The sequence below is a fragment of the Odocoileus virginianus genome, chromosome 15 (genome assembly GCF_023699985.2).
Source record: "Odocoileus virginianus isolate 20LAN1187 ecotype Illinois chromosome 15, Ovbor_1.2, whole genome shotgun sequence".
Lineage (NCBI taxonomy): Eukaryota > Metazoa > Chordata > Mammalia > Artiodactyla > Cervidae > Odocoileus > Odocoileus virginianus.
The window spans coordinates 20,996,999-21,069,087 of NC_069688.1; the positions used below are offsets into that span (position 1 = coordinate 20,996,999).

The window sequence follows — 72,089 nt, forward strand, 5'->3', positions numbered from 1 at the left end:
CTTTGACTATCTTCAATAGATGTCATGCTTCCATCATTAACTTCTCCTCCCAGTTGGGCAGAGAAGATTTCTTGGACCTACACAGTCAGGCTAGGTACGCAAATGATTGTTTTTTAATGTGTTCAGGGAGCGTGTCCTAAGTTACTGAGCTCACTGGGCAGAATGTGGGGCTCATGTTACCATCGTTTTATTGTTTGGAGGTACATCCTGTGCTTCTGTGTCATGGTTTTGTTGGTAATCAAAGGCAAAATGATAGGATACTGAAAGAGAAACTCCCCAGGTGGGTAGGTGCCAAATATGCTACTAGAGATCAGTGGAGAAATAACTCCAGAAAGAATAAAGGGATGGAGCCAAAGCAAAAACAACACCCAGTTGTGAATGTGACTAGTGATAGAAGCAAGGTCCGATGCTGTAACGAGCAATATTGCGTAGGAACCTGGAATGTTAGGTCCATGAATCAAGGCAAATTAAAAGTGGTCAAACAGGAGATGGCAAGAGTGAATATCGATATTCTAGGAATCAGCGAACTAAAATGGACTGGAATGGGTGAATTTAACTCAGATGACCATTATATATACTACTGTGGGCAGGAATCCCTTAGAAGAAATGGAGTAGCCATCATGGTCAACAAAAGAGTCCGAAATGCAGTACTTGGATGCAATCTCAAAAATGACAGAATGATCTCTGTTCGTTTCCAAGGCGAACCATTCAATATCACGATAATCCAAGCCTATGCCCCAACCAGTAATGCTGAAAAGCTGAAGTTGAACGGTTCTATGAAGACCTACAAGACCTTTTAGAACTGACACCCAAAAAAGATGTCCTTTTCATTATAGGGGACTGGAATGTAAAAGTAGGAAGTCAAGAAACACCTGGAGTAACAGGCAAATTTGGCCTTGGAGTATGGAATGAAGCAGGGCAAAGGCTAATAGAGTTCTGCCAAGAGAACGCACTGGTCATAGCAAATACCCTCTTCCAACAACACAAGAGAAGACTCTACACATGGACATTACCAGATGGTCAACACTGAAATCAGATTGATTATATTCTTTGCAGCCAAAGATGGAGAAGCTCTATACAGTCAGCAAAAACAAGACCAGGAGCTGACTGTGGCTCAGATCATGAACTTCTTATTGCCAAATTCAGACTTAAACTGAAGAAAGTAGGGAAAACCACTAGACCATTCAGGTGTGACCTAAATCAAATCCCTTATGACTATACAGTGGAATTGAGAAATAGATTTAAGGGACTAGATCTGATAGAGTGCCTGATGAACTATGGACGGAGGTTCATGACATTGTACAGGAGAGAGGGATCAAGACCATCCCTGTGGAAAAGAAATGCAAAAAGGCAAAATGGTTCTCTGAGGAGGCCTTACAAATAGCTGTGAAAAGAAGAGAAGCGAAAAGCAAAGGAGAAAAGGAAAGACATTCCCATTTGAATGCAGAGTTCCAAAGAATAGCCAGGAGAGATAAGAAAGCCTTCCTCAGCAATCAATGCAAAGAAATAGAGGAAAACAACAGAATGGGAAAGACTGGAGATCTCTTCAAGAAAATTAGAGATATCAAGGGAAAATTTCAGGCAAAGATGGGTTAGATAAAGGACAGAAATGGTATGGACCTAACAGAAGCAGAAGATATTAAGAAGAGGTGGCAAGAATACACAGAAGAACTATACAAAAAAGATCTTCACGACCCAGATAATCACAATGGTGTGATCACTCACCTAGAGCCAGACATCCTGGAATGTGAAGTCAAGTGGGCCTTAGAAAGCATCACTATGAACAAAGCTAGTGGAGGTGATGAAATTCCAGTTGAGCTATTTCAAATCCTGAAAGATGATGCTGTGAAAGTGCTGCACTCAATATGCCAGCAAATTTGGAAAACTCAGCAGTGGCCACAGGACTGGAAAAGGTCAGTTTTCATTCCAATCCCTGAGAAAGGCAATCCGAAAGAATGCTCAAACTACCTGCACAATTGCAGTCATCTCACACACTAGCAAAGTAATGCTCAAAATTCTCCAAGCCAGGCTTCAGCAATACATGAACCGTGAACTTCCAGATGTTCAAGCTGGTTTTAGAAAAAGCAGAGGAACCAGAGATCAAATTGCCAACATCCACTGGATCATCGAAAAAGCAAGAGAGTTCCAGAAAAACATCTATTTCTGCTTTATTGACTATGCCAAAGCCTTTGACTGTGTGGATCACAATAAACTGTGGAAAATTCTGAAAGAGATGGGAATACCAGAACATCTGATCTGCCTCTTGAGAAACCTGTATGCAGGTCAGGAAGCAACAGTTGGAACTGGGCGTGGAACAACAGACTGGTTCCAAATAGGAAAAGGAGTACATCAAGGCTGTATATTGTCACCCTGCTTATTTAACTTATATGCAGAGTACATCTTGAGAAACACTGGGCTGGAAGAAGCACAAGCTGGAATCAAGATTGCCGGGAGAAACATCAATAACCTCAGATAATGCAGATGACACCACCCTTATGGCAGAGAGTGAAGAGGAACTAAAAAACCTCTTGATGAAAGTGAAAGAGGAGAGAGAAAAAGTTGGCTTAAAGCTTAACATTCATAAAACTAAGATCATGGCATCTGGTCCCATCACCTCATGGGAAATAGATGGGGAGACAGTGGAAACAGTGTCAGACTTTGGTTTTTTTGGCTCCAAAATCACTGCAGATGGTGACTGCAGCCATGAAATTAAAAGATGCTTACTCCTTGGAAGGAAAGTTGTGACCAACTTAGATAGCATATTAAAAAGCAGAGACATTACTTTGCCAACAAAGGTCCGTCTGGTCAAAGCTATGGTTTTTCCAGTGGTCATGTATGGATGTGAGAGTTGGACTGTGAAGAAAGCTGAGCACCGAAAAATTGATGTTTTTGAACTGTGGTGTTGGAGAAGACTCTTGAGAGTCCCTTGGACTGCAAGGAGATCCAACCAGTCCATCCTTAAGGAGATCAGTCCTGAGTGTTCATTGGAAGGATTGATGCTGAAGCTGAAACTCCAGTACTTTGGCCACCTCATGCGAAGAGTTGACTCATTGGAAAAGACCCTAATGCTGGGAGGGATTGGGGGCAGGAGGAGAAGGGGACAACAGAGGATGAGATGGCTGGATGGCATCACTGACTCGATGGGCGTGAGTTTGAGTAAACTCCGGGAGCTGGTGATGGACAGCGAGGCCTGGCGTGCTGTGATTCATGGGGTTGCAAAGAGTCGGACACGACTGAGCGACTGAACTGACTGACTGACTGAAGCCTGCTTGGTTTTGTGGTTAAACAAATCTGCTTTTTTTGAGTAGTCATTAACTTGCAGGTGTCTCCCATATTTTTTCTACTGCTAATCCCCTAGTGGGATTACTTACGTGTGTTAGTCGCTCAGTAGTGTCCAACCCTTTGCGACCCCATGGTCTGTAGCCCGCCAGGCTTCTCTGGCCATGAAATTCTCCAGGCAAGAAGACTGGAGTGGATTGCCATTCCCTTCTCCAGAGGAACTTCCCAACCCAGGGGTCAAACCCTGGTCTCCTACATCACGGGCAGGTTCTTTACCATTTGAGCTACAGGGAAGTTAATGAGTGGGATCACTTACTTTGTCCCTTTACTCTGTCCCTATTGGGGGACATTGGGAAACACCAGCCTTCTGTCATCTCCATGGTTTCTCTGCACTGTCCCTCTTCTTTCTGGTCAGGAGTTCACAGTAGACCTCAAGAAAAGTTTCCAGCATTATTAGAAAGCTCATTAAAACAACGTGAATGTGAAGCAGTGGGCTCCCCTGATGATGCCCTTCAGGGAACTAGAGGCACTGCCTTTGGAAAAGGCCTCCGTTTGACTTGGTATGGGGAGCACTCATAGGTGACCAGAAACCTGAAAACTATAATTACCTTTAAAGGGTCCTTTTTGGCAAAGTCTAGGAACAGACAGTTTCTGATGATGGATGTAGAATTGTTGATGAACACATGAAAGAAAATGCTCTAACTTTATTCTTAGAAAAATGCATATTAAATTATTTCTTGCCTTCCAAATTGACAAATATTTGAAAAAAAGAGAGAATGTCCTCATATGGCAGTGGTGTAAATGAAACAGTTCTGGAGAGCAAGTATGTATCAGGAGCTAGAAATATATGTAACCTCTCATCCAGCTCCATCTATGACATTAATCTTTACAAAATAATTGGATATCATTTATTGACTCCAGGAAGGAAAACTGGCCACTGGGAAGAGCATTTTGACTGCTTTGACTCATGGGAATGTATTACTTTTTCTGGAAACACATATATTACTAAAAATAAGTTGATTTTTAATTTCTAAGAAATATGTGCAGATGGATACTTATTTTTTTTAAATAAAATCCTATTCTCAAGGATATAGAAAAATACTCTTCATGTGATATGTTTAAAAATCATAGTATAAGACTCAATATATGATATGATCCTATTTTTCTATGAAAACCTTATCTACATGCATTAGAAATGCTGGTAGTGAATTCACCAATGTCTTAACATTATTTTTATTGTTGTTATTGAATAGTGGAATTTTGGTTGATTTTATTTTTTTCTTTGTGTCTTTTTGTATTTTCCAAATTTTCTATTATGTGCTTTTATTTCACAATAAAAACTTTTCTTAGAACAGACACACACAAATGTTTCCATTCAAGATGGCAGGATGAGTATAAGCATTTATCCCTATTTTCTTCCAAAATTCCTGTGAAATGAAGGGGAAGATGTTAAAGCGAATTTTCTAACACATAATAGTGTTAGAAAAAAAGAAAGGCTGTCTCAGTGAGGACTGACTAGAGGTCAGTAAGCAGATGGATCCCATTTCCAGAAACCAGAGTAAAAGATACCTTAACCTAAAACACACTCAGGGAAGGCACTGGAGAAATGAGTCATTCTTCCCAACAAAATCTCTGAGTAACTGCAATTCAGTAAATAAACACAAAGAGTGGAAATAGGATATATATCATCCAGATGGAGTACAAGTCTTTATATAACAAGAAAAACAAAGCACTAAAAATACTGAAATAAAATATACAAACATTGTTTTGTTACTTCTGCCACTGGAAACCATCAGTTTTTTTTTTATCTGACTCCATAAAGAGTATGAACTATCATACAGTTAAAAAAAAAATAAGCAAAGTAAAATAACAAGCAAGAGACTACGGGAAAATATTTTCATATAAAGAATTGAGAATTATCCATAATTTATAGACTTTCTATAAATCACTCTGAGTAAGGCAGTAGAAAAAATGGGTAAAGATATACACAGAAAACTCATAGGCTAAAAAACAAGTGACTGAAAACTTCTGAAAAGATGCTACATTTCACTAGTATTCAGGAAAATGCACAAAGAATATCCTTTTGTTTCATCCATTGGTATGGAGACATTACAAAGTTAGGTGAAAACCCAGAAATGATGCTAGTGTGGGAACACAGGTATGCTTATGGATTTGGTGTGAGGGCAGATGCTGATGTATCCTTTCCAGAAGGCAACTGGGCAGCAACTTTCATGCCTCTGATCCTGTTGTTTCACATCAAGGGATCAATCACATAGGAGTATTGACACTTGCTCAGAAGGAATTCTCAGTGAAGTTTGTTTGCAGGGGCAAAAAACAGAAACTCCTTAAATGCACATCTTTTCCAATAATTGTAGTGTAGTCATATAATAGAATTCTATGAGGCAGACAGAAAGAATGAAGTTATGTTTGAGAAGATAAACAAAATTGACAAACCTTTAGCCAGACTCATCAAGAAAAAAGAGAGAAGAATCAAATCAACAAAATTAGAAATGAAAAAGGAGAGATTACAACAGACAATGAAGACATGCAAAGGATTATAAGAGATCATTATGAACAACTATATGACAATAACATGGATAACCTGGAAGAAAATGGATAGAGTCTTAGAAAAGTTCAATCTTCCAAGACTGAACCAGGAAGAAATAGAAATTATGAACAACCCAATTACAAGCACTGAAATTGAAGCTGTGATAAAAAATCTCCCCCAAACAAAAGCCCAGGACCAGATAGATTCACAGGAGAATTCTGTCAAACATTTAGAAAAGAGCTAATGTCTATCCTTTTAAAACTTTCAAAAAATTGCATAGAAAGGAGTACTTCCAAACTCATTCTATGAGGCCACCATCACCCTGATACCAAAAACAGACAAAGACAACACACAAAAAAGAAAACTACAGGCCAATATCACTGATGAGCATAGATGCAAAAATCCTCAACAAACTTTTAGCAAACAGACTTCAGCAACACATCAAAAAGCTTATACACCATGATCAAGTTGAGTTTATCCCAGGATGCAAGGATTCTTTAATATACACAAATCAATCAGTGTGATATACCATATTAATATGAGACAAATGCTCAGGGCTAGTGCACTGGGAAGACCCAGAGGGATGGGATGGAGAGGGAGGTGGGAGAGAGGATCGGGATGGGGAACACATGTAAATCCATGGCTGATTCATGTCAATGTATGGCAAAAACCACTACAATATTGTAAAGTAATTAGCCTCCAACTAATAAAAATAAATGAAAAAAAAAACAAATTGAAAGATAAAAACCATATGACAATCTCAATAGATGCAGAAAAAGCCTTTGACAAAATTCAGCACCAATTTATGATTAAAAGTCTTCAGAAAATGGGCATAGAAGGAACCTACCTCAACATAGTAAAGGCCATATATGACAAGCCTACAGCAAACATTATTCTCAATAGTGAAAAACTGAGAGCATTACCTCTAAGATCAGGAACAAGACATGAGTGTCCACTTTCACCACTATTATTCAACATAGTTCTGGAAGTCCTAGCTACAGCAATCAGAGAAGAAAAAGAAAAGGAATCCAGATCAGAAAAGAAGAAGTAAAGCTCTCACTGTTTGCAGATGACATGACATTGTACATGTCATGTACATGTACAATGTCATACTAACCCTAAAGATAGTATTAGAAAATTACTAGAGCTAAAATTTAGCAAAGTTGTAGGATACAAAATCAATACACAGAAATCACTTGTATTCTATATACTAACAATGAAAAATCAGAAAGAGAAATGAAGGACTCAGTCCCATTCACCACTGCAACAAAAAGAATTAAGTATAGGAATAAACTTACCTACGGAGACAAAAGAACTGTACACAGAAAATTATAAGACACTGATGAAATAAATCAAAGATGACATAAACAGAGAGAGACTCCACATTCCTGGTAGGAAGAATCAATATTGTGAAAATGACTATACTATCAAACACAATCTACAGATTCAATGTGATCCCTATCAAATTACCAATGGGATTCTTCACAGAGCTAGAACAAAAAGTTTCACAATTTTTGTGTTCATATGGAAACAAAAGACCCTGACTAGCCAAAACAGTCTTGAGAAAGAAGGATGGAAATGGAGGAATCAACCTTCCTGACTGTAGATTATAGTACAAAGCTACAGTCATCAAGACAGTATGCTACTGTCACAAAAACAGAAATATAGACCAATGGAACAAGATAGAAAGCCCAGAAATAAACCCATGCAACTATGGGTACCTTATTTTTGACAAAGGAGGCAAGATTATACAATGGGGCAAAGACAGCCTCTTCAGTAAATGGTGCTGGGAAAACTTGGTAGCTACATTGTAAAAGAATGAAATTAGAACACTTCCTAACACCATACACAAAGATAAACTCAAAATGGATTAAAGACCTAAATGTAAGACCAGAAACTGTAAAATTCTTAGAGGAAAACATGGGGAGAACACTTGATGACATAAATCAAAGCAAGATTGTCTATGACCCACCTCCTAGAGTAATGGAAATAAAAACAAAAGTAAAATGTGGGACCTGATTAAACTTCAAAGCTTTTGCACAGCAAAGGAAACTATAAGCAAGGTGAAAAGACAGCCTTCAGAATGGGAGAAAATAATAGCAAATGAAACAACTGACAAAGGATTAATTTCCAAAATATATAAGCAGCTCATACAACTCAATGACAGAAAAACAAACAACCCAATCAAAAAGTGGGGAAAAGGCCTAAACAGACATTTCTCCAAAGAAGACATACAGATGGCTAGCAAACACATGAAAAGATGCTCAACATAGCTCATTATTAGAGAAATGCAAATCAAAACAACAATGAGATATCACCTCATACTAGTCAGAATAGCCATCATCAGAAAGTCTACAAACAGTAAATGCTGGAGAGGGTGTGGAGAAAAGGGAATGCTCTTGAGCTGTTGGTGGGAATGTAAATTGATAAAGCAACTATGGGAGACGGTATGGAGATTCCTTAAAAAGCTAGGAATAAAATCACCATATGACCCAGCAATCCCACTCCTAGGCATGTACCCTGAGGAAACCAAAATTGAAAAAGACACATGTATCCCACAGTTCATTGCAGCACTATTTACAATAGCTAGAACATGGAAGCAACCTAGATGTCCATTGACAGATGAATGGATAAAGAAGTTGTGGTACATATACATAATGGAATATTACTCAGCCATAAAAAGGAGTGCATTTGAGTCAGTTCTGATGAGGTGGGTGAACCTAGAACCTACTATACAGAGTGAAGTGAGTCAGAAAGAAAAAGATAACTATCATATTCTCATGCATATATATGGAATCTCTAAAAATGGTACTGAAGAATTTATTTGCAGGACAGCATTGGAGAAACAGACATAGTGGATAGACTTATGGATGAGGGGGGAGGGGAGGAGAGGGTGAGATATATGGAGAGAGTAAAATGGAAACTTACATTACCATATGTAAAATAGATAACCAATGGGAATTTGCTATATGTCTTAGGAAACTCAAACAGTGGCTCTGTATCAACCTAGAGAGGTGGGATGGGGAGGGAGATAGGAGGGAGGTTCAAAAGGGAGGGGATATATGTATAGCCATGAAATTAAAAGACACTTACTCCTTGGAAGGAAAGTTATGACCAACCTAGATAGCATATTAAAAAGCAGAGACATTACTTTGCCAGCAAAGGTCCGTCTAGTCAAGGCTATGGTTTTTCCAGTGGTCGTGTATGGATGTGAGAGTTGGACTGTGAAGAAAGCTGAGCACCGAAAAATTGATGCTTTTGAACTGTGGTGTTGGAGAAGACTCTTGAGAGCCCCTTGGACTGCAAGGAGATCCAACCAGTCCATCCTAAAGGAGATCAGTCCTGGGTGCTCATTGGAAGGACTGATGCTGAAACTGAAACTCCTATACTTTGGCCACCTCATGTGAAGTGTTGACTCATTGGAAAAGACCCTGATGCTGGGAGGGATTGGGGGCAGGAGGAGAAGGGGACGACAGAGGATGGATGGCATCACCGACTCGATGGACATGGGTTTGGGTAAACTCCAGGTGTTGGTGATGGACAAGGAGGCCTGGCGTGCTGCAATTCACAGGGTCGCAAAGAGTCAGACATGACTGAGTGACTGAACTGAACTGATGGCTGATTGAAAACAACAAAATTCTGTAAAGCAATTATCCTTCAATTAGAAAAATAGATAAATTTAACAAAAGAAAAAAATTGGGAAAAAAAAGCACACACTAATTTCATATCTCAAAAATTTCCACTAGGGTAATTCTCCTCTCCACACACAAGGATATTTATTTCAGCCTAAGTTAACAGGAGAAAACTGGAAACAACCTAAAATATCCATTAGAAAGAAAAATGTAGTTTTAAAGAATGCAGGAAAACCTACACATAATGATGTACAAATATTTCCATGATATATTGTTGAATAAAAAAGTGATGTAAAGATAAAAAAAAAAAAGGAATGAAGTTAGAGGTCTAGATACTGGCAGGGAGCAATCTCCAGGGTACGTTACATGAAAAAAAAATAGTCTTATTCCATGAAATTTAAATTTAAGATGACACTGTTTGTGTACATGAATACAGATGGAAGTACATATAGGAATGCGTCTGAGAACAAGCACCAAACTGTTCACAGTGGTTTCCCCTAGGAGGGGACCAAATCAAGTGTGGGCTGTTAAGGGAGGCTTCCTGAGTTAGGGTATATGTTTCTTTCTTTTTTTTAAATTACTTTTTATTGGAGTATAGTTGATTTACAATGTTGTGTTAGTTTCTGCTCTTCAGCAAAGTGACCCAGTTATATATCCTTATATATCCACTCTTTTAGATTCTCTTCCTATATAGGTCATTACGGAGTACTGAGTAGAACTCCCTGCACTATACACTAGGTTCTCATTAGTTACCTATGTTGTATAGATAGCTATATGTGTATATATATATAATGAGACATACATCTCATTATAGATCCATGTCTATGTAGTAGTGTGTATATGTCAACCCCAGTCTCCCAATTTATCCTCCTGCCCTTCTCCCTTGGTAACCACAAGTTTGCTTTCTACATCTGTAGGTTTCTTATCATTAGACTTTCTACACATGCTGTGCATTACTTTGTAATCTTAAAAACAAAATAATGGACCTACTTTCTGTTTAGAAAAGACTCATCTTAAGAACAGATTGCCCACCCAACATTGTAAATCAACTAAGAAAGAGAGAGTGATAGTGTTGGTCATTCAACTGTGTCTGACTCTTTGCGACCCCATAGACTATAACCTGCCAGGCTCCTCTGTCCATGGGATTTCCCAGGCAAGAATACTGGAGTGGGTAGCCATTTCCTTCTCAAGAAGGTCTTCCTGACTCAGGGATCAAACCTGGGTCTCCTGCATTGTAGGCAAGATTCTTTACCATCTGAGCCACCAGAGGAGCCCCAAATCAACTATAATTTGAAAAAAAAAGTTTTAATTCCAAATCTCCAAAAAGAGAGAGAGAGAAGAGATTGCCTTTGGAGATTAGGTGACACATTCAAAATTTATTAGTATTGCCAAAATGTACTATTTGGGGATACTGCCTGGAGTTGGTTGAAGGAAATTATATAATTCTCAGAGAACAAAATTAGCTTCTAAATACATTGGTTTGTTCCATGAACAGAGAAAAACAGTGTCAGCCAGGACAGAAGTAGGAAACAAGTACGTTTGACTCAGTGAATGAGTAGGAAGAACAATACATGTGGATAAGCAGTCCAAGACGGAAGGAGGCGGGGGACAGTTGTGCTGGTTTCTGGCTGGGCAGAAACTCAGAAGTTCCAGAGAGCCAGGACTGGGGAAAGAAGTGATAGAACAGACACAGGACCGGAATCCTGTGGTGCCACATTTCTCAGGAGAATAACCTGGTGCCACGTTTCTCAGGAGGGCTGATCACACAGCCAAACACTCCTCAGACCCCTCTCCCAGAAAAAGACAAAGAGATGAATTGATACCAGTTTGTTCCTGCCCTTCTATTGATCCCAAGATCATAAACACCTCCACCCCCAACTTTGTTTTCCTCTGAGTAAACATAGTATGGGTGGCATTGTGATGAGTTTATGTAGATTTGACCTGGTTTGTGACGCCAAGGCCGCTTGAGTCATGTTGGAAGGCAGTTCAGACACAGTCAATGTCTCATGACACTGATATGTCTTCTCCTTTTCATTGTGCAATTCTCTTCTTGGATTTCTTTCCCCTTTTGATTCTATCTGTGGTCAGGAAACTGCTAGTGAAGGGCATTAGCTTCCTGAATTGGCTATAGATGGCTTCCCAAGTGGCTTAGTGGTGAAGAATCGCCCTTCAATGCAGGAGACCTGGGTTTGATCCCTGGGTCAGGAAGATCCCCAGGAGAAGCGAATGGTTACTCCCTCCAGTATTCTTGCCTGGAGAATTCCATGAACAGAGGAGCGTGGTGGGCTACAGTCCATGGGGTCACAAAGAGTTGGCATGACTGAGCAACTGAAGTTGAACGCAGCTCTTTCCTAAAGCAATCTGCCCCAGACTAGCCTGTGCTCTGCTGGGTCTCTCAAATCAAGCTGGCCCTGTTGCATGAAAAGTGGGGGTACTTCTCACCCTCTCTGAACTGTACTCACGTTTTGCCCTGGGATGCTGACCCTTCTGGGGTGACAATTGGATAATTCTATAATGGATAGCCCCAGAGGAGGAGATGCTTAAGGTCACAGGAATGTTAGCACAGTGCAGAAGGGGGCAGTGCCTCTTTATCCAGGTGCCTGACTCCTGATAATGCTTCCTGCCTTCTCTACCTTAGTGCTAGAATTTAGAAGTGAGGTTTTTTTTTTTTTTTAAATTTTAGTTTCATATTGGAGTATAACTGGTTAACAATGTTGGGTTAGTTTCAGGAGTACAGCAAAGTGATTCAGTTACACGTATACAAGTATCTATTCTTATTCAAATTCTTTCCCATTTACGTTATTACAGAATATGGAGCAGAGTTCCTTGTGCTATATATCTGGCCCTTGGTTATCTATTTTAAATATAGCAGTGTGTACATGTCAACCCCAAACTCCCAATCTATCCCTCCCCCTATCTTTTTCCCTCTGGTAAGCATAAGTTCAGTCTCTGAGTCTATGAGTCTCTTTCTGTTTTTTAAAATAAGTTCATTTGTGTGCATATATATATTTTTAGATTCTGCATATAAGTAATATCATATGATATTTGTCTTTCTTTGACTTCACTTAAGATGATAATTGCCATTATCATTTATCATCATAATCTCCATTATCATCCTAAGTGAAGTAAGTCCCTTCAAGGCTGTATATTGTCACTCTGTTTATTTAACTCATATGTAGAGTACATCATGTGAAATGTTGGGCTGGATGAATCACAGGTGGAATCAAGAATGCCAAGAGAAAGATCAACCAGCTCAGATAAGCAGATGATACCACTCTTATGGCATAAAGTGAAGAGGAATTAAAGAGTCTCTTGATGAGAGTGAAAGAGGAGAATGAAAAGTTGGCTTAAAACTCAACATTCAAAAAACGAAGATAATGGCATCCAGTCGCATCACTTCATGGCAAATAGATGAGAAAACAATGGAAACAGTGACAGACTTTATTTTCTTGGGCTTTAAAATCACTGCAGATGGTGCCTGTAGCCATGAAATTAAAAGACACTTGCTCCTTGGAAGGAAAGCTGTGGCAAACCTAGACAGCATAGTAAAAAGCAGAGACATCACTTTGCTGACAAAGTTCCATCTAGTTAAAGCTATGGCTTTTCCAGTAGTCATGTACAGATGTGAGGGTTGGACCTTAAAGAAGGCTTGCTTTCAAATTGTGATGCTGGAGAAGACTCTTGAGAGTCTTCTGACACTTGAAAGTCAGCAGGGAGATCAAACTAGTTAATCCTAAAGGAAATCAATCCTGAATATTCATTGGAAGGACTGATGCTGAAGCTCCAATACTTTGCTCCCCTGATATGAAGAGTTCACTCACTGGAAAAGACCCTGATGTTGGGAAAGATTGAGGGCATGAAGAGAAGGGAGTGACAGGGGATAAGATAGTTGGATGGCATTACTAATGGACGTGAGTTTGAGCAAACTCTGGGAGATAGTGAAGGACAGGAAAGCCTGGGTGCTGCAGTCCATGAGGTCGCAAAGAGTCAGACACGACTTAGTGACTGAACAACAATCTCCAGGTCCATCTGTGTTGCTGCAAATGGCATTCTTTTATTTTTTTAAATGGTTTAATAATATTCCACTCTATATATGTACCACATCTTCTTTATCCATTCCTCTGCTGATGGACATCTAAGTTGCTCCATGTCTTAGCCCTGGTAAACAGTGCTGCAATGAACATTGGGGTATGTGTATCATTCTGGACACTGTTTTTCTCCAGATATATGCCCAGGAGTGAGTCTGAAGGATCATAACTCTATTTTTAGTTTTTTGAGGAACCTCCATACTGTTCTCCGTAGTGGTCACACTGATTTATGTTCCTGCCAACAGTGTAGGAGGATTCCCTTTTCTCCACACTCTCTCTAGCATTTATTGTTTATGGATTTTTTCTGATGCCCATTCTGATTGAAGTGAGGTGATATCTCATTGTAGTTTTGAATTGCATTTCTCTAATGATTAGCAATGTTGAACATCTTTTCATGTGCCTCTTGGCCATCCGTATGTCTTCCTTGGGGAAATATCTATTTAGGTCTATTGCCCATTTACCTGAATGATAACCTTGCCAGGGAGAGTATTCTTAGTTTTTCCCTTTCTTCACTTTATTATTATTTTTTTCGTTCATCACTTTAAATATTACATGTCACTCCCTTCTGGCCTTCAGATTTTTGCTCAAAAGTCAGCTGATAATATTATGGAAGTTCCCTTATATGAAACTCATTTTTCCTTTGCTGATTTTAACATCCTGTCTTTATTTTTAATTTTTGCCATTTTAATTACAATGTGTCTTGTTGTGGTCTTCTTTGGGACTCTTTGTGCTTCTTGGACCTGGATGTCTGTTTTCTTTTCTTTCCCAGGTTAGATAAGTTTTCACCTATTACGTCTGCAAATATGTTTTCTGCCCCTTTCTCTCTCTTCTCTCCTGGGATCTTTGCAATGTGCATGTTAGTTTGCATGATGTTATCCCAGAGGTCTTTTAAATTGTTGTCATTTCTTTTTATTCTTTTCTCTCTTTTCAATTCAACATGAGTGATTTCCACTACTCTATCTTCCAGTTTGTTGATCCATTCCTCTGTATCATCCAATCACATTTTTCATTTCAGTTATTGTATTCTTCTTCTTTGGTTCCTCTATTTTATAACTCTTTGTTAGAAACATAACTTCTCACTCTGCTCATCCCTTGTTCTCAGGAGTTCTTTGAGCACCTTTACTATCATTGCCTTGAACTGTTTGTCAGGTAGATTGTTTACTCCCTTTAGTTCTTCTGTGGTTTTATCTTGTCTCTGCTCTTGGAACATATTCCTCTGTTGCCTCCTTTTGCCTAGTTCTCTGCATTTGGTAATTTGGTTATCTTGATCTTGGAAAAGTGGCTGTATGTAGATGTTCTTTGGGGCCCAGTGGTACATTTCCCTCTGGTCATCAGAGCTATATGCTCTAGGGGTGCCCTCTGTGTGGGCTGTATGGACCCTTCTCTTGTGACAGGCTGACTACTGTGAACATGCTGGTAGGTGTTGGTGTTGGTCTGGTTAGGTGTCAGGCCCTGACTAGTGCAGAGGCCACTGGTCCACTGGTGGGTGGGACTGGATCACTTGCTATGAAGCCTGTGTCATCCTGCGGCTAGTGCTGGTCTACTGGCTGGTGAAGCCAGGGCCCAGGGTGACCGACTGTGGGGCAAGGTGTCCTGAAGCTAGTGTTGGCCTGCTGATGGGTGGGCTGGGTCCAGACATAGCTGGCTGCTGGCTGCTGTAGACCCAGGCCAATGCCCACCCACTGATAGGTGAGGCCTCATCCTGGGGCCTCTGGCTGTGGGGCCCAAGACGTCCCTGAGCTACTGTCAAGCTGCTGGCAGGTGGGACCTGTCCTGGCAGTAATAAACTAGAGGAAGAATTCCAACATTGTGCTTGCTCACTTCCATGTCCTTGTGGTAGAATGGGCTCTGCTGCCAGAATTTGTCTCCCCAGTGGGAGTTGTAGGTGCCCTCTGCCTGTCCAGGAGGCTCTCCAGGATCAACAAGTGAGTCTGACTCAGGCTCCTTTCAACTGACTGCTTCTGCCCTGGGTCCTGGAGCATCTGCAATTTTAAGTTTGCCCTTTAAGAGTGGAGTCTCTATTTCCCAAACCCTTTGGCTCTCCCAGAAGTAAGCCCTGCTGGCCTTCAAATCCAAACATTCCACGGTCTCATCTTGGTACAGGACCCTAGAGCTGGGGAGTCTGATGCAGGCAGGACTCCGACCTCTTGCTCTATAGGGAGAACCTCCACAACTGTAATTATAATTCTGATTATACTGCATGTCCACCACTCCTTCCCATCTCCTTGTGGTTCCTTCTTTATGTCTTTAGTTGTAGATCTTTTCTGCTAGTCTTCAGGTTGGGCTCTGTAAACAGTTGTGATTTTGGGGTACCCATGGGAAGAAGTGAGATCCTCCTCTGTGTAAGGAGGGTCTTACTACTGTGCCATCTTGACCACTTCTCAGGATAAATAATTTAAAAAGTTTTTGTTGTTTTTGAGTTGCTTAGTCATGTCTGACTCTTTGGGACCCCATGGACTGTTGCCCAGCAGGCTCCTCTGTCCATGGGATTCTCCAGGCAAGAATACTGGAGTGGGTTGCTGTGCTCTCCTCCAGGGGATCTTCCTGACCCAGGGATCGAACCTGGGTCTCCTGTGTCCTGCCTTGGAAGGCAGATTCTTTACCACTGAGCCAAATGGGAAGGCTTTAAAAGTTTTCGGGGCTGTTCAAACAAGTTTGAAGACCATTGACTTATACCAATCTTTCTTTCTTAACGTTTTAGTATTGTCAAAACCAGCAATACTTATCTTTGGTACTAAAGGTCAGAATGGTGGTTACCTAACTGGAGTAACCACAGAAATGGCTCAAAGGGGATTCTAGAGTGCGCTCTATTGTCTACAACATCATGATCTGGATGGAGGTCACACAGGTGCATTCACTATGAAAATATATGTCAAGCTATATGCACTGGCTGTACCTTGCTGGATATATGTTCTATTTCAAGAAAAGGTTTACTTAAAAAAAAATATTGTGATTCTTTCACCCAACTAAAACCATGGCAACTCTTTTATGTTATATATTCATTGTCTTTTTATTGTTGCTGATAATGGTGATGATGTTCAGGTGAATATTTTGTCACTTATCAGGGGTCCCCAACCTCCGGGATCTAATGCCTGATGATCTGACGTGGAGTTGATTTGATGATAATAGAAATAAAGTAAATGTAGTGTGCCTGAATCAGCCTGAAATCATCCCCTGTCTCCAGTCTGTGGAAAAATTGTTTTCCACAAAAACCGTCCCTGGTGCCAAAAAGGTTGGGGACTACTGAGTAGCTTTTAGACTTTAACCTGTGGAGAAGATACAGCTGGGTGTTATTCTTTACCAGGTTCTATCTTGTTAAGGATTCACAATTTGCAGTTTTTTTGGCTGATGAAATCACTGAGAAGCAGGTAGAATTCTGAATCTCATCATATGTCACAAGTTTTCACTTGTGCTTGGTTTCTTGCAGTATTTCTTATTTATGGCAAGACTGAGGCAGGGTTTGAAATGCCAGGTGCACAAGAGGATTTTTTTCATCAAATTGCAAAACCTGGTGCTTGACAGGGACCCTGTGAACCTTCCCTGTGGGCCTGCCCTCTGGCTTCCAGAGGTGGACAGGCGGTGCCCCCAAGTAGGGGCACAAGGGAACCACAGCTGATGTGGTTCTAACTGCACATTACATTGTACAATTGTGCAATTGTGATGTTTCTAATTGCACCCACACCCAGGGCACATGACCACCCCACACCCAGGCTTTCACCACCCCCCACCCCATGTCATTCCATCCACCACACCCATTCCCACCATCTCCCAGGTATACCTCTCACACATAGACAGAATCTCAAGTTCCAAGACAGGCAATCATTTCGCCTTTAGGCTTAATTGACTTCTTGAAAGTTTGTCAGTAGATTCACATGTTCTTCAAGAAAGTCATTCGCAGGCAGCTCTCATGTTATCCAATTCATACTTGTGGGTTTTACACATCGGCTGCCACGATTTTGTCTCTACCATGTGAAAAATGATAATAAAGTGGGGAGAAGCACCCCTTTAGGTTTACTAGGTGGAGAGCCCTCTCTCCCAGAGTGGGGACATCCCAGCTCCTGTGAGGACCAGCTGATGATGGGGAACCTGACTTCTCTCCCACCCTAAGGGGCCTTCCTTCCATCCTATCTCTGTTCCCAGCCACTGGCCGCTTACAGGTACACTAGGAGCCCAGCCTGGCCTCTGCTGCAACGTGGCTGTTTCCGAGGAGGGGCTTTCCAGGATGCATGGCAAGGAGAGGGAGCAGAGCAGTGGGCATAAGTGACCCTGGACCCCGGCTCCATAGAAACAGAGGAGGAAACTGGCTTCTTCCTGTGGCTTGTGGACAGAGACTGACATTGTGTGACAATAGCACAGATCACCACGTGTTTGTTGATCTGTTTCCTTGGTCTGGACCAGTTCAGGGATGTCATCCTATATGGTGGAAACTGCAGTGAAAGTAGATGACAGAAAAGTCCGCAGGTGATGTTATCAAGTTTTGACCAGGGTTTTTTTTTTTTTTTTTTTGACCAGGGTTTATAGGATGCTGGGCTTCCCTGGTGGCTCATATGGTAAAGAATCTGCCTGTAATGTGGAGATCTGGGTTCGATCCCTGGGTGGGGAAGATCCGTTGGAGAAGAGAATGGCTGCCCACTCCAGTATTCTTGTCTGGCAAATCCCATGACAGAGGAGTCTGGCGGGACACAGTCCATGGGGTCACAAAAAGTTGGATGTGACTGAGTGACTAACACACTAGCTGGGAAGGATGTTGGAAATCAGTTAAATCCAAAAATTTTCTACTTGTGGTTTTGCAGATATGACTTAGGGGCTGTGGGCCCCTCACCATCCAGTCAGCAAGGTCAGATATGCATTGTATTCATTTGGAAACAGTAAGTGGTTTTGAGTTTGGGCCTTGAAGTCAGAAGGGCGGCAGCCAGGCAGAGATCCCTGTCCACCCTTCTGTGGCAGTGTGATGCTGGGTGAGCTGCTGCTGAACCTATTGGAGCTTCAGTTTTCTTTTCTGTAAGGCGTGCATCATGACACGTACCTGTCCTGGTTGTTGTAAGAAATAAATAATGATAATGAGAGATATTCAAAGCTAACACTTGTGGAATGCTTGCAACTTGCTGTATGTTTGTCTAAGATCTTTCCGGGTATTAACTGAGGACTTGTGTTAGACAGGACACCTGCTGCCTAAGAGGGTGATTTGCCCAGAGTTACAGTTGCAATCGGTGGCACCAGGGCCAGACTCCACACAGGGCCACCATCTTGATGACTGTCTGCTTCTCATCGTGGGTAATAAACTATGGAGAGCTGGAATTAACCGAGCCTTAACTGTGTGCTAGGTACTGTGCTAAGAACTCTCCATACGTTATTGCAATGCGGTTCCTCCAGCAATGTTTAGAGATGTGCTGTGTTACTATTCTCATCTTTGTTGTTGTCTTAGTCTCTCAGTCATGTCCAACTCTTTGTGACCCCATGGACTGTAAGCCTGCCAGGCTCCTCTATCCATAGAATTTCCCAGGCAACAATACTGGAGCAGGTCGCCAGGCCCTCCTTCAGGGGAACTTTCCGACTCAGGGGTCAAACCTGAGTCACCTGCATTGCAGGTGGGTTCTTTACCCTCAGAGTCTCTTATTGTCTTTTTCTTATCAAGTCTTAATTGTGAGTCAAAAGTATGTTCAGTAATTTGACAAATATTTGTGCTTTGCACATAGGGTCTCACTAAAGATTAATTATAAGAATGAGCCCTAACTAGAGGTTTTTTTTTTTTTTTTTAGGATTGGAAGGGATCCAGATAATTTAGTCATTAACTTCCTCTGATTTTCAGAAATGGAAAACTCCATTTTCAGGAGTCACACTGAAGTCATTTTTATCTCAATCCACTGTTATTATTAGAAAGTTCTTTGTTAAGTCAAAGTCTACCTCCTTTCCAATATCAAGGAGAATAAATGGCTACTTTAAAAAATGAACTTATGCAAAAGAAAATGCTCTCATTTTCCAAACCCATGGAGGATTCTAGCCATCTATTTTAGAGTATCAAAACTTCCATCTCTTCAGCCTGTAAATTTTCTCAAGCATTTAATCTGTGCTGTGCTGAATCACTTCAGTCATGCCCGACTCTTTGCAACCCTGTGGTCTGTAGCCCGCCAGGCTCCTCTGTCCATGGGATTCTCCAGGCAAGAATACTGGAGTGGGTTGCCATGTCCTCCTCCAGGGGAACTTTGAACCCAGGGATCAAACTTGTTTCTCCTATTTCTCTTGCATTGACAGGTGGGTTCTTTACCACTGGTGCCACCTGGGAAGCCCCAAGCATTTAATTTAAAAATGGCTAATTCATAATTAACACTGTTTTCATTTTTAACATTTTAACGTAACTATTTTTATTGCCTTGGATTAGGAAAACTTTTCTTCCTTGATGGCTCAGATGGTAGAAAATCTACCTTCATGGCACAAAGATAGAAATATAGATCAATGGAACAAAATAGATAGCCCAGAGATGAATCCATGCACCTATGGACACCTTATCTTTGACAAAGGAGGCAAAAATATACAATGGAGAAAAGACAATCTCTTTATTAGTGGTGCTGGGTAAACTGGTCAACCACCTGTAAAAGAATGAAGCTAGAACACTTTCTAACACCATACACAAAAATAAACTCAAAATGGATTAAAGATCTAAATGTAAGACCAGAAACTATAAAACTCCTAGAGGAAAACATAGGCGGAACGCTCTCTGACATAAATCACAGCAAGATCCTTTATGACCCATCTCCCAGAGTAATGGAAATAAAAGCAAAAATAAAGAAATGGGACCTAATTAAACTTAAAAGCTTTTGCACAGCAAAGGAAACTCTAAGTAAGGTGAAAATACAGCCTTCAGAATAGGAGAAAATAATAGCATATGAAGCAACTGACAAAGAATTAATCTCAAAAATATACAAGCAGCTCATGCAGTTCAATACTAGAAAAATAAACAACCCAATAAAAAAACTGACCAAAGAACTAAACAGACATTTCTCCAAAGAAGACATACAGATGGCCAACAAACACATGAAAAGGTGCTCAACATCGCTCATTATCAGAGAAATGCAAATCAGAAACCACAATGAGGTACCATCTCATGCCAGTCAGAATGGCCACTATCACAAAGTTTACAAACAATAAATTCTGGAGAAGGTGTGGAGAAAAGAGAACACTCTTACAGTATTGGTGGGAATGCACACTAGTACAGCCACTATGGAGAACAGTGTGGAGATTCCTTAACAAACTGGGAATAGAACTGCCATACGACCCAGCAATCCCACTGCTGGGCATACACACCAAGGAAACCAGAATTGAAAGAGACACGTGTACCCCAATGTTCATTGCAGCACTGTTTACAATAAACAACCTCGATGTCCATCTGCAGACGAATGGATAAGAAAGCTGTGGCACGTATACACAATGGAATATCACTCAGCCATTAAAAAGAACACATTTGAATAGTTCTAATGAGGTGGATGAAACTGGAGCCTATTATACAGAGTGAAGTAAGTCAGAAAGAAAAACACCAATACAGTATACTAATGCATATATATGGAATTTAGAAAGACGGTAATAATGACCCTATATTCGAGACAGCAAAAGAGATACAGATGTAAAGAATGGTCTTTTGGACTCTGTGGGAGAAGGAGAGAGTGGGATGATTTGAGAGGGTAGCATTGAAATGTGTATATTATCATATGTGAAGCGGATTGCCGGTCCAGGTTTGATGCATGAGACAGGGTACTCAAAATCAGTGCACTGGGACAACCCAGAGGATTGGGGTGGGGAAGGAGGTGGGAGGGGGGTTCAGGACGGGGGGGACACATGTATACCCATGACTGATTCATGTCAATGTATGGCAAAACCCACCACAATATTGTAAAGTAATTAGCCTCCAATTAAAATAAATAAAGAAATTAAACAAAAAAGAATCTGCCTGTAATGCTGGAGACCTGGGTTCGATCCCTGGGTTGAGAAGATCCCTGGAGAAGGGCAGGCAACCCATTCCAGTATTCTATTTGGAGAGTCCCATGGACAGAGGAGCCTGGCAGGCTACAATTCATGGAGTCTCAGATGACTGAGCGACTTTCACTTTGCAAGGAGAGAGTAACTATCAATTATAATATTTTCCTGTTGCAAAAATGAATCTTCACCTCAAAGAAAGAAAGTGCTCAGTCATGTCCAACTCTTTGCAACCCCATGGACTGTAGCCTACCAGCTCAATCACGTCTGATTCTTTTCGACCCCATGGACTGTGGCCTACCAGGTTCCTCTGTCCATGGGATTTTCCAGGCAAGAATACTGGAGTGGGTTGCCATTTCCTTCTCCAAGAGATCTTCCCAACCCAGGGGTTGAACCCGGGTCTCCTGTATTGTAGGCAGATGCTTTACCATCTGAGCCACCAGGGAAGTCCATTGGCAAGTTGGTATAAACCCCTGTCAGAATTTCTGCCATAAGCCCTATGAGGTAACCGTGGAACCGCAGAGCAGGGCTCCTCACTTGCTTCCCTCACTTGCAGGAAGTGTCATTCATTCACACAAGCACACTGTGGAGTTAGTAAAGTACAGCAGAAAACATGTTTGCTAGGAGAACAAAGAACTAGAGCTCCAAGCATCCTTACCTTGTCCTGAAGAATCCTGGATGAGCCCCCAACATGAAAGGCTGCTGCTGAACCATAGAAAATGACAGAATTCTTGGCCTCCAGAGGAGAAGAGTTCAATCTGAGGTCAGTGATGAGGCTTGATAGCTCAGAGTGTTTGTGTAATAAAGTTTTATTAAATTATAAAAGAGATAGAGAAAGCTTCTGACACAGACATCAGAAGGGGGTGACATGCTTACATGAATCTTCACTTCCCAAAACATCCCCATGAAGTGAAAAGGGCTAGGGTAACTGCAATTTTTGATAATTTGGTGGAAGGAAATAATAGATGTGACCAAATTTCAGAGTCAATAATCAATTCAGTTTTGTTGCTTCCACTGGACAGATTTCATTGCTCTATGTGAAAATGTGGAACATAGTTACATGAACAATTGTTATATATTCTCATGTTTCAGAAAGCACTGAAATAGGAAGAGAAAGTTCAGGGCCTGCCGCACCCCCGACATCCCCAGGGAATCTTTTAGTTTCAACTCCACCTCCAGACTCAGGGGACAGGGGTCCACTCTGAGGCTGAGAGGAGGAGTGGGTAAGGGGTGGCAGTCCCCCAGTCCAGACAGCCTTGAGCACAGACGTCAGTAATCTTCTTGTGGGGCCAGCTCCGGGGTAGGGAGATGCAGACAGGGCGAGTGCAGGACTTGACAAGGTCTTTGCCCCACAGAGCCGACATGGGCACTGCCTACAGCATCCCACGTACCAGATTCCCCTACTCAGCCTCAGGAAGTCGTCCCTCCCCATCACACCCTGAGGATGCCTTCACAGCTCCTCTCAGCCTGCTGCAAGTTACCAATCGGTGATCATTTTCCTCTTAAGCAACATTGATGAGAAACATATATGACAATTGACTCTTAACCAGGTTACCAGGGGAACAGAGCTAGGATGTCAACCTCAGGGAACAGTCTCTTGAAGACTGTTAGCATAGGTTAGCATTTAGCCACAACCCAAATGAAAGAGCACAGAGAAACAGACTCTGCAGTTTCTGAACCTTGTCAACCTACAAGATGAGAAGCTAGATTTCCGACAACATTAACTAGGAAACAGGCAAGACCAAACAAAACCGAAGCCCCTGTGTGGCTGAAAGTTGTCACAGAGATCTCATCCCTAAGTGACTGCCTTATCTGCGGCTGTGTTTCCAGTGCCACACAGAATGTGTGTGGGGTATGTGTGTGTGCTCAGTCACGTCTGGCTCTTTGTGACCCCATGGACTGTAGCCCGCCAGGCTTCTCTGTCCACGGAATTTTCCAGGCAGGAATACTGGGGTGAGTTGCCGTTTTCTTCTCCAGGGATTGAATTTGTGTCTCCCGCACTGGCAGTCGGGTTCTTTACCACTGCGCCACTGGGGAAGCTTGCTGCACAGAGTAGGTACTCAGCAAACGAGGCAGAACAAATGAACAAGTGAACGCATAAAAGACCATCCTGAAGCCTGACAACTGAAAATAAGAGGGGCCCGATTAGAAGTAGCAGGACCCCTCCTGGCTGAGTGAAGTGGAAGGTGATGCCCAGCAGGGGTGTGGGGACTAGTTAACTTAGATAAATGGCCATTAAAAAGCCACTCTAGGCGGTCAACCCAGATAGACAGAAATATGCTAATTCTCCTTAGGCATTAAGGAAAATTAATGGAAATTTATGAAAAATTAAAAAAATGTATATAGTCGTTTGAATACTTGGTTTAAGAAGGCAGAGAAATGTCAAATGTTTATAAAGATTTTTACCTACAGAACTGTTAAAAGCTAAGTCATTTCCTGAAAATTATTGCATTTTGGAATTTTTATTCCTCTTTTAGTTCAAAAAGTTCCTCTAGTTTATTGCAAATTAAACTTTCTTTGCATAAATATAGCAATACTATGTTCCAAAGAACAGGATGTGCATGCATACTAAGTCTCTTCAGTCGTGTCTGACTCTTCTCGACCCTATGGTCTGTCACCCGCTAGGATCCTCTGCCCATGGGATTCTCCAGGTGAGAATACTGGAGTGGGTTGGCATTCCCTCCTCCAGGGGATCTTCCCCACTCAGAGATCAAATCCACTCAGGGATTCTTTACCACTAATGCCACCTTGGAAGCCCCAAATAATAGGATAGATTTTATATATTGAATGCTCACTTTTTTGGTTAGCAAATAAAAGTGAAAGTCGCTCAGTTATGTCAGACTCTTTGTGACCCCATGGACTATAGAGTCCATGGAATTTTCCAGGCCCTAATACTGGGGTGGGTAGCCTTTCCTTTTTTCAGGGGATCTTCCCAACCCAGGTCTCCCACATTGCGGGTGGATTCTTTACCAGCTGAGCCACCAGAGAAGCCCAAGAATACTGGAGTGAGTAGCCTGTCCCTTCACTAGTGGATCTTCCTGACCCAGGAGTCAAACTGGGGTCTTCTGCATTGCAGGCAGATTTTTACCAACTGAGCTATGAGGGAAATATATACTTGATATTTCTTTCTTTTTTTTTTTTTTTTTTTGGTTTTGCTGTAAGCACTAGCTCTTGACCTGTTAGAGACAAAGCTATGTTTCTGTCCTGTGATTCAGCTCAAGTACATTTCCAAACTCACAGAGTCACTTAAGAGTGTTTGCTGGGGCTGTCAGGTGAGGTGCACATGTGAATTAGTATATACATTTTTAACAGGAGTGGCTCATGTAGTGTATGCAAACCCATCACAGTTAAGGCTAATTTATTGACTGAATTATAAAAATAAGTCTCTTCTTCAAACCAGCAGTACAGAGTCTAATATGTACTTTTTTTTCCTTATGGAGTAAAGAAGAGAGGGCTTCCTAGCTGGTGCTAGTGATAAAGAATCTGCCTGCCAATGCAGGAGATGTAGGTTCGATCCCTGGGTCGGGAAGATCCCCTGGAGAAGGAAATGGCAACCCACTCCAGTATTCTGGTCTGGAGAAACCCATGGGCAGAGGAGCCTGGCAAGCTACAGTTCACGGGGTCGCAAGAGTCAGACATGACTGAGTACATGTGCGTGCTGTGTGCTAAGTCACTTCAGTCGTGTCTGACTCTTTGTGACCCTATGGACTGTAGCCTGCCAGGGCTACATGGAATGGGTTGCCGTGCCCTTCTGCAGGGGATCTTCCTGACCCAGGGATTGAACCTAAGCCTCTTATGTCTCCTGCATTGGCAGATGGGTTCTTTACCACTAGTGCCACCTGGAAACATCATAACATATAAAGAAGCTAAGAATTATAGGCATATTCAGATACAAACAAACATGATTAGTTGTGGACTTATTTTATTGAATAAACAGATTCAGTGCCCCGCTAAGGATCTTGATATGGTCAGCCAGCTCCAGTAGGAATTAATAGGCACACAGAAAAGTGTTATTTTTCTTAACTGCTGTACTAAAAATTTTCTTTACATATAATGTTGAAAAATTATCAGCCTAAAACTGCAATTTTTAAAGTCTATTTATAGTTACTCTTTTTCTAAAAGTATCATCTACTCTATTTAAAAATTAAATTAAGGCTAATTTGCATCAATATATTTTTATTAATACACTGTATTCTCTGAGTTCTCTGACATTGGAATGGCTGCAGTGTTTTTTTTTTTTTAATCAAACTAAAAATGACAGGAAACTGTTGAGTATGTAATGTGAATGCCTAGGGAGATTGTGAGAGTGTCAGCTATGTCCCGGTGAGCACTTCTGGAAGCCTCGGTCATTGCTGGAAGTCTGGAGTGCTCTGAACATGAACAAGACTTCCAGCTCCTCATGACACTTTTACCACATCTGGAACTTTGGCTACTGTTGTTCCCTCTCGGTTTGGGTCTGAACTTCCCCTGGTTTCTCTCGCTCTATGAATGAAGCCAGGGCAATGTCCATTCCAAGGTACTCAGCCAAGGTCATCAACATGTTTGGAGATATTACTCTAGAAAAAAGCAGAGGAAAAAAATTCAGAATGCTTTAGAAGGAGTCTAAGAGACATCATCAGGGAATTCCCTGGTGGTACAATGGTTAGGGCTCTGGGCTTCTGCTGTAGGAGGCCTGGGTTCCATCCCTGGCGGGGGAACTAAGATCCCGCATAACACACAGTGCGCCCAAACAAATAAATAAAAAACAAAAGAGAAATATCTTTGTAAAGATTATGTGTGAATTCTCATGCCTCACACTGTGTGGGTGTCACTGCTGAGAGGGACAAACGTGGAAATGTTGCATCATGGAAACTGAATGCTGTCTATGGAGCTTCGAACAGTCCCAGTGCTCAGGCCACAAAGTGTGTGTTGGTTGTTCAGTCGTGTCCAGCTCTTTGTGACCTCTTGAACTGGAGCTTGAGGGCTCCTCTATCCATAGGATTCTCCAGCAAGAATACTGGGAGTGGGTTGCATACTCTTCTTCAGGAGATCATCCTGACCTAGGGATTGAACCCGGGTCTCCTGCATTGCAGGCAGATTCTTTACCATCTGAGCCACCACGGAAGTCCCATTAGCTGTTTAATCCTGCAAAAATGACTTACTCTCTTTAAGCCTCAGTTACTCCAAGTGTGATAAACCGCATAAGGCTGTCATGCAGAGTACGGCCCAGGTAGACACTTCATGAAACTTACACATTGTTCTCTGTTCTTTTCAGAGAAGATAGTGGGCCTGGCCTAAATGCACTCACAAGACTCTGGAACTTTCAGCATGAAGTTGCAGGTCTTCTTTCACCAGAGGAAGTGAGGAACTTGCCAAAAATCCTTAACATTTTTCTGGCAATGCACTCGGGTTTATTGGTTCTTTGTTTTCAAAATAGAATTTTATGTCAGCTGAACTGATAGAATTCACCTCCTGTAATTGGGGTTTCTATTTGTTAATAATTTTTTTTCTCTAAGAGGGCTTCCCAGGTGGCGCTAGTGGTAAAGAATCCACCTGCCAGTGCAGACATAAGAGATGTGTGTTTGGTCCCTGGGTCAGGAAGATTCCCCTGGAGAAGGAAATGGCAACTCACCCCAGAATTCTTGCCTGGAAAATCCCATGGACAGAGGAGACTGGCAGGCTATATCTGTGTGGTTATAAACAGTCAGATATGACTGGAGCAACTTAGCACTTAGCACTCTGTAAGAACCAACCGTTTCTGAATTTTCTCAATGTCTGGAATAACCAAGCACAGCTAGAAATAGTCCAATAAATTGCCCTGGCATTATTTAGATATTATTCTTCCTTCAACCTTAAGATACGAGGTTGCTTTCTGGTAAAAGAGGTAGCAATGATGAGAGCAATTTGTTCACAAACAACCAAAATGATAGAGAAGTCGTTATTCACTTACTGTTTCAGGAACAATGCAATATTCAAGGATTTGGGTATTATCAAGTACAACTGCTCCTCTAAAATAGCATTTAAAATACTTTGGGCAGCATACTCCTGTTTCAGGAAGGGCAACAAAAGTGGATACCTGGAATAAAAAAATCACAAAAAGTTATATTGTTAAAGCGGTATTTTTTGGCTGTCATGGTGAGCACTAGTCATTAAATTTTAGATATCAAGACATCAACATATGTCTATAAATATGCAAATCATGTGTAAATATTAGAAAAAGCCTTGTGTTTTCTCTCGTGATCATATTGGGACCAGTGCTAACACATTTCCAGCTTCCCCGGTGGCTCAGTGGCAAAGAGTCCGCCAGCAATGCAGGAGCCCCAGGAGTTGTGTGTTCAATTCCTGGGTGTCAAAGATCCCCTGGATAAGGAAATGGCCACTCATTACAGTATTCTTGCCTGGGAGATGTAATGGATGGACCAGCCCAGTGGACTACAGTCTGTGGGGTCACAAGAGTCAGATATGACTTAGCGAGCAAACAAAAGCTAACGTATTTCATTTCCTGGAGTGAATTCCTGGCATTTATTGATTTTCTCCTCTGTGATGGTCTAGATCTATGGAAGGAAGTGCTTTGAGATTTTTTTCTTTTCTCTCTTTCAGCCCAAACATCACATAGTTGTATACTATTAAGAAGTGGAACTGCAGAATTATTTCACCGAAAGGAAAGAGCTCCTGAGCATGTATAATGTGGCTTTATTTTAAGCACACTATTGTTACTACAGTAAGCAAACTCAGATGTTTGCAAAATCAATTGGAGTTGAAATGGGATGAACATGTATTGAAGCTCCCATTAGACATTACTTTGACATTTTATACTTTTATATTATGCTTCTGTGTTTCTTGAACCACACCTCCTCAAAAATTTTATTTTGTGTGTGTGTGTTCAATCACTTAGTTGTGTCTAACTCTTTGCAACTCCATTGGCTGTAGCCTGGCAGGCTCCTCTGTCCATGAGATTTTCCAGGCAAGAATACTGGAGTGGGTAGTCATTTATATGTAAATTAATGTTTTTCATTAAATTTGGGAGGTTTTCAGCCATCCATTTCTTTAAATGCTTTTTCTGGTCTTTTCTCTTATTTCTTTGTTACTCTCCTTGTGTATATGTTGATGTGATTAAAGGTATCCCAGCTTTCTCTGAGGATCTGTTCCTTTTTTTCCATTTATGTTCTCTCTTCCTTCTGGTTGCATATTCTCTGTTCATTTGTCTTGAGGTTCACTTTTTTTCTTATTCTGCCAGCCGAAATATACTGTTGAGCTGCTCTAGTGCATCTTCCCTTTCATTTATTCTTCTTTTCCAATCCCAAATTTACATTTGCTTCTTAAAAGATCTATATTTATTTATTAATATTTGATGAAACATCTCCATTCTAAAAATATGGATTTCTTTAGCTCTTTGAATGGATTTAAAATAGCTGCTTTGAAGTTTGTCTGCTAAGTCCAACATCTGGGTCCTTTTCAAAGCAATTTCCATTGCCTGTGGGTTTTTCTCATGTATGGGTCACACTTTTCTGTGTATTTGTATATCATACTTTTTATTAAAAACTGAACATTTTAGATGATATATGGTAGCAACTCTGGATAACTGTCCTCTGTGACTGTTTGCTTGTTTATTTCCTTAGTCACTTGGCTGAAACTAGTTCCATGAGGTCTATCTCTCCTCCAAGGTGTGGCTTCTGATGTCATTCCTTAAAGGGCTCCATCCAGGGAAACTGTGGTTTTACCTAGGCAATCTTTGACTGCCTCTTAAGCCTCTAGCTAGTCTGTCTCTATCTGTATCTGATCTACCTCTTATGCTGTAGTTTGCTAGCTGGTGGTGCTATTTTTTTTGTTTTTTGAAGATGCTCTGATTTATGGTTTTATCCAATGGCAGAGGGAGAGAGATGTCAGTCTTTGCTGCTGACTGTGACCTTGTCTGTCAGAACCTCTGTTATGAAGCAGGAGATGGGTGATGAGAAAATGACTCTTCACTGGAGTTCTCACCTTAGCTATCAAACAGAGTCTGGGGGAATGGTGGGAAGTAATGCTGCCCCCCAGCTGCTGTTACCAGCCTGTATGGATCTTCCAGCACCCAGAACCTGGGGCTTGGGCTCTGCTGATTTTTACTGTCGGGTAAGCCTACCACACATAGGTCTTTTGCCACAAGACTGCTGCTCCAACAACAAAGAGCTGTGGAAAGCAGGATTGCTTTCTTCAACAATAGCCTCTCCCCAGGTCTTTCCTGTCGTGGAGGTGGAGGAATAAACACTGTCTGACTGAGTTTATCCTTTCATTATAGGCCCTCCATGGAAATTGGGATCTTTCAGTATTCACCTGCTGCCAAACCACCCAGAGGGGTTCTCCCTCTCCGGGGACTGGTGTGTGTGAGTGCATGCTGCATACTCAGTTGCTTTTTGTGACCCTACAGACTGTAGCCCGCCAGGTTCCTTTAGTCCATGGGATTCCCCAGGCAAGAACACTGGAGTGGGTTGCACTTCCTCCTCCAGAGGATCTTCCCGACCCAGGGATCAAACTCGAGTCTCCTGTGGCTCTTGCATTGGCAGGCGGGTTCCTTACCGCCGAGCCACCTGGTAAGCCCCTCCAGACTGGGGGACATGGGAATTACCACTGGTTTGCCAAGCCCCTGAAACAGTTGTTCTGCAAGGCAGAGCTGTTGCCTGGAGGATGAGTGTAGTTCCTGGTTCCAATGCCAAGGCCTTTCAGAGTTCTTACCGAATTTCTGTAGGTTTTATTAAATAAATACTTTTCAATGGATTGCCTGCTCTTTGGTCAATCTCCAAAGATTTTAAATGATTGTCTTTGCTAATTTTGACTTGCATGATAGATGTTTCTTTGTTAGAGTTTTTTCCCTGCTGTCCTGTCAACTCCATCACCTGTTTTGACACTTTTAATTTATTTTATGATTTCCCTAGATTCTAAATAGCCTCACTGATTTTTAGACAGGCTTTTTGTTGGCTGTCTCTCTTTCCTACAGATATAGCTGATTCATAGCATTTGGTTCCTGTCAAGCCTCTTTTTAGCTATTGTAATGACTGCACTGGCCCAGACCATGTCTATATTTCTTAATATACTCTACTGATTGACTTCTTTGTATAAAAGTCTTCGTATTTCACTTGTTTCTTCTTTGGTCTATTCTACCAAATATAAACTTATATCATCCTACAATATTCCCCCACATATATTAGTCAATCTTTCAAAATATTTTATCTTTTGGATGATTTTTACTTCAGTATTCTTTTAGAAAAGAAGTTACCTGCTTAACACAACAATGCTAAAGATTTTAATAACTTCTCACTACCAACTTTCCTCTTACATTGTAATATTCTGATTAGCAATTTAGGTTTATGTTTTCACAATAATTTACCATTATTATCCTTAAATGGTGTAAACTCATTAATTTAATGCAGGTTGAATGTTTTCTTTGACTAACTCAGGCATTCAACTGATGTCTTTTGTTTTACTTTTCATATTTCAAAACTTCAAAATGAAAGATGGTAATTATCTATATTGGAAGATTATCATAAGAGCGAAGATTACTGTAAGATTTCACTTACTTGGTTGAACAGCCCTCAAACATTCCAGTTTGGATAAAATATGGGCAAACAATGGTGGTTTTAATATTAGTTTTTTGTAATAGTGTTAATTCAAAGTGGAGAGACTCCGCAAAGCCATAAGCTGCAAACTTGCTGGCACAGTAATCTGCAACAGAGTGAGGAGCTGTTAGCAGCAGACTTTGACAAGTTAATTCATGGAAATATTTTGAAAATGGAAACTCCCTTCCCTTTCTTTGGCTTATTCTGGGGGCAAAGTGAAAGTGTTAGTCACTCAGTTGTGTCCTAATCTTTGCCACCCTATGGACTGTAGTCTGCCAGGCTGCTCTGTCCATGGGATTCTCCATGCAAGAATACTGGAGTGGGTTGCCATGCCCTTCTCCAGGGGATCTTTCTGACCCAGATATCAAACATGAGTCTCCTACAATGGCAGGCGGATTCTTTACCATCTAAGCTACGAGGGAAAGCATCACTGTTACAGTCATTTTTTGGTGGCCACTCCAGTCCTATAGCTCTATACAGCATACCAACAACAAAATGAAAATGATTTCAATTTCTCTTAACCTAAGAAGACTACAAAGCCAATTGGTTCTTTTTTTCTCTTTGTGTTATTTTTTATTAAGAAGAGAGTGATTTTATTATTTTAAAATATATGTATTTGGCTGCCCCAGGTCCCAGTTACATCATGCAGGATCTTTTCTTGTGGACTCTCTAGTTGTAGTGCATGGGTTTAGCTGCTCCGTGGCATGTGGGATCTTAGTTCCCTGACCAGGGAGCCAACCCACATCCCCTGAATTGCAAGGAAGATTCTTAACCACTGCACCACCAGGGAAGTCCCACCGTTATTTTTTATAGAGGAGGGGAGCAGCAACATGAATGGACCTACAGATGGTCATACTAAGTGAAGTAAGCCAGACAGAGAAAGACTAGTACCATACGATATCACTTATGTGTGGGATTCAAATTTGGGAAATGGGAAGGAATCCTGGCGTTAAAAACAGAGCCAAATGTACTAGAGACTTCCCCTTAGTGCAGAAGAGTTCTCCATGCCTTGGAAGAGTCCTCACTTCTGCGTGCTGTGAGCTGGAGATACAAAGTCATGGGTGGAGCACTCACCCGACAGACCGTTGATCCCGGTCATTCCTGCTACACTTGAAATGCAGACTAAGTGACCATGGTTAGCTTCAAGCATGGCAGGAAGGAAGGCCTTACAAGTCTGGAAGATATAAACACACTGTGTCAATATTTATTACTCATTTATTATTCTTTCTGCTCAAGGGTGTGATCAACTTACAGGCTCACTTAATAAATATTTATTTAACACCTGGTGTTTGCATGTCTGACTCTTTGCAGCCCCATGGACTGCAGCCTGCCAGGCTCCTCTGTCCATGGGATTTCCCAGGCAGGAGCAGTGGAATGGGTTGCCATTTCCTTTCTCCAAGGGATCTTCCTGACCCAGGGATCCAACTGGCATCTCTTATGTTGCTGCCATTTTTCTGTTTCCAGTTGAAAATAATGTTTTCCTCACAGGGGAAAGGGTGACTGAATATTTCAAGGGTCTGTTTGTGTTTCTAGCCCTGTATGTCAGTGGAGGGCTTTTTAAAGACATTCTAGAAGATAAATTTATATTATAAAGACATTATTTGTTCTGGATGTACAGATTCCCACCATTAAAGAGAAGAGAAAGGAATGCAAGTATGTGTTGAGGAAGCATTTAGTCATCAAAAACACATCAATGAAACTTTGGGAATATCATTTTAACCAGAGACATACATACAAATCCAGGTTTACATGTATGTACAATCAAGGTAACTCTGTGAAATAGTGACATGTGTTTGATAAATAGGTATATCTATTTTCCCTGATTTGATCACATGTGGGGGTGTAATACAAACAAGTGTCAGATTTGCTTGCCTTTATTTTATTGTATTTGTTGTAAGATTCCATTTTTCTTATGCAAAAGTTTGATGACTGAACTTCCTAAATGTTTTCCCCCTGGTTATAGATTAGATCAGTTATCACTATTTCCATAAAATAGCTCAGGTTATGAAGACGGCAAATATGTGTTCAGTTGAATTGCAACAAATGATGACTCTATTGTTAAAAAAAAAAGAACTAGTATTTTTGAACTTTGGACAGGTTTGCCAATTACTTGGACTTTGTTTCTCCACCTGCATTGCCTTTTGCAATTTTTAAAATTACTGTTTGGACAACCTTTTAATATCAACAGTAACTGTGTTACTCTGTAATGTCAGCTTAAAAGACTTCAAGACTTTAGAAGACTATTCAGTTGGGTCAATTTACAGGAAATATTTGGCTCCCCATAAAATTTTAAAAGAAGTTCAAAGTCATATAGCAAAAGCATGGAGGCACCTAGCAGACTGTGGTGTGGATCAGGAATGTTGCCTGCCCACCTTGGACATCAAGGAGATCAAGCCAGTGAATCCAAAAGGAAATCGAACCTAAATATTCATTGGAAGGATTGATGTTGCAGCTGAAGCTCCAATACTTTGACCACCTGATGCAAAGAATGGACTTATTGGAAAAGATCTTGTTGCTGGGAAAGATTGAAGGCAGGAGGAGGAGGAGGTGACAGAGGATGAGGTGGTTGGATGGCATCACCGACTCAGTGGACATGAGTTTGAGCAAGCTGCAGGACATGGTGAGGTACAGGGAAGCCTGGCATGCTGCAGTCCATGGGGTCGCAGAGAATCGGACATGACTCAGCAACTGAACAACAATACCAGCAAACAAAGGACGTTTTGGCCATCAAGCCCATAGCCACCTCTGCCTCCAACTTTGGATAGTCCAAGAGTTCTGCTTAGTCTATCAATGGGAACTCATAAATGGTCTATCAACAGATAAATGGTTGACTAGTTGTTTATAGAATTCGGACTTCCCTTGTGGCTCAGCTGGTAAAGAATCTGCCGTCAATGTGGGAGATGTGGGTTTGATCCCTGTGTTGGAAAGATCCCCTGGAGAAGGGAAAGCTATACCCACTCCAGTATTCTGGCCCAGAGAATTCCATGGACTACAGTCCATGGGGTCGAAAAGAGTTGGACACGACTGAGTGACTTTCACTTATAGAACTGCATGAAATTCTCATATTCACCAACAAAACAAAATGAAAAAGAAAGAAGACTTACCCAGAAGTGAGACATGGCGTTGATAAGAAATGATCTTTCCACCATGTGGTCTGGAGTTTTGAGGAACTTTCTTCCCGTCACGACCCCTGCATTGTTAATGAGGATAGTCACGTTGCCCACTTCCTTCTTAACCTATGCAGAAGTGAGGCAAATAATTCATTTAAGTTAGGTTACTTATTTTTCCATGCCATTATTAGTATTATTACTTTATTCAGGTAGTTTCTTTAAGCTTAGTTAGTTTATCTCTCTCATAGAAATTCAGCAAGCTTAAAGTAGCTCTATGATTGATTGTGTAAAAAAAAACACATTGATTTGCCAGCTTTGCTTTGTGTGTGCAGAGATGACTGGGTGTTGCAGTGTATTTTCTCTGCCTCCTATTTTTGTCATGTTACTCTCCCTTTTTGCCAGAGGTGAATGCCAGGGGTACTGCAGAGTGCTGTCTCTGTTTCCCTGTGTGACTCTCAATGTCTCCCTTTGGATGGTGGTTGGATCTCTCTTCAACCTGGTGTGCGTGGCAGTTACTTCTGTAGGTGCCATCTTCCTGACTCCTCTGTGACCAGGTGCAGGAGCTCATCCCACCCCTGTGGGATCACAGGTGTCTGTGGGCCTGTGACCTCTGTCAAAAAGACCTCCCCAGGTCTAATTATTGTCTGTGCCCAGTTATTTCCCTGAGTTTCCAGCTGTGCTACCCCTGCTGTGTCCCGAGGGTCTTCCTTCACCCTTCCTTCTGAATTGCTTACCTCGTCTGCTTATGGAACCTACTGCCACCAGCCCTACTCGGAGGAAGCTGGGCTCCAGGAAACACTGCAGTGACCTTGATAAAGCTGGCCTGGGGCAAACCATGACGTAAAGCATGACGCATGTTCAAATGACGATTTGAAGATGTGTTTGCCCTCAACTGTATCTTCGGTGCTGTCACGACAATCTGTTCTTTTTTCCGAACAGGAAGCACTACTGCCTTGACTTGGTTGTCCTGGCCCCACCTACTGCTCTGTGTTGAGGCTTCCAGATCACGTGGTGGGGAGATATTAGGAAAAAACTGCTCCTGATGTCATCAAGTTGAACAGGCTCTGAAAGGAAGGGTTATTGCTGCTGCACCAATGTTGGGCAGAGTGATTGGGCCCCTCTGCTTTGGAGAGGGGCAGTACACGGGCAAACACCCAAGAGATGTGAGCTTTTGGCTTGACGAGGGAGCCAGTGTGAGCAAGTGCTTGATCTTAGACCAACTTGGGGAGGAACTTGGGCCTCTGGAGGATGGGAAATCTTTGGTGTAAGGCATTCTTAAATATTTAAGAAAAACCTAATGGTCACCATCATCCTGTCCAAGAAGATCCCTCAGTCTTAGGGACCCAGGGCTAATAGGAACTTTATCTAGGTAATAGGATTTAATTTTCACTGAGAGTTTGGGAAAGCATTCTGATCCCAGTTTATAGATGAGGAAACAGAGGTTCTCAGAAGTTAAGATTTTGCCAAAGGATAGCTTTTGGCTTTTGAGAAGAATCACAGTGATTCTCACTCAGTTTGGACACACATACAAGAAAATAAAAGTTCTTTTTACCTAGATTTACTTCTCTGTGGCCAAGATGATTACTTCTGTAACAAACAAATCTCACATATGTGAACATGCACACACATATACTAAATAAATGTAAATACTAATAAATGGACCTGGACATTTGGGAATAAAGCATGAGGCTGGTTATTCTAACAAAAACAATTTGTTTGTATACTGGGTTTCTGTGGTGGAGATGAGAAAGTTACCTCAGTCAGATTTTGGGAAATTAATTACTGAGCCCTTTATTTAAAAAAATTTAATATTATCATTGTCTTTTTGGCTATGCCCCATGGCATATGGGATCTTGGCTCCCTGACCAGGGATCAAACCCAAGCCCCCTACAGTGGAAGCCTGGAGTCTTAACCACTGACCTCTAGGGAACTCCCATTACTGAGCCCTTTAGAATGCTGTTATTGAAGTTTCCTATGAATTTTAGGGGTCTGGATAATGTCCATGGCTTGTTGATATTCTGGTAGATTAAGTTTAGCAGTAGTATTAATATTTGGGTTTCTTGGGAGTTGATAAGTAACTGAAGTTATACAGAAGAGTTGATATTAATAAAATGATTGGCTTAGAAGAATTCTATTTACAGGACTGTGAGAAAAGAAAAGTCTAAGATACATTCAAATGGTGAAAAGACAATTTTTGATTAAAGTTTTTGGCCTCATTTTCTACTAGACAGCAAGGAAATTTTAAACAAGAGGGAAAGATTCATTGGGGGTGATGGAAATTACAGTGCTTTTGATAGAAGGAAGAGGACTGTTGAGGGTGTCTTTACTGCTGACACATTGGTGGGTCACTGCTAGGGATGTGGCAGGGGTCTTGATTCCAGAAGGTTGGAACCCCAGTTCTACTCTGTTACTAATTTTCTCTATGCCTTGGCTTCCTGTCATCAGTAGAGTGGACAATGTTATCATGCCCACGTTACTCTAAAGATTATATATGAACCCAGAGCCTGTTATACAGAGTGAAGTAAGTCAGAAAGAGAAAGACAAATACTGTATATTAACGCATATATATGGAATTTAAAAAGATGGTACTGGTGATCCTACATGCAGGGCAGCAAAGGAGACACAGATGTAAAGAACAGACTTTTGGACTCAGCAGGAGAAGGTGAGGGTGGGGTGCTTTCAGAGAATAGCACTGAAACATATACATTACCATATAGAAAATAGATGACCAGTGCGAGTTGGATGGATGAAATGGGGCACCCAAAGCTGGTTATCTGGGACAACCCAGAGGGATGGGGTGGGGAGAGAATGGGGAGGGAGGTTTAGGATGAAGGGGACACATGTACAGCTGTGGCTGATTCATGCTGATGTATGGCAAAAATTATCACAATATTGTAAAGTGATTATCCTCCAATAAAAATAAATTAGTTGAAAAACAAAAGATTATATATGATGGCGCTGCAAATTTCAGAGCCCTGATCTGTGACTTAGAGGTGGTCCTGGGACCGCCACTCCCCCACAAGCTCCTTCCCTGAGTAGCCCCTGCCACCTTGCTCTGGCAACATAAGACCTGATTGTGATTCCACTTGTTCTGTTCTACAATACCCCTGGGATCTATATATAATCACTAGGTTATATCCTCATTAGTTGGTGATGGATTATAAAGAACAGATCCTATGGGATCCCAACAAAGAAGGAGGCAATAGTAACTGAAGCTGAAGCACTTCCCTGGTGGTCCAGTGGTGAAGAATCCTTGCCTGCCAACGCAGGGGACACAGGTTTGATCCCTGGTCTGGGAAGATCCCATATGCCTGGAAGGAACTAAGCCCATCCGTCACAACTACTGAGCCTGCACCCTAGAGCCTGTGTTCTGCTTTAAGAGAAGTCACCACCATGAGAAGTCCATACATTGCAATGAGAGAGCCGTCCTCACTTGCTGCTCCTGGAGAAAACCTACACGCAGCAACAAAGACCCAGTGCAGCCAAAAATAAATCAATGAACAATTGAAAAAGGACTTTGAAGCAGAAAAGCGAAGAGGAGGGTTCAGAAGATAAGTGTCTACTAGATTGCCAGAGGGACGGACAGCCCTTCAGAGATTCTGTCATCACACTGAGTTGCATGGACAATTTCAGGTCACAGCCCTTCAGAGATTCTGTCATCACACTGAGTTGCATGGACAATTTCAGGTCACATAGCAGAGGATGAGAACGACTTTGACCGCCCCACTCCTGTCCTGGGCATGTTTGGTTCTGCCCATGACCGGTTTCAGCATCTTGGGCAACTTGCACACACTTTCTACTGCTTAGTTTCCTCATTTGTAAATGACAAGGATGCTAACTGTATACTCCCAAGAGGGTTGTGTGTGTTGGTTAAAGGAGTTATTATGTGCATAAGGTGCTCAGAACAGTAGCTACTTGTAATATAGTGTTTTGTCTTATTCTGTCTTCACTTGGTTTTGAGGCTCTGGCTAGTGGCCAGGGCATTCCCCATCTTGATCAACCCATTAAGGTTACATGCCCAGCACCTTGCCCACTGGGGAAGGCTGTAGGCTACCATGTGTGTGTGCTAAGTTGCTTCAGTCATGTCTGCCTGTTCGCAACCCCATGAACTGTAGCCTGCCAGGCTCCTCTGTCCATGGGATTCTTCAAGCAAGAATGATTACTGCCATGCCCTCCTATGGGGGATCTTCCCAACCCAGGGATTGAACCTGTGTTTCTTACATCTCCTGCATTGGCAGGTGGGTTCTTTATCGTTATCACCACCTAGGAAGCCCATAGGCTACCGTATGTACACTGTCCTAATGGCCCCAGTGTCAGGTATCAGAGGGCTAGGAACAGCCCCTATGCTTCAGATCCTGCTCACATGGTTCCTCTTAATCCATCTAAGCTGGTTGATCCTGCCTCACCTTTCTGACTTGTGGAAACCACAGTGCAGGCTCTGATTCATGCCTTTTCTCTACCTGCCTCCTGACCCACCCAGTGTTTCCCCTGGAGGCCCTGTGTGGCGTGCCGTGTCCTCCCCAGGGGACTGTGAGTCTCATGGAATTGTGAACCACTTTCTGCTCTCTCTCTCTCGGTCTGTGTTTATCTTCACTGCACCTCACCCAAGGCATCTGGCTAAAACACCACATGAGGGCTGGACTGTTGTTAGAGGGTATGGTAATTACACAATAAGTACCTATTATAATTAAAGCATTTATCAGTGCTTAGTGACTGGCGTGCTGCAGTCCATGGGGTAGCAAAGAGTTGGAGAACAACAACAACGACAAGTGTGAAGTTAGAATGAATATCCATAAGTTAAATCTAAGGGGAAATGTAGTGTAGAAATAAGCTTCTTCCCCCATCCTCCCTACTTTCTACCCTCAGTACTAGGTGACAGTGGGTGTACACTGGAATCATACAATACAGAGACCTAAAACTGTCCTCTTGAAGATCATCTGGCCCAATCTTTTCATTTTACTGATAAAGAAACAAGGACCTAGAGAGGACAGGTAGCTAGTCAGGGCTAGTTCTAGTTTCTACTAACTTCTGGTGGCAAATGAGTTATCAGAAAAGCAGCTGGCAACAACTCAAAAGGCTCATCAAATTCACAGTTGCATTGTTTTCTTCTGTTTCCTTTTCTGGAGGTCACAAATTCAGGTTCTTTTTTTGGGGGGGGGTGCTAATATGTGGGATCTCATGACCCCTGCACTAGAAGTGGAGTCCTAACCACTGGACTGCCAGGGAAGTCCCCACAAAGTCAGATTTCTGACATGCAGAATCAAGCAAGAGGCATGGGAAAAGAACTGTATGACAAAATTCCTCCTCTTCTTTTTGCAAAAGCACATATTAGACACAGTCCTTTTCTTGGGCATAGAACTAAGAACACCAGTCAGCTTACCTGGTCAGCAGCTCTGTAGATATCTTGTCTATTACTACAGTCACACGTATAGGCAAATACGTTTGCATCCTGCCTTTCTTTGATCATTCTACACGTTTCCATGTTGCCTTCTTCGTTAATGTCCCATAGAACTAAAATGGCTCCAAGCCTGGCAAATTTGATAGCCAATAACCTCCCAAGTCCACTTGCAGCTCCTGTTATAAGGACAATCTCTCCAGTAACGTCCTTTTTCTTCTTGGAAACTATCTTGTAAAATAAAGATTCTAAAAAATAATATAGAAATTTCCCCAAAAATATGGAGGTGTCGAGAAACACATTCATATTGATTCACTGAAGAAAGGAACGTCCTAATTAGGAAAAAAAGCAACTGATAAATTCATGATATTATCACAATTGCAACACACATAAAACACAGTCCAAGGGAATTTCCCTTTGAGACATCAGTTCTTCAAAATATATATTTTGGCAACAGCTGCTACCATTGTTGCATGCTTAAATTATATAAGTAATGAGTGTGGAAACATTTTATGTTGACAAGAATCTTTCCAGCTTGCAGGGCACTTTCTTACAGGTAATCTAATTTGATCTACAGGTAGATCTCAAGTTACTAGGAGAGCTTGAATATCAACTTGCCCAACATTACATGACTCCTAAACCAAGACTCTGGACTCTCAGCTGGCCATTTTTCTATTATATGAACTCAATTCATGATCTTATATCTAATAGAAATTAATATAGAAGTAGTATTTCTTGCAATACAAATCTTTTTATATTTTCGAGTGCATGTGTGGGTGCCAAGTCTCTTCAGTCGTGTCCGACTCTTTGACCTATAGACTGTAGCCCAGTCTCCCCTCTCCATGGGATTCTCCAAGGAAGAATACTGGAGTGGGCTGCCATGCCCTCTTCAAGGAGATCTTCCTGACCCAGGGATCAAACCCATGTTTCAGTCTTGCTTATTGGCAGTCGGGTTCTTTACCACTGGTGCCACCGGGGAAGGTCTATATTTTCACATAATCCTTATAATATCCCTCTGACAGAGTCAAACCAGGTACAGTTACTACTGGTTTATAGTGAGGGGTCTGAGACAAAAAAGATTGAGTAGACTCATTCAAGGGCTTCCCAGGTGGAGCTAAAGATGAAGAACCTGCCTGCCAGTGCAGGAGACCTAAGAGATACAGGTTCAATTCCTGTATCTCTTCATTCAAAGTCCAGACCTTTAACATTCAAATAGGCTTTTTCTGGAGCTGATGTGCCCTTTTCCAGACCTACCTTTTAAAAAATAAAATAATGGAGCATTTTTTCTTTTTGATGATGTGTCCTTGACTTTTGATAATCATCTTCTGTTATACTTGAACATTCTTACACAATTATTTCATGTAGAAGTTTAACGTGGTCATCCTTAAAACCCACATTAAAAGAAACCACAGCTCCTACACTGTTGGTGGAAATATAAGTTGGTGCAGTCACTATGGAAAACAGACTGGAAGTTCCTCAGAAAGCTAAACAGAATTATCACGTGATCCAGCAATCCCACTCCTGCGCATATTCCCAGACAAAACTATAATTCATAAAGATACATGCACCCCTATATTCATAGCAGCAGTATTCACAATAGTTAATAAATGGAAACAGCCTAAATGTCTGCTGACAGATGAATGGATAAAGAAAATGTTTCAAGAGAACAGCATTGAAACATGTATATTATCTAGGGTGAAACAGATCACCAGCCCAGGTTGGGTGCATGAGACAAGTGCTCGGGCCTGGTGCACTGGGAAGGCCCAGAGGGATTGGGTGGAGAGGGAGGTGGGAGGGGGGACCAGGATGGGGAATACATGTAAATCCATGGCTAATTCATTTCAATGTATGACAAAAACCACTGTAATGATGTAAAGTAATTAGCCTCCAACTAATAAAAATAAATGGAAAAAAAAAAAAAGAAAATGTGGTGCATATATACAATGGGATACTACTCAGCTATAAAAAAGAATGAACTAATGCCAGTTACAGCAACCTGGATGCAACTAGAGATTATCATACTAAGTGAAGTAAGTTGGACAAAGAAAGACAAATACCATATGATATTACTTATGTGTGGAATCTAAAATATGGCACAAATGAACCTATCTATGAAACACAAGCAGACTCACATACATAGAGAACAGACTTGTGGTTGCCAAGGGGCACAAGGGAGGCACAGAGATGGACTGGGAATCTGTGGCTAGAGATGCACACTATTATATCTAGAATGGATGCTACACAACAAGGTCCTACTGTAATAACACAGGAAACTGTATCCGACCTCCTGGGATAAGCCATAAAAGAATATTTAGAAAAGAATATATGTAAAACTGAGTCACTTTTCTGTACAGCAGACTAGCACAACATAGTAAGTCGTGTTGTACTTCTACACAATAGTAAGTCAACTATACTGCTTTGATAAAAAACAAAACAAAAAACCAGACCAGAGCTTCTTGAAGAAAGAACAAGAAGTAGCATCATCATCATAAATGCAGCAGCAAGAGATTTGGAATCTTCTGACACACCAGGCAAGTTCTAAGTCTCTGCATGCATTAATTCAATTAGCTCTTCCAAGGGCCACCCTGTTACTGAGAGGTTAAGCCAGCTAGTCCATGGTCACAGTTAAAAATGATGAAGATGGAATCTGAACCCACATAGTGACTTTATAACCAAGCTCCAAGCACTACGAGATATAGTAAAGAAAAAAAAAATTGAGTTTGGTGGAAAGAATTATCTTTGCGTTACATCTACTTCAAATCATTGAGGAATTAATTTTGGGATTTTTCTAGGGCCCAAGTGAGGATGCTAGAGTGGGTAACCCATGCTCCCTTCATCTGTTCTTGCTTCATCAAAGTTCTTGCTGTTAGCCCTGGCCAGTCAGAACTTTCCACTGAGAAAAGATAGAAAAGAGCATTATTGCCAGACACTGTTATAAATATTTGTGTGTGTTTCCAACGGGCCAAAAAAAAAAAAAAAAACAAACAAAAAAACAAACAAACAAAAATCCCCAGGAAAGTGTCAGGGCCTTTGTTGAATTCAGTGAGTATGTACTGAACCTGAGCCTTTTTTTTCTTTAAATTGGAGGGTAATTGCTTTATGATGTTGTGTTGGTTTCTGTCATACACACGTGAATCAACCGTAATTATGCATATGTCCCCTCCCTCTTGAACCTCCCTCCCACCCTCTACCCCATCCCACACTCTACCCCATCCCACCCCTCTCAGCTCAGTTCAGTTCAGTCGCTCAGTCGTGTCCAACTCTTTGCGACCCCATGAGTCGCAGCACGCCAGGCCTCCCTATCCATCAACAACTCCCAGAGTTTACTCAGACTCATGTCCATTGAGTCGGTGATGCCATCCAGCCATCTCATCCTCTGTCATCCCCTTCTCCTCCTGCCCTCAATCCCTCCCAGCATCAGGGTCTTTTCCAGTGGGTCAACTCTTCACATGAGGTGGCCAAAGTATAGGAGTTTCAGCTTCAACATCAGTCCTTCCAATGAACACCCAGGTCTGATCTCCTTTAGGATGGACTGGTTGGATCTCCTTGCAGTCCAAGGGACTCTCAAGAGTCTTCTCCAACACCACAGTTCAAAAGCATCAATTCTTCCATGCTCAGCTTTCTTTATAGTCCAACTCTCACACCCATACATGACCACTGGAAAAACCATAGCCTTGACTAGACAGACCTTTGTTGGCAAAGTAATGTCTCTGCTTTTTAACATGCTATCTAGGTTGGTCATAACTTTCCTTCCAAGGAGTAACCGTCTTTTAGTTTCATGGCTGCAGGCACCAGCTGCAGTGATTTTTCCCACCCCTCTAGGTTGTCACAAAGCACTGGGTTGAGCTCCCTGAATCAAACAGCAAATTCCCACTGGCTATCTATTTTACATATAGTGACATATATGTTTCAGTGCTACTCTCTCAATTTCTCTCACCCTCTCCTTCCCCCTGCTGTGTCCCCAAGTCTGTTCTCTATGTTTGTGTTTCTATTCCTGCCCTGCAAATAGATTCATCATTTTTCTAGATTCCATACATATGTGTTATTCTATATATCTGTTTTCTTCTTTCTGACTCACTTCACTCTGTATCACAGGCTCTAGGCATTGAGTTTTCTTTTTTTTTTTCCATTTATTTTTATTAGTTGGAGGCTAATTACTTTACATCATTGCAGTGGTTTTTGTCATACATTGAAATGAATTAGCCATGGATTTACATGTATTCCCCATCCTTGTCCCCCCTCCCACCTCCCTCTCCACCCGATCCCTCTGGGTCTTCCCAGTGTACCAGGCCCGAGCACTTGTCTCATGCACCCAACCTGGGCTGGTGATCTGTTTCACCCTAGATAATATACATGTTTTGATGCTGTTCTCTTGAAAGATCTCACCCTCGCCTTCTCCCAGAGTCCACAAGTCTGTTCTATACATCTGAGTCTCTTTTTCTGTTTTGCATATAGGGTTATCGTTACCATCTTTCTAAATTCCATATATATGTGTTAGTATACTGTAATGGTCTTTATCTTTCTGGCTTACTTCACTCTGTATAATGGGCTCCAGTTTCATCCATCTCATTAGAACTGATTCAAATGAATTCTTTTTAATGGCTGAGTAATATTCCATGGTGTACATGTACCTCAGCTTCCTTATCCATTCGTCTGCTGATGGGCATCTAGGTTGCTTCCATGTCCTGGCTATTATAAACAGTGCTGCGATGAACATTGGGGTGCACGTGTCTCTTTCAGATCTGGTTTCCTCAGTGTGTATGCCCAGAAGTGGGATTGCTGGGTCATATGGCAGTTCTATTTCCAGTTTTTTAAGAAATCTCCACACTGTTCTCCATAGCGGCTGTACTAGTTTGCATTCCCACCAACAGTGTAAGAGGGTTCCCTTTTCTCCACACCCTCTCCAGCATTTATTGCTTGTAGACTTTTGGATAGCAGCCATCCTGACTGGCGTATAATGGTACCTCACTGTGGTTTTGATTTGCATTTCTCTGATAATGAGTGATGTTGAGCATCTTTTCATGTGTTTTTTTTAGGCATTGAGTTTTAAAGATGCTAAGTTGTGATCCCTGGACCTGAGAAGCAGGGAGTCCAGTTCTGGGAGATGACGAAGAAACACAGGGTTGCAGAGTGAAATTGCTGCAGACAAAGCTTGGTCCCAGGGTTGGGGACAGGGAATGTGGTTTTCAGTAGAAGATAAGAAAATGGGCAGAAGCATTTGCATTTGAGCTCTGCTCAAGTGCAAATTTGAAGTCTGCCTTTCAGACAGAGCAAGAGAAAAGGCATTCTAGGTCTTTTCTGTTAGCAATTTGGATTTATTAAGAATATTAACTTATATCCCTAAAGTCATCATCCTTGGAAAAATGTGGAGTTCTGCTTACCTTGATGTTCACCAAGAGTTCATGGAGATTTCAAGTGTTCATTCAGGAAAGAGATCAAGCTATGGAAAATTCTTGCCTTGCCAAACTTATATAGACTTCGGCTCAGGTGCAACCCTGACAACATGTAGTATGTCACAATCATTAGAGGCAACTGTATCTTATCATCTATTATAAATAAACACAAATGGAGCAGGGCTGGGGCTCTGCATCACAGAATTCTTGCATGGAGAACAAGATTTCAACTCTCCTCATCCTTTTTCTGTGGAAGGAAGTTTATCCTCAAAGTAGATGGTTTATCTTGAAGTTCAAGTAGCTTTCTCTGAAAGCTAATTGTTACACTTGGGGACCATTCTGAGGACAGGAGTTTTGATGTTTTTCCAATCATTCATTGTTTAAATGTTTCTTGAACTAACTAACAGACTGCACTCTGCAGCTGCAGAAAGCTTTCGAATATGCAACAAAGGGAATAAGTACAGGTAAAGTATATTCTTCCTTCTGGATGTAGGAAGTACTGGTGAGAAAAATGATTACTCCCAGGTGGTGCATGGGCAGTCATGGCAACCAGGTAGTTAGAAAAAAAAAATCATGAAGCGTTATAATGAGCAAACACTTATCAAGTTTAAACTACATCACATCTTTCCAATACTTTGTTTTATGTAAGTCCCAAAATGGTCCTGTGGGTGAGTATGTGACTCAGGTAGTGACAGCACTCGGGGGCACACATTGTATGAGTTGAAGTGGAATTTGAGCGCAGGATGTGTGCTCCTTTGACTGCATGCATATAGTTTGTTCAGTAAACTGGACTTGGAGTCACAAGGATCTTCTTTCATTTTTCAGACCCTCCTGAGCCCTTGGCATTAGAGTGTTGGCTGAGAGCATGAAAGATGTATTTGTAGAAATAGCTGACTCTCAAAATGTTAAAAAATATTGAAGGAGCACATATAACAAAGCATTCTGTAAACTGTGAAAGTGTCGTGCAAATACTGATTTTTATCACTTGCACCCACAACTCTTGGGTGATGACAGTAAGTCTGCAGCTGGGCATCCATAAGGAGGCCCACTGAGGCAGAATGAAAAGATTTTCTGTGCTGTTGATGTGCCTCCACTTTGACACTGCTGAGGCGGGCGTGGGAGCCAGGTCTGTGCTAAGTTAAGCTAAGTTGCAATCTTGGTGTCAGCTGTTGCTTACTAAGGCACCCTGTCGCAAGGTGAAATTCATGCACTCACAGGTGTGCACAGCAGTGCTCCAGGCATCTTTCTTAGGCTCCTTCTTGGCTTTCTCCCACATCCTTTCACTACCTCTTCCATTATGCCACCCAAAGTAAGCAAAACCAGAAAAGATCGAACAGACCCTGGGGATGACAGACAACCTCCAGCCCCTAATTGGAGTTGGGTGGGGGGTGAAATAAATTATGCCCAGAGAAGCTGGCTCTGAGCAACAGGTATGAACATTTGCTCCCAGGTCATTTCTGCAGAAATACTGCATTCCAGTGGAGTCCTGCTTACACAGGATGAAGCAACAGAGCTCAGGTCAACAGCTTCAAGCTGTTCTTTGTGTTTTCATGTCTTCCCACACCTTCTGTGGTCTCTATGGCTGTCAGATAATGGAGCCTGTGCTTCACCCGTGTGTACATTACCGACAGTGGGCAACCTACATCCTAAACTTTCAAATCCCACAGTGGGCTGGAGTCAAGGTGTAAGTCCTGTGAAGGCATACATCTAAGGTGACTTGCAGACATAAGCCCTTACGAGGGTGTCCTGAAATTTTACTTCTAGGTCAGTTAGGAAAAACTAGGAAACAGTAGTTGGCTCATCTCAGCATGTTGATGATCAGGATACATCATTTCCCCTAATTTTGTTTGTTTGTTTCTTTTTTAAAAAAATTAATTTGTTTATTTCAATTGGAGGCTAATTGCTTTACAATGTTGTGATGGTTTATTCCATACATCTACGCAAGTCAGTCACGGATGCAAATGTATTCATTTTTGGCTTCACTGGATCTTTGTTGCTGTGCTCAGGCTTTCTCTAGTTGCGGTGAGCAGGGACTACTGTTCGTTGTGGTGTCTGGGTTTCTCATTGTAGTGTCTTTCTTGTGGAGCACAGGCTTTAAGGCTTGAGGCCTCAGTAGTTGTGGTGAAGAGGCTTAGTTGACCTGCAGAACCTAGGGTCTTCTCAGTCCAGGAACTGAACCCATGTCCCCTGCATTGGGAGGTGGATCCCCAACCTCTGGACTACCAGGGAAGTCTTCCCTCAATTTTTATAATGAACAGTTTTTCAACACACATAAAACTTGAATAGTACATAAGTGTTCCAAGAACTTACATGTAAACAATTTAAACATTTTCCCATATTTACTTTTTATTTCTTTCACTCTGTAAGTGAGCTCTTTCAAGGTACATTGTAGACATTCACTACAAGTATCTTGCACTCATCCCTTGAAGAGGAAGTTATTATGTGAAACCACAGTAAAATGATCACACCTCATGAGATTAATGTTAATTCTAAGCATCATCTAGCACTGATCTATATTTAAATTTCCTCACTTGTCCCAGTGTCTAGTTGCTCAGTCATATCTGAATCTCTGCAACCCCGTAGCTCACCAAGTTCCTCTTTCCATGGAATTCTCCAGGCAAGAATGCTGGAGTGGGTTGACATTTCCTCCTCCCAGAGATCCAATTAAATGTCATGCATTGTCATGTTTTCTAGAAGGTCCTGTAATCCCCTATTTGTCTGTCTTTTCTCTTGGTGTCATTTAACTTGACTTCCATTCTCTGTTTTTTTTTTTTTTTTCAAATTTTATTTTTTAAAAAAGATTTTTGATGTGGACCATTTCAAAGTCTTTATTGAATTAATTACAATATTGCTTCTGCTTTATGTTTTGGTTTATTTGGCTGTGAGTCATGTGGGATCTGAGCTCCCTGACCGAGGATCGAACCCACATCCCCTGTGTTGAAAGCCGAAGTCTTAACCACTAGACTGCCAGGGAAGTCCCTTTGCAGATTTTAAGTTAGATTTCAGCTCAGTTCAGTCACTCAGTCATGGATGACTCTTTGTGACCCCGTGGACTGCAGCAAGCCAGGCTTCCCTGTCCATCACCAACTCCCGGAGCTTACTTAAACTCATGTCAGAGATGCCATCCAGTTAGATTTAGAGCCTTGATTATATACAGTTTAAATATTTTTGGTAAGGAAATATCATACCTACTGTTGAGCACATCCTACTGCAACTGGCATAATGTCTAGTGTCAGACCGTTTCACCACCAGAGGTGCTAAATTTGGTCCCTTGGAGAGGGTGTACCCACAAGCTTTCTCCACGGAAAAGGCACCTTTCCCCTTTACAATTCCTACTGGTCTAGGTGGGGCACCTGGTCACCCCGGGACTATATTGCTCCCAACAATCTTTCACTTAATGATTTTAAAAATATGTAGATTTTATTTTTTAGAGCAGTTTTTGGGTAATAGAAAAATTGAGAAGAAAACACAGAAAATTTCCATATACTCCTTTCCCTATCACTATCAACACCTGCACTAGGTTATTCGTCGGTTACAATTGATGAGCCTATATTGGCACATCACCATCATCCCAAGTCCATAATTTACCTTAGGGTTCATTCTATTCTTGGGTTTTGACGGATGTATAGTGACATATATCCACTATTACAGTACCATTTGGAGCAGTTTTACTGTCCTAAAAGTCCTCTGTATTCATCCCTCTCTTCTCCAACCCCTGATCTTTTCATTGTATTCATGGTTTTGCCTTTTCCAAAATGTCATATAGTCGGAATCATGCAGTCTGTAGTCTTTTCAGATTAACTTCTTTTACTTAGTAGTTTGCATTTGAGTTTTCTCTCTCTCTGTGTGTGTGTGTCTTGAGAGCTCATTTCATTTTTATGATTATTTTATTTAAAGTTTTAAATTTTATGATGGAGCATAGTTGATTAATGATATTGTGTCAGTTTCAGGTATACAGCAAAGTGATTAAGTTATACATAGACATGTATCTATTCTTTTTCAAATTCTTTTCCCATTTCTTTTTATTGCAGAATAATATTCCATCATCTGGGTATACCACAGTTTATTTATCCATTTACCCATTGAAGGACACCTGAGTTGCACCTTAGTTGTCAAATATGAGTGATGCTGCTAAAAACATCTATGTGAAAGTTTTTCTGTGGACATAAACTTTCAGCTCCTGTGGGTAAATACCAAGCAGTGTGATTGCTGGATTGTATGGTAAAAGTATGTTCAGTTTTGTGAGAAACTGCAGGATTATACCATTTTGCATCCCCATCAGCAATGAATAAGAATTCCTGTTGCTCCTCATCTTTGTCAGTACTGAGTGTTGTCAGTGTCTGCATCTTAGCCACTCAAGTAGGTGTAATTTTAACATCAACTTGTGACCCTTGCCTCAATCAGTGATTATACTGGAGCTTGAAAAATGGTAAATTCCTAATTTAGCATCCTTGCCACATTTATTAATTAGTCTTTTTCTGTAACAGGAAAAGTTTTGCCATTTAAAAAAAATAAAATCTCCCATTCACAGTGGGGAATCTAAAGAAAAGAATGACTCTCTTGCCCATCTAACTTTAGCACGCTTTGTGCACTTTAGGGACTCAGAAAGCTGCATGAAGATTAACTGTTACCCTTCATTTTTTTTTTTTTGTTTTCCCCATAAAACCTAGACCAATGCCTGGCATAGAACAAGTACTCAGTAATTATTTGTTGAATTGAATTGAATCGTGTGCTTCAAATGTTATTATGACTGTAGTCAGTAAGCTCTCAGTGTATTGTCAAGGTCCTGGAAAATAGAAAATAACGTGAAAGAAAGGTATTATGGCAGAAGAGATATATTTTGAGGTCTGATAACTATAGAAGCTCAGTGTTTGTCATATCTTTCAGGCTATTTATCATGCCGTAATTGCTGATTAACACGTTTCTGTCTTCCACTAGACTGTGATGTTCTTAAGAGAAAGGATATGATAAAGAATGTGGAAGATGAAGAGATAGACAGAGTGAGGTCTGGGAAGGTCCTGAGTGCAGGCATTGCGGTGTATCACTCTCCCTGGAGAAGGGAATGGCAACCCACTCCAGTATTCTTGCCTGGAGAATCCCATGGACAGAGGAGCCTGGCAGGCTACAGTTCTTGGGGTGGCAAAGAGCAGGACATGACTGAGACTGGGACTTAGTAAGTACCTACCTGGGACATGACTAAGTACCCACCTGGGATGTGTTAATCCACCTGGAATTTTCCTGATCATGATATTTTGGGTTTTTATGGAGGCTTCCTTACATAGGTATAAACAATGATTATAAATAACCCCATTTCCAGCCCCTCTCCCCTCTCTGGAGGATGGGGGTGGGGCTGAAAATCCCACCCTTCTAATCCTGGCTCAGTCTTTCTGGCGATCAACTCTCATCCAGGAGCCGACCCAGAGCCACCACCACGGAACCAAAGCTGCACTTCCTGCTCTTATCATTTGGGAAATTACAAGAGTTTCAGGAGCTCTGTGCCAGGCACTGGGGGCAGCGACCGATATATGGTTTCTATTATCTCACAGGACATATGCAAAAACATTTTTATCTAGATAAACGATAGGAAGTGTGCAATTTATACTGTATCACATCAGGAAATGTAAATATCTGTGATGGTCTGCTCATTAGTGAAATAAACCTCTGGTTACTCCATTAGACAGTTACATTTTCCCACTTACAAGTAGTTAAAACACACCTAATATGTTTAATATTGGCATCATTTTGGTATGAGTCAGTAATCTTGTTAGGTGTTACCAAATGATGATTTTCTAATTTGATCATTCCTTCTAAATTGTTAGCTAGCTTTTTCGGCAAAGATCTGTCTTCATTTGGTTTCCCTGAAATACAGGGAATTCCAGCATCCCTGAAATGCTGGAAATGCTTAAAAAATGAAGCATTAAAGAGAATTATTTCTCTTGAGTTACCAAGTTTTTGAAATTGATTTTTGATTGAGACAATGGTAAGTTCATATTCAGTTATAACAAATAATACGGAGAGAATCCTGACCATTCTTTACTGAGTTTACAACCATAAAAACTACAGTACAATATGGTAGTTGAGATATTGACATTAATCCAGTCAACCTCCTATCAGATTCTGTGAATTTTGCTTGTATTCAGTTGTGAGTGTGTGTGTGTATCTATTTTTTAGCTTAATTAATTAATTTTGGCTGTGCTGGATTTTAGTTGTAGCATGTGGGATCTAGTACCCTGACCAGGGACTGAACCCAGGCCTCCTGCTTTGGGAGCACAAAGTCTTGGCCACTGGACCACCAGAGAAGTTGCTGTGTTGTTTCATTTCATAAAGTTTCCTCACATATATTTATACCACAGTCCAGAATCCCTTGAAATTGCCTTTTGGTAACCACACCCTCCATAGTCCCACATCACATCCCCTCCTCCTGATCATCCACCCATGACAACCACTCCTCTGGTTTCCATTTCTAGAATGCTAGCATTTCAAACATGTCTTATCAAGAAAGTCATACAATAGGTAACATTTGGGGACTGTCTTTTTTTCACTTAGCGTAATTCATCCAACTTGTCACATGCATCAATAGTTCACATTCTCTTATTTTGGGGGAATTATTATTAAGTCTTCAATTTTCATTGATTAAATTCACTTGAATCAATTAAATCCATTAATATTTTTAAGGCTGACACTGTCACAACTTTGATGTGTGGGGTCACCTTCCAGCTGGTGCCTAAAAACTTTTTCTATGGCCCCATCATTTTAAAACAATAGATTTATTTATTAAAGTATGCTGTTATTGGGGCTTCCCCGATAGCTCAGTGGTAAAGAATCTACCTTCAGTACAGGAGACGTGAGTTCTATCCCTGGGTTGGGAAGATCCCCTGGAGAAGGAAATGGCAACCCACTCCAGTGTTCTTGCCTGAGAAATCCCTTGGACAGAGGAGCCTGGCGGGCTACAATCCAAAGAGTTGCAAAGAGTTGGACATGACTGAGCAACTGAGCACACACCCATACAAGCTGTTATTACCAAAAAGTACACATCATAAACATATAGTTCAGTGGGTCTTCCAAAGGATTCAAAGTTAAGGTTAGGAGAAAGAAATCACCAGTCCTCCAAAATCCTCTTTGTGTCCCCTGTCAACTGAAGCTCTGCCTACTTCTCCCCCATTTTTTCTGCCTTCTCTTTACACACACACACACACACACACACACACACACACACACACACATGTTGTACACACACACATATACCTATAAATATGATTTTTTAGTATTTTCTTTTATCTTGATCTGATGCTCATTTTTACAAATACTAATATTTGTATGTGCCTGTGTTTGTATATATTCATATTCTGAATTCTCACTTGTTCCACACACAGAAATAGCACTGTATATAATGTTTGGTGCTTTGATTTTTTCCCTTTAGAAATACATCCTGATGATGCCTTTCTATTAGCACACGGAGATCTTGCTCTTTTGTTTCTCATGCTGCATAGTGCTCAGGGGTGTGGATGGTTTGCAGCCTTTTGTTGCTCCAAATAATGATGAAATGAATGGAATTGATTTCAGTGTATACTCTTGCAGGCTACCTGGAGGGGAGATGATTAGATATGAGTTTAATGGGTCAAAGAGGAAATGGACTGAATAACTCGAGCTAATGCCAAGCTCCTGCCATGACATTTGCTCTCTTTTTGTTCTGTGTATGAAGGTGCAGCCATTGTATCCAAAAGTCTACAAGCAATAAATGCTGGAGAGGGTGTGGAGAAAAGGGAACCCTCTTACACTGTTGGTGGGAATGCAAACTAGTACAGCCACTGTGGAGAACAGTGTGGAGATTCCTTTAAAAACTGGAAATAGAACTGCCATATGACCCAGCAATCCCACTCCTTGGCATACACACTGAGGAAACCAGGTCTGAAAGAGACACGTGCACCCCAATGTTCATTGCAGCAGTGTTTATAATAGCCAGGACATGGAAGCAACCTAGATGCCCATCAGCAGACGAATGGATAAGGAAGCTGTGGTACATATACACCATGGAATGTTACTCAGTCATTAAAAAGAATACATTTGAATCAGTTCTAATGAGATGGATGAAACTGGAGCCCATTATACAGAGTGAAGTAAGCCAGAAAGATAAAGACCATTATAGTATACTAACGCATATATATGGAATTTAGAAAGATGGTAATGATAACCCTATATGCAAGACAGAAAAAGAGACACAGATGTATAGAACAGACTTTTGGACTCTATGGGAGAAGGTGAGGGTGGGATGATCTGAGAGAACAGCATCGAAACATGTATATTATCAAGTGTGAAACAGATAGCCAGTCCAGCTTGGATGCATGAGACAAGTGCTCGGGGCTGGTGCACTGGGATGACCCAGAGGAATGGGATGGGGAGGGAGGTGGGAGGGGGGTTCAGGATGGGGAACACATGTAAATCCATGGCTGATTCATGTCAATGTATGGCAAAAACCACTACAATATTGTAGAGTAATTAGCCTCCAACTAATAAAAAATTAAAAAAAGGTATAGCCATCAGGGTGGTCAACACTCTCTGTTGTTAACTTTAGGGATTTTTAAAAATATGATGAATGAAAACCAGGTTTTAGTAATTTTAATTTTCCTTTTTCTAATAATCAGTCAGGTATTTTATCATTTGTTCAAGCATCATTTATAGTTCTTTTCTGTGAATTGTAATTTATGCTTTTTGCCTATTTTTCTAGGATATTGATTTTTCTTCCTGATTTCTACTAGCATATATGCATATAGATACTAGTCAGATTCACCCTTTAAATGTGACAAGTGTACTCAATATTTTCTCTCAGTTCTCTTTTAGCCATATGATTTTTTGTGATTTTTTTTGCCATACAACTTTTAAAAGAATAGTTGAATTTATCCATGTTTCCTTTCATGGCTTCTAAATTTGAGTCATAGTTAGAAAAGCCTGTCACAGTCCAACTTTAAAAGTGAAGGAATTCACACGTGTTATCTTCTGATTGCATATAGTTTTATTGTTTACTTTTAGTCTTTGATTATTTGGATCAAGTGATAGAACCCCTCCAGCTTAGAACTCAGCAGTATCTAACCACACTTAGCATGCGTGCATACAGCGTGCTTGTCACTTCAGCCGTGTCTGACTGTATGTGACTCCAGGACTGTAACCTGCCAGGCTTCTCTGTCTATGGGATTCTCCAGGCAAGAATACTGGAGTGGGCTGCCGCACCCTCCTCCAGGGAATCTTCTTGACCCAGGGATTGAACCCATATCTCTTACATCTCCTGTAGGTTCTTTACCAGGCAAATGGGTTCTTTACCACCAGTGCCGTTCAAAAAGTTGCTTCATCTACACAATCTCCAGTTTATATTCATGGTGTGCAGTGTGGGTTCAGTTTTACCTTTTTAAATGATTACCAATGAAACCCACCAGAGAAGGAAATGACAACCCACTCCAGTATTCTTGCCTGGAGAATTCCATGGACAGAGGAGCCTGGCGGGCTACAGTCCATGTGGTCACAAAGAGTCAAACATGACTGAGCAACTAATATACACACTTGTCATACCCATAGCATTTCTTTCTGAAGTCCATCTTAATGGACTCAGTTGAAATTATGCCTTATCATATTCTAAATTCTCAAGTATATTTGTGTGTTTCCAACTTTCTACTTTGTTTCTTGGTTTGCTTGTTTGTTTATGGGCTGTGATACTTTCTATCTCTAATTTACTATCTGGTAAGGCCATGGGGTTGCAAAGAGTTGGACATGACTTGGCAACTGAACAACAACAGAAAGGCCACTCTTCAGTATTCACACTCCTTTTCCACTGTTTCCTTTCCTTTCCCCACCACCCAACCGAGAGTTTACTTTTTATTTTTGGCAGGTAAATTCGAGCTCCTGGAGCAGAGAAAATGTTCAAGCTCTTCTTGCTTCTTCTTTTTTTTAAATGAAAAGTATTATTTTCAGGATATATGCAACTGTGGTTGTATAAACCAGTATTCATCCCTTCTTTGATCCTCACAAGGGTGGTTTTCAGGGATTCTTTCAGGCAGCAGGTTAAAATCTTGCCATAGCTGAGGCATAGACAGAAAGCTCCTATGCTGTACTTAGTTCTCTTTCTCTCTCTTTATTACTGGGGAGGACAGGGCTCTGAGCCAGGAACTCAGCTGTGACCCTGTAGGTGATGGGGAAGGAGCTAGGGAGCAGTGCTAGGCCAGGTGGGGTTCCCTGAGGCCCTCTCAACACCTGCCATCATGTTGGTGCTGCAACCAGTACTTGGGGGGGTGGCCTGCCCTAGCCTCTGCCAGCCATAGCACAGACTCCACTTACCCAGCACCCACCCCGCTCCATGTCTGGTGGGTACACCTCTCCTCCGTTTTTCTTTCTTTCTTTCTTTTTTAAATAAGAGCATACTTGCTTTATGCAAGCACTGTTTTATTCAGTGCCCCTGACCCCACTGCAGGCCACTGTCGACCCATACCTCCACCAAAGACTCCTGGACACTCACAGGCAATTTTGGCTGCTCCTTTCTCCTGGGTCCTGGTGTACACAAGGATTTGTTTGTGCCCTCCAAGAATACAACAGTGCTGGCATAAGTCCTTTTGAAGGATGTCTCCAAAGATGGAGAAGCTCTATGCAGTCAGCAAAAACAAGACCAGAAGCTGACTGTGGGTGAGATCATGAACTCCTTATTGCAAAATTCAGACTAAAATTGAAGAAAGTAGGGAAAAATCACTAGGCCATTCAGGTATGACTTAAATCCCTTATGATTATACAGTGGAAGTGACAAATAGATTCAAGGGATTAGATCAGATCCACAGAGTGCCTAAAGAATTATAGACGGAGGTTTGTGACATTGTATAGAAGGCCGTGATCAAAAACCATCCCCAAGAAAAAGAAAAGCAAAATGGTTGTCTGAGGAGGCCTTACAAATAGCTGAGAAAAGAAGAGAAGTGAAAGGCAAAGGAGAAAAGGAAAGATATACCCATTTGAATACAGAGTTCAAAGAATAGCAAGGAAAGATAGGAAAGCCTTCCTCAGTGATTAGTGCAAACAAATAGAGGAAAACAATAGAATGGGACAGACTATCAATCTCTTCAAGAAAATTAGAGATCCCAAGGGAACATTTCATGCAAAGATGAGCACAATAAAGGATAGAAATGATATGGACCTAACAGAAGCAGAAGATATTAAGAAGAGGTGCCTAGAATACATAGAAGAACTATACAAAAAAGATCTTAATGACTCAGATAACCATGATGCTTCGATCACTCACCATCGAAGAGCCAGACATCCTGGAATGTGAAGTCAAGTGGGCCTTTAGGAAGCATCACTACAAACAAAGATAGTGGAAGTGATGGAATTCCAGTTGAGCTATTTCAAATCCTAAAATATGATGCTGTTAAAGTGCTGCACTTAATATGTCAGCAAATTTGGAAAACTCAGCAGTGGCCACAGGACTGGAAAAGGTCAGTTTTCATTTTAATCCTAAAGAAAATCGGCACCTAAGAATGTTCAAACTACCACACAATTGCACTCATTTCACACGCTAGCAAAGTAATGCTCAAAATTCTCCAAGTAGAGCTTCAACATTGTGTGAATCAAGGACTTCCAGATGTTCAAACTGGATTTAGAAAAGGCAGAGGAACCAGAGATCAATTTGCCAAAATCTGTTCATTCATAGAAAAAACAAGAGAGTTCCAGAAAAACATATACTGCTTTATTGACTATGCCAAAGCCTTTGACTGTGTGGATCACAACAAACTGGAAAATTCTTCAAGAGATGGGCATACCAGACCACCTTACCTGCCTCCTGAGAAATCTGTATGAAGGTCAAGAAGCAACAGTTAGAACCAGACATGAAAAAACAGACTAGTTCCAAATTGGGAAAGTGTGTGTCAAGGCTGTATATTGTCACTCTGCTTATTTAAATTCTATTTCTACATCATGTGAAATACTGGCCTGGATGTAACACAAGTTGGAATCAGGATTAGCAGGAGAAATATCAATAACCTCAGATATGTAGATGATACCACCCTTATGACAGAAAGTAAAGAACTAAAGAGCCTCTTGATGAAAGTAAAAGAGGAGAGTGAAAAAGCTGGCTTAAAACTCAACATTCAAAGAATGAAGATCATGGCATCTGGTCCCATCACTTCATGGCAAATAGACGGAGAAATAATGGAAATAGTGACAGACTGTATTTTCTTGGGCTCCAGAATCACTGCAGATATTGACTGCAGCCATGAAATTAAAAGACACTTACTCCTTAGAAGAAAAGCTATGACCTACCTAGACAGCATATTAAAAAGCAGAGATATTACTTTGCCAACAAAGTCCATCTATTAAAAGCTATGGTTTTTTCCAGTAGTCCTGTATAAATGTGAGAGTTGAACCATAAAGATAGCTGAGCACTGAAGAACTGATGCTTTTGAACTGTGGTGTTGGAGAAGACTCTTGAGAGTCCCTTGAACTTCAAGGAGATCAAACAAGTCCATCCTAAAGGAAATCAGTCCTGAATATTCATTGGAAGGACTTATGCTGAAGCTGAAGCTCCGATACTTTGGCCACCTAATGTGAAGAAGTGACTCATTAGAGAAGACCCTAATGCTGGGCAAGATTGAAGGCAGGAGGAGGAAGGGATGATGGAGGATGAGATGGTTGGATGGCATCACCGACTCAGTGAACATGAGTTTGAGCAAGCTCTGGGAGTTGGTGATGGACAGGGAAGCCAGCTTTGCTGCAGTCCACGGGGTTGCAAAGAGTCAGACATGACTGAATGACTGAACTGAACTAATACTTGCTTTACAGGTGCTTCCCTGGTGACTCAGTGGTAAAGAATCCGCCTGCAGTGCAGGAAACTGGGGTTTGATCTCTGGGTCAGGAAGATTCCCTGGAGGAGGGCATGGCAACCAACTCTGGTGTTTTTGCCTGGAGAGTCCCATGGACAGAGAAGCCGGGTGGGCTACAGTCTATGGGGTCGCAAAGAGTCAGACACAATGGAAGGGACCTAGCATGCAGGCATACTTGCTTACAATGTAGTTTCTGATGTACAACAAAGTGAATCAACTAGATGTACACATATAGCCCTTCCCTCTTGAGGCTTCCTCCCTCCCCCATCCCCCCATCTCTAGGTCATCACAGAGCACCAGGCTCAGCTTCCTGTGCTATATGCAGCTTCCCACTAGCTATCTGTTTTACACATGGTAGTGTGTATATGTCAATGCTACTCTTTCAGTTCGTCCCACTCTCTTCTTACCCTGCTGTGTCTGCAAGTCCGTTCTCTACATCTGTGCCGCCATTGCTGCCCTGCAAACCGGTTCATCAGTACCATTTTTCTAGGTCCATGTGTATTAGTTAATATACAATGTTTGTTTTTTTCTCTTTCTGACTTACTTCATTCTGTATGACAGGTTCTGGATCCATCCACTGTTTTCTTATTTATTTTTTCCTTTAAAATTTAGAGTCAATGTGTTTAGTTCCAGAAAGAAAGATGGTTGATATTTGTCTTAGGATGAAATGGGTACATTCACAGAAGAGCTGATGTTTTTATAACTTCTTATTCAGAAAACCAGTGTTTCTTTCTTGACATTCAGTTTGACCTCTGTGTCTCTCAACAATATTTGAAAGTTTCCTAATACAGATTGCTCACTTTTTAATCTGTTTTTAGCATGAAATTAAAAGCTGCTTGGTCCTTGGAAGAAAAGTTTGACCAACCTAGACAGCATATTAAAAAGCAGAGATATTACTTTGCCAACAAAGTTTCATCTAGTCAAAGCTATGGTTTTTTCCAGTAGTCCTGTATGGATGTGAGAGTTGAATCATAAAGACAGCTCAGTGCTGAAGAACTGATGCTTTTGAACTGTGGTGTTGGAGAAGACTCCTGAGAGTCCCTTGGACTTCAGGGAGATCAAACCAGTCAATCCTAAAGGAAATCCTGAATGAATGATTGAATATTCTTGAATATTCAGTTGAAATCCTGAATATTGATTGAAACCCTAAATATTCATTGGAAAGACTGATGCTGAAGCTGATGCTCCAATACTTTGGCTACCTGATGCGAAGAACTGATCAATTGGAAAAACCGTGATGCTGGGGAAGATTGAAAGCAGGAGAAGGGAGCAGCAGAGGATGAGATGGTTGGATGGCATCACCGACTCAATGGACATGAGTCTGAGCAAGCTCTAGGAGTTGGTAATGGACAGGGAAGCCTGGCGTGCTGTAGTCCATGGGGTTGCAAAGAGTCAGACATGACTGAGTGACTGAACTGAACTTACCGTGGATATACAAAGTTAGGCTGTACTATGAAAAAAAGTAAGCCCTACAGCTTAGTCACAAAAATATAGTCAAGACCTGTCTATCATTCTTGCAAAGACCTAAGTGGGTCAGGCAACTCAGCGGGCCAGGCTGATTCTTTGTGATGGTGCCACCATCAATAAAGTCATGCATAGTTGACCTTGCACTGGAATTAGTCCCCTGGCCTTGCCCCACTGTGGAACAGCTGGAATGTCTAGTTTTCCTGTGTGAGGCCTGTATTGTCTTAGTGATATCTTCTAACAGATTTTATATTATATTATAAATTTCTCTACATTAACTTTATATCCTTTTTTCTTAGTGACTTTCCTGTCACTTTTTGGTTGACATCCATGCATTCCTTTTTTTTTTTTTTTTAAAATATTTGTTTATTTGGCTATGTTGGGTCTTGATTTTGACACACAAGATCTTCTCTGAGGCATGTGAGTTTCTATCTTAGTTAACCCAATGAATGTGGGATCTTAGTTCCCCAACCAGGGATCAGACCTGTGTCCCTTGCAAGTCCCTTGCATCTCTATCATCTGTAGATAGGTGTAGTTTCATCTCTTTCTTTTCAGTCCTCACACTTGTGACTTCTCTTGTCAAATGCATGGACTGCTGCTGTCAGGACAATGGTAAATGGTCGTGGCACTAGTGGGCATTCTTATCTTGTTCTTGCTGTCTGTGCCTTCCCATTCCACTGGGTGATTTGCCAACATTCCTCACCTGTGCAAGTTTATCTCTGGTCTAAATTAGGGGTCCTAGGACCTCCTGGGGGTCCATTGCCTAAGATTCCATACTCCCAATGCAGGGGGCCCAGGTTCAATCTCTGTTCAGGAAGTAGACCCCGCATGCCACAACTACAAAATAAATAAAAGAAATCTGAGATTTGAAATAAATAAATAAGTGGTGCCTGGTAGGCATTCCCCCAACACACACACATGACAGGTATCGCTACTGAACCCTGGAATGGCCTAGATCTTTTCAATGCTTACTAGTTTTTTTTTTTTTTTTAATGTGAACCATTTAAAAAAAAAGTCTTTATTGAGTTTGTTACAATATGCTTTGTGTCAGGAAGCATTTAACAGTAAGATTCCTGTGTGCTGTTTCCTATCTCTCTTGAGCCCTCTGTTCCTTATCAATCCCTGTCAAGGGTGAGAAAAGCAGGCAAGCCTCTCCCAGGATGGAGATCAAAGAGATGGGATGCTTGCATAGGATTTCCTTCATTAGCTTTTCCATACGGTGAAAAGTAACTATTTACGACCCTCTTTTCATATGGATCGCCTCTTGGCCTTATGGCCTCTATTGCTCCTTGCTTCCTTGGTAAACTTGTAAAGTCTGGTCTCTTGATCTTTATCTAAAGAAGCTACTGGCATATATACTCATACAGAATTCAATAAAGCACCTTTGCTCCATCAGAGCTTGTGTCCCCGTGTCTTTCTCTCTCTCTCTGTCTCTCTCTCTCTATTTCTGGCTGATTCCCTGGAGTGTGAAAGCCGGCTGCATAGCCCAGGGAATATTAGCCTCTTTCCTTCTTTCACTTTCTCATCGTCGATTCCAGACCACCAGGTTCTGGTCCAATAAAGGACCAACAGCTTTGGTTTTTGATGAGAGACATTTGTGGGATCCTATTGTAGTTCCTTGACCCAGGATCAAATCCACAGCCCCTGCACTGGAAGGTGACATCCCAACCCTCATTAAATATGAATCACACTTGACACCTGCGCTGACATCTGTGTGCCTTCCCATACTTAAACCCAAGCTGTGGCTTCAAAACTGCACTTAAAGGTCATCTTTACAACCTAGAAGACACACTGAAGTACAATTTTCATAATGACTCAAATACTGAACTTATTAAAAAATACCAATTCTTGGTGCTGTTTGGGTGACGTGTCCTGTAATAAGCGTAATCTACTTCCAGAAGTTAGGGTGGACCTCTATGACTGAAAATACTTAAGACTTAGTTATATGAGACCCAGGCCAGATTCTCTCGCCAGCACCCACCCTGCCAGCCCCCCAACCCACATCCCAGGATGGGTAGGTCCTCTGTCCAATCACAGCTCAGGTTCCATCTCCCTCATTTAGCCCATGGTGATGCCTCTTTTTCTGAATTGTTGTCTGAGCCCATCATTTCCCCCTTTGTATTGATAATTAACTAAATATAAGTGGTCAATGTCCTCCCAGCTAATTTGTAAGTCATTCATTTATTCAACAAGTATTTTCAAACACCTGTTTGTTTGAGACCTGTGTGTAGGCTCTCAGATACAGTTATATCAAAGCACCAAGCATTATATTTTCTTGGCAGTTGAGTGGAAGTTAAATAGAAAACAATGTGAATTGAGCAAAAATAATTAAATGTGACAGAGGAAAGAGGCATGATATTCAGAAACTCTAAAACAGATCTTCCCCGGTAATATTTATGTACTTTTTATCCTGTAGCATCTTTCACATGATAGTATTAATAGCTCTTTATAAATTGATTAATGAGTGAATCAGAGTTTGTATCATCCATAAAGCATGGAAAACCTAATTTCAGTTGATAAATAGAGAAAAAAATTATGATAAATTTGAAAATAAACACTTTGAGAATTTCTTATGCTTGAAAGTTTAGTATATGTGGGTGTGTGATTTGCTTTTGCCTTCAGGAATTTACTGAAATAAGTCCTGTGATTCTAACTGGAATTCCAGGACAGAGATTGGTCTTTTGAAGATATCTGTTTTTTTGCCACAAGTTTGAAAAATCAGGTTAAAGTTCAATAGTCAGATAAGAAAAGATAGTCAGATAAAGTTCAATAGTCACACGAAGAAAAACAGAAGTCTTGGCAGACCACTCAGCGTTTGAGAAAGCTGCATATTTTCATGATTGCACAAGTCATTTCTGAAATTTTTGCAACTAATAGGTCCAAAGTTAATTATAGCGAATGTATTTTGCTCAAGTTAAAATAAACTGATAGTGAGAGCAGATAATTTCAACAACTCATTTTCAAGAAGCATTTTTTAGGTGACAATAGAAATATACATCTGACCCACTTTAAACAATTTACAAAGGAATTCTCCCGTACCAGAATACCAGGTTTTGCATTTACACAGGATCCCATTTTATGCAGAGTACAAGGAGGAACCAGTGGAACTAAAATGAAGACGTTAGTGTAAGAATGTTTAAATTGAGTCTGATTGCTGCCATTCATCCCTAATGGACCATGAAAAACCTAGAGCTTTAGGGCATTCGAGAGCTGTTTCATTAAAATAATCTACTAAAATGACCGCATGTGTGTTTTTATTCAGAAAATAGGATAACTTTCCTGGAGTTGAGTATTCCTCCCTGTTGTCTATTTTGATGCCTTAGAGAACCTGAGAATTGACCCAGAGTGGGTTTCTGAGTCACTCAGTCATGTCCGACTCTTTGCAGCCCCATGGACTGAAGCCTACCAGGCTCCTCTGTCCATAGAATTTCCCAGGCAAGAATACTGGAGTGGATTGCCGTTTCCTTCTTTGGGGAATCTTTTCCACCCAGGGATTGAACCCTTGTGTCCTACATTGGCTGAGCCACTGGAAGATTCTGAGTGTTGGACGAATATCAAATCTCTGACCCCACAGTCATCTCACAGTCACATTTCCCCCAAGTTCCTTATTAGCACAGCTATGGAGATGGCGAACCACAGAGTCATACAGATTGATTTGTTCTTACTGCAGTGCCAGCCCTGTCACGAGTGCTGCTTCTGCGTTGTCTTTTTTCTGCAGTCTCTGGATTTCTTCCTTCCTCCCCTTCCCTCCCCAAAGTCATCCAGTCTTTCCTTCCCCCACTTTTTCCTTCCTTTTTTTAAAATATTACTTCATTTTTCTCTTTTGTCACATTTATTTTTGTATATCAGGGATTTCTATTTTCACACCTTTGCAGCCTGGATACCAGCAACTGCATGGTTAAAGTCCCAGCAGGAAATGCTCAAAATCAGGATGCTTCAAGGGGGAGTTGAATAAAAAGCCTGTTTACAGAGATATGGGCAGGGCTTGAGAAAACCATGTGGCTGAGTGCAGAGTTCCGTGGTTGCGAGCAGCAGGCACTTTGTACCCTGAGATCTGAAGGAGCAAGGGAGGGAGGTTACCAGGGCAGGAGGCAGAGACCATGGAAGAGGGCTGAGTTTTGCCATCTGAGACCTTTAGCCTAAGGAAGGGAGGAAGCTGGAGGTATGAATTAGCCACCTCTTACTATCATCACCACGTGCTCCTGCTGGTGAAGCCCAGCAGGAAGAGCAATGCCTCCCAGGGAAGGAAGGAATCCATTCAGCTTGCCTCCACAGTGGAGAAGATGGAGGGGAAGGGGAAATAACCAGCATGGAGGGTGTTTATTAGACAGTTGTTGCAGGGAGAAGTCAATTCTGACTCTGCTGGAACTGTTTCTTTGACTTGCTTTCGGTTGCTTTTGTTATTATAATTACATATAATGGCCTGTTTCAGAGAACTCTGCCAGACTGTTGAACTAAAGTGCCATTGTTCAGAACCCTGTCCACATGTATATGGCAGGAAGGAAGAAATGAACACATCGCCTGCTTGAGGCTTGCCATTCTAGGAGAGACTTGCAAGATTAAATGGCCTTTTTACTTTGTTTCCTCCCCACACCCCCCACCTACCCCTGGCCCCCCGCCCCCCCATCTCTAATCTATAAAAGAACCAGGCATCCAGATCCACAAGATGGATGTCTTGAGATGTGAGTCTTCCATCTTCTTGATGTGCAAGCTCTCTGAATATAGTCATATTCCTTGCCTCAACGCCTCATCCTTCATTCAGTGACTTAGTAACACAGTCAGCCACATACCCGCAGCAAAACCTGGCCATTTGAAGACATACAACTTGTGGCCATCATATAGGGCAAAGCTTGATGTTTCAACAGAATGGCCTCTGAACTCTGAGACACTTTGCTCTGCCTCAGTTCCAGCGTCTGAATGACCCTTTGCCCTACCACCTCCATATCTGTTGAGCAAGCATAGTTTTGGTTTTGCACCCTTGGGCTATCGCTTTGAATTCCCCTCCAAGTAGGCACAGCTTAGAAGAGTACCTAATAAACATTTGTTAAAGAATTGAGGGGGCATAACCAGCTTAGTCTTGTCTTGACTAATTCTCTGCTCAGCTTGTCACTATGATCGGCACTCTTGGCTCTTGTAACTCAGTTTCTTCCTTTGTTGTTGATGGTCCTTGCTGCTTTCTTTGGGTTGTATGTTTTTATTCTGTCACGATTGGGTGGCAAGCGATCACTTCTGGGCAGGATGTACTTGAGAAGACCGAAGTCCTAGGAACATTGGCTTTTCTCCTCTTTATTTTTTTCTAGTCTTTTATTTTTTGCCTACTTCCCCAGATTTCCACTTTAGGAAGCCCATTTTCAGGGTAGCAATTATGTTAATATCTTTGTATGGAAGACACTGCTGTGGCTGATACTGAACTCTTTCTTATACATTTTGAGACCTTTTTTTTTATACATACTTTCTTGTTCCAGACAGAATCTCCTTTCTGAACTTTTAAAGTGGGACAAATGTCGAAATATTTCTTAAGAAAGAAGGCAGATATGAATTGCAACATGGAATCCTCTCATTTTCTCATACAGGATTTAGTTTGTTCATGGTAATGAACTGGAGGAAAAATCTAGAGTTGACTTGGTTGCGGGGGGGGGGGGGGGGCGGGTCATGGGCTGAGCTACACTCCTGCTCTTCTTTCAGCTCTTCCTGGTAGCCCGCCAGGCTCCTCTGTCCACGGGATACTCCAGGCAAGTATACTGGAGTGAGTTGCCATTTCTTCCTCCATACAGTAAGTATGCTGGCACCCTTATCTTTCTTCTGAATATGTCTTTTTTCCTCTGCCTACCTTTCATTTGACCTCCATGTATTTTAGATGGTGTTTTTCTTCATTTTTCTTGTGATTGGCATTTGTTGCATTCAGTGAACCTATGGGTTTATAGTTTTCACCAGAGCAGGACCATTTTTGGCCAATGTATCTTCAAATATTTTATTATGATCACCCCCCACCCCACCCCCCACCTTCCTTTGTAAACTCCAAACAAACGTGTTATCTGTCTCCTTGAAGTTGTCCCACAGTTCGCTGAGGTTTTTTCAGGATTTTATCTCTATTAAGCACTGAACCATTTATTCTTGCTTTTTCTCATAACAGACATTCAAGTCAGGCAATATTATCACCCCCTTTATAGCACTTAATGGTAGGTAACTTGCCAAGATGACACAGATTTAGTCATTGGAATACGATCATTCTAACGTAGGCGGTCTGCTTCCAAGGCTTGTGATTTCTTTTATTCACAGCAAAATAGAACACAGATAATATCTAGTATTGCTGTGGAAATCAACTGCCCCCTACTTTTCTTCTTTGCCTTGGGTATGTTTCTCTTCCAACATACCTTGGAAGGGAAATGTGACCATAATGCATAAGCATGCTTTCCAAGGCTCTGTCCCTTTTTCCCTGAAACATTCACAGTGCCTGGGCTTCCCTGGTGGCTCATGTGGTAAAGAATCCACCTACAATGCAGGAGAACAGGGTTTGAATCCTCTGTCAGATCCCTGGGTGCGGAAGATACCTCGGGGAAGGGGATGGCAACCCACTCCAGTATTCTTGCCTGGAGAAATCCATGGACAGAGGAGCCTGGCAGGCTACAGTCCATGGGGTCACAGAGTCGGTCACGACTGAGCAACTAACATTTTCATTTTCAATACTAACAGCATCATCTATGGGCTCCAAACCTTCCCTGGTACCACTCTCAGTCCTTATCCCAGATGGGACACGACTGAGCAATAGCATCCTTCCCGTAATAACGTGTGTCCTGAGCACTGTGAAGTGATATCTTTAAAACTCCTTAAATACGTTCAGTTTATTGTTATCAATTATATACCAAAAAAGCTTTCACTATTTTTATGTATATTTGTGTTAGTAAAAATATCTCAGTTTCATACTCTTAATATTAATTTAATTAAATATAGGGTTTTGGTTTGAATTTCTTCAATCCTTCCCCAACATTGCCAGTAGTTTTTAAAAGTTATTTTGTGATGTCTTCTAGCATATATTATGTCTTATATAGAACCTTCAATCAGCCTGTTATTCCTTTGTAGATAATTTTCCTTTTCCTGTGGTAGTTTTTTTTTTAAGATTTCTTTTTACTGATGATGTTGTAAATTTCACCATGGTGTAGTTAGATATGGATTTACTTTTATGTAACCTGGTTGGCACCACCTTCATATTTTCTACTTTTGGATTAAAATCTTTCTTCAATCCCATGAAATCTGCAGCCACTGTATTTTTAAATAACAGCTTTATTGAGATATAATTGACAAGCCATAAAATTCATTTTTAAAGTGTATAGTTCAGTCATTTTCTGTATGTCACCAAGTTGTGCAGCCACCTTACTATTTAATTCTGGGACACTTTTTTCAACTGGAAAATGAACCTCAGAGCTATTAATAAATCACTCTCCATTCATTCCCCTCTCCCCAGCCCTTAGCAAACACTAATATGCTTGTAGTCTCTATGGAGTCATCTATTCTTGATATTTAATACAAATGAAATTATACAATATGGGACCTTTTGTCTTTTGCTTCTGTCACTTAATCTGATGTTTTCAAGGTTCATCCATGTTGCAGCATGCATCTGTGTGTCATTCGTTTTTAAGGCTGAATAATATTCCATTGTATAGAGACCACATTTTATTTAATCTGTTCATCAGCTGATGGTATTTGGGTTGTTTTAATTTTTTTGGCTATTATGGATAATGTTGGTATAAACATTTGTGTTCCTTTTTTTTTGTGCAGTCATATGTTTTCAGTTCTCTTGTCCATGTACCTATGAGTAGAAATGTTGGGTCATATGGTAACTGTATGTTTAACTTTTTGGGGAATTCTCAAACTGTTTTCCATCAATGTGTGCGGGTTCCAACTTTTCCTTATCCTTAAGAACACTTGTTATTGACCATCTTTTTTTTTTTAAAAAAACAAATTATTATAGCCATTTCAGTGTGAATAAAGGGCTACTATATCATCTCTGTCATTCTTTGCAGTATCTTTTTTTTTTTAATTAGTTTTTTTTGGAGTATAGTTAACAATGTTGTTAGTTTCTACTAACAACACTTTACTGTATGGTAAAGTGAATCAGCTATATGCATTTAATCTGTTCTTACTCTCCAAGCCATGCTTCAGCAATACATGAACCATGAACTTCCAGATGTTCAAGCTGGTTTTAGAAAAGGCAGAGGAACCAGAGGTCAAATTGCCAACATCCGCTGGATCATTGAAAAAGCAAGAGAGTTCTAGAAAAACATCTATTTCTGCTTTATTGACTATGCCAAAGCCTTTGACTGTGTGGATCACAATAGACTGTGGAAAATTCTTAAAGAGATGGGAACACCAGACCATCTGACCTGTCTCTTGAGAAACCTGTATGCAGGTCAGGAAGCAACAGTAGAACCGGACATGGAACAACAGACTGGTTCCAAATAGGAAAAGGAGTACGTCAAGGCTGTATATTGTCACCCTGCTTATTTAACTTATATGCAGAGTACATCATGAGAAACACTGGGCTGGAAGAAGCACAAGCTAGAATCAAGGTTGCCGGGAGAAATATCAATAACCTCAGATATGCAGATGACACCACCCTTATGGCAGAAAGTGAAGAGGAACTAAAGAGCCTCTTGATGAAAGTGAAAGAGGAGAGAGGAAAAGTTGGCTTAAAGCTCAACATTCAGAAAACTAAGATCATGGCATCTGGTCCCATCACTTCATAGGAAATAGATGGGGAGACAGTGGAAACAGTGTCAGACTTTGGTTTTTTTGGCTCCAAAATCACTGCAGATGGTGATTGTAGCCATGAAATTAAAAGATGCTTACTCTTTAGAAGGAAAGTTATGACCAACCTAGACAGCATACTAAAAAGCAGAGACATTACTTTGCCAACAAAAGTCAGTCTAGTCAAGGCTATGGTTTTTCCAGTAGTCATGTATAGATGTGAGAGTTGGACGGTGAAGAAAGCTGAGCACCAAAGAATTGATGCTTTTGAGCTGTGGTGTTGGAGAAGACTCTTGAGAGTCCCTTGGACTGTAAGAAGATCCAACCAGTCCATCCTAAAGAAGATCAGTCCTGGGTGTTCATTGGAAGGACTGATGTTGAAGGTGAAACTCCAATACTTTGGCCACCTCATGTGAAGAATTGACTCATTGGAAAAGACCCTAATGCTGGGAAGGATTGGGGGCAGGAGGAGAAGGGGACAACAGAGGATGAGAAGGCTGGATGGCATCACCAACTCATGGACATGAGTTTGAGTAAACTCCAGGAGTTGGTGATGGACAGGGAGGCCTGGCGTGCTGCGATTCATGGGGTCACAAAGAGTCGGACACGACTGAGCGACTGAACTGAATTGAACTGTCAATTAATTTCATTTTCAATTTTTAAAAACAATTTCTTTGTTTTGTTGTGGATGAATTCCTCATTGTTAATTTTCTGTTATATAAAGCAATCTTTGATTGTATGTGGTCTAATATCTATCCTGTTTAATTAGTTTTTTCCCAATGACTATATGCCTCATTTATTGCTAACATATTTTAATTTCAAAATTTCTTGCTCCCTTTTTATGGAAGACCTTCCTGCCTTTATCTCCTTGAACATCTTGAAATGCTTGTTTTAAAATTACTTTTCAGGTTGTCTTAATATTTTCTTTTCATTGAGAGTGAAGTCATAGTAGTTGCATTTGTTGGCTTTCTCTTTTTTAAAAATATTTATTTTTAATTGGAGGATAATTGCTTTACAATATTGTGTTGGTTTCTGCTATATACCAACTTGAATCAGCTCTTGGTATACACATGTTGGCTTTCTTAATGTTATTTTTCTTATATATTATAGAATTTTATAGTGTTATTCATGTCAAACCAGAGTGTTTCACTCTTTCCTTATTCTTACTTGTTTAACAGTTTTGATTCAGAAAGGGAATTTACATTGGAGGTTTGAACCACTTCTCCATCATGAAGTCAATCTTATTGCAATAAATAAGTGGCTTTGCCCAGATACTGGTTCTTCCACAGTATCTACTTACCCTTCCCACCCCAGCTATCCAGGAATCCTGGTAAGCAGTTTTTGCTTTTTGGGGCCATCTTCAGTAGATGGGCGAGACCTGCCCCTACTGAGGTCCTTGCTATGGACCTGGCTCTCACACTCCCCTCCTAGCCCCAATTATCATGAGATAAAGAGGAGGCTGCCTCCACCAGACTCCAGATTCAGAGCCTGGGAGCTCCCACTTTGTGCAGTGTCTTTATTAAGGTTCTAGGTTACATACAGGCTCATAATTTTCTGAGCATAATTATGTATTTAAATTAAAATGATTTACATATCTTTGCAATGAGTTTGGGCTTCCCGGGCTGCACTACTGGTAAAAAACTCACCTGCCAATACAGGAGACTTAAGAGACGTGGTTTTGATCCCTAGGTCAGGAAGATCTCCTGCAGGAGAGCACAGCAACCCACTCCAGTATTCTTGCCTGAAGAATCCCAGGGAAAGAGGAGCCTGGCAGGCTACAGTCCATGGGATCCAAAACAGTGGGACACTACTGAAGTGACTCAGCATGCAAGCATACACTCAATGTGTTTAGATGGGAGCTTAGGCTCAAATTAATTTTTTGTTAATGCCTCTAGCAAGAAAAACAGAAACAGTTTCCACTTTCCTAAGGATAACTGTCCACTTGTTGAGACAAAAATCAATCACACAAATGAACAAATAGTTATAAAATGAAACCACCCAGGGGTTGAACCCATGTCTTCTGCACTACAGGTGGATTCAAGACAGAGCAGGCAGAAGTGCTTCAAACCTTGCCCTGGAACAGCAGGGTGCTATATTAGACAGTTACTACTACATGCACACATGTATACATGCTTCTTATATAGTATAGGACAGATAGTGCACAAAATATAAGAATGTTAACCACAGCATTTGTTCCAATGTGAAAAATTAAATTTCTGGTGGAGCTGTTAAAAGAGAGCAAAGTGTACATATTATATAATATTATATAGTAAAGAAAAGATTTACATGCTGATGTAGAAATACTGCCAGATATAGTAAGTGAAGAAAGGTGGTGGAATACATAAAGAATTATTTTGTTAATACTAACAGTTAAAAAAACCCAAAAACTGTATGTCCATGCATGTGTGTGTGTATACTCATTAATGAAAAAAATGTTTACTTAGGGTAAACATAGAACTTTTAATAGTAGTTAAAAGTTATGTAGGTTATACAAGGTGAAAGAAGAATTTCACTTATAATATTGTACAGTTCTGCATTTGTTTGAATTTTCTTACAAAGGATGTGTCACACTTAAACTACCTGAAATTTTTTATTTTCTTTTTTAGTGGTTGATTGTCTCACTCTACACATTAGAATATAAGTTTTGAGAAGGCAGAGAAGTAGATGATCTCTTACTTTCTATAGCTCCTGGGCCTAGAATACTGTGTACGCTGTAGAATATGCTCCATAAGTACTTAATGAATGAATAACTTGAGCAATGAAAGGGGAAAAAAAATGTCTTGCTGGGTAAATTCTCTATTTCCCACCCAAATTCACCTAAGGTCCTGCCATTCAGCAATTCTTTAGCCAGAGTTGAATCTCTATCATCTCAATGCTGATTTTTTTCTTTTTTTGGCTGTGCCCACACAGGCATGTGGGATCCTACTTCCTCAACCAAGGATCGAACCTGTGCCCCCTGCGTGGAATCCTAACTAGTGGACCACCAGGTAAGTCCCTTAACGCTGATTTCAAAGTGTGAATTTCTTCATGGCTTCTCCCCTAGTCTTAGCACTTTTTCTGTCCATAGAAGATCTAGCCTTTTACAAGAATGAGAAATTGAAAGGGGACTTGCAGAAGGTTGGCTCTTTTGGTTCCTGTCCGTAACCACCCCCCCGCTGATCCGATTTCTTTTGTAGATCAGTTCCCTGACATGTGGAGACAGAGACCCTTGAATTGTCCAGGGTTCTCCAGGGGACACAGCAGTGGAGTCTCATGTCACTCAGCCTGGGTGCGAGGTGAGGACCCAGTGATGATGGGAGAGGATGTCTCTGTAATCTGTCACCTCCACTGTATAATCATAAGTGATTTGATTTAGACCATAACTGAATTGCCTAGTGGTTTTCCCTACTTTCTTCCATTTAAGTCTGAATCTTGCAATAAGGAGGCTCATAAGCTGAGCCACAGTCATCTCCCAGTCTGGCTTTTGGTGACTATATAGGGTTTTTCCATGTTCAGCTGCAAAGAATAAAATCAATCTCATTTTGGTACTGACTGACCACTGGGTGATGTCCATGTGTAGAGCCATCTCTTGTGTTGTCGGAAGAAAGTGTGCCTGTCCCTTCAATGAAGGGGCTCCTTGAAACAGCTCTCCCATAAAAACCGATGACTCCCCTACAAAGTGGTCTGTCCTCCTTATCTGGCTGAGGACCTTCTACTAATGGCAGGCAGCCTGTGAGGAAAGAGCAGAGACCGACATGCACCCAGTGGGGAGGGTATTGCTTTAGCAGACACTCCACCTTGTGTTCCGAATGGGGAAGAACACATTGGGTACAGCTTGAGACATATCAGGTATACTGCCGGTGATGCCCTGGAAGTCTGTCTACAGGCAGGGTTATGGGCATACTGTGGAGATTGAAACAAGGAGATAAAAACTGTCCCCTGAGGAGTCCTTTATATTTTAAAAACAATCTATTTATTTGGCTGTGCCTGGTCTTAATTGTGACATGTGGGATCCAGTTCCCAGCCCAGGGATTGAACTCAGGCCCCCTGCATTGGAAGCTTGGAGTCTTAGCC

At 41.2% G+C, this 72,089-nt stretch overlaps 1 protein-coding gene and 1 long non-coding RNA gene across 2 annotated transcripts; one reads left to right on the plus strand and one right to left on the minus strand.

Moving 5' to 3' along the window:
* Positions 1–25,420: 25,420 nt before the first annotated feature.
* Positions 25,421–45,024, minus strand: LOC110141807 (short-chain dehydrogenase/reductase family 16C member 6). The gene is made up of 7 exons (XM_020900812.2): positions 44,971–45,024; positions 39,575–39,921; positions 34,189–34,320; positions 32,159–32,258; positions 31,046–31,190; positions 27,445–27,570; positions 25,421–26,071 (listed from the first exon to the last, which is right to left on the minus strand). Exons 2-7 carry the CDS (start codon positions 39,893–39,895, stop codon positions 25,945–25,947), a joined length of 951 nt encoding a protein of 316 aa, XP_020756471.2. The 5' UTR covers positions 39,896–39,921; positions 44,971–45,024; the 3' UTR covers positions 25,421–25,944.
* A 19,974-nt stretch (positions 45,025–64,998) lies between these two features.
* LOC139038387 (uncharacterized) lies at positions 64,999–71,282 on the plus strand. Its single transcript, XR_011491353.1, has 3 exons — positions 64,999–65,064; positions 70,947–71,023; positions 71,213–71,282. It is a non-coding gene; the product is annotated as an uncharacterized lncRNA (long non-coding RNA).
* Positions 71,283–72,089: the final 807 nt, after the last annotated feature.

Excerpts from the sequence above, each read along its gene's own strand:
- LOC110141807 (XM_020900812.2), bottom strand. The coding sequence starts at position 39,895 with ATGAATGTGTTTCTCGACACCTCCATATTTTTGGGGAAATTTCTATAT. Across the intron at positions 34,321-39,574 it reads TCTACAGAGCTGCTGACCAG|GTTAAGAAGGAAGTGGGCAA; the intron begins GTAAGCTGACTG and ends ACTTCTGCATAG. Across the intron at positions 32,259-34,188 it reads ACGCCATGTCTCACTTCTGG|ACTTGTAAGGCCTTCCTTCC; the intron begins GTAAGTCTTCTT and ends TATATCTTCCAG.